The sequence below is a fragment of the Triticum urartu genome, chromosome 5A, assembly GCF_056163025.1.
Source record: "Triticum urartu cultivar PI428250 chromosome 5A, HENAU_Tu73, whole genome shotgun sequence".
Taxonomy (NCBI): domain Eukaryota; kingdom Viridiplantae; phylum Streptophyta; class Magnoliopsida; order Poales; family Poaceae; genus Triticum; species Triticum urartu.
In genome coordinates, this window is record NC_141877.1 from 36,810,805 (window position 1) to 36,882,893 (window position 72,089).

General features: G+C 43.0%; 1 protein-coding gene, 1 long non-coding RNA gene and 2 pseudogenes across 4 annotated transcripts; 3 read left to right on the forward strand and 1 right to left on the reverse strand.

Annotated features, from left to right (window-relative positions):
- Positions 1–25,243: 25,243 nt before the first annotated feature.
- LOC125555517 (uncharacterized) lies at positions 25,244–26,502 on the forward strand. Its single transcript, XR_007304743.2, has 5 exons — positions 25,244–25,492; positions 25,584–25,678; positions 25,774–25,918; positions 26,005–26,324; positions 26,415–26,502. It is a non-coding gene; the product is annotated as an uncharacterized LOC125555517 (long non-coding RNA).
- A 796-nt stretch (positions 26,503–27,298) lies between these two features.
- On the forward strand, positions 27,299–30,988 carry LOC125555516 (uncharacterized). 3 transcript variants are annotated; one of them, XR_015603196.1, is made up of 7 exons: positions 27,299–27,795; positions 27,894–27,985; positions 28,979–29,305; positions 29,432–29,495; positions 29,840–29,899; positions 30,148–30,276; positions 30,611–30,988. XR_015603196.1 is itself a non-coding variant. In XM_087522549.1 (3 exons), exons 1-3 carry the CDS (start codon positions 27,449–27,451, stop codon positions 29,110–29,112), a joined length of 573 nt encoding a protein of 190 aa, XP_087378675.1. In that variant the 5' UTR covers positions 27,299–27,448; the 3' UTR covers positions 29,113–29,496. The 3 variants fall into 3 exon arrangements, 1 of the variants encoding a protein (XP_087378675.1); XR_015603197.1 differs by lacking the exons at positions 29,840–29,899; positions 30,148–30,276; positions 30,611–30,988 and having other exon boundaries at positions 29,432–29,496; XM_087522549.1 differs by lacking the exons at positions 29,840–29,899; positions 30,148–30,276; positions 30,611–30,988 and having other exon boundaries at positions 28,979–29,496.
- Positions 30,989–47,113: 16,125 nt separating this feature from the next.
- Positions 47,114–48,605, forward strand: LOC147967790 (protein FAR1-RELATED SEQUENCE 5-like; annotated as a pseudogene).
- A 1,312-nt stretch (positions 48,606–49,917) lies between these two features.
- LOC147967791 (uncharacterized) lies at positions 49,918–63,205 on the reverse strand (annotated as a pseudogene).
- Between the last annotated feature and the right edge of the window lie 8,884 nt (positions 63,206–72,089).

Genomic DNA, 72,089 nt, shown 5'->3' on the forward strand with positions numbered 1-72,089 from the left:
AGAAGGCGAGGGCGGGATCGGCGAGGGTGGTGGCGGCGCTCGGCGGACGAGGATGAGAGGGTGGTGGCGGCGATCTGGATCGGGGAGACGGCGGCCGCGCGAGGAGGCGCGGATCCATCTCGACGACGGCACAGATCCGGAAGGCCTGATGTGGTCGTGGCGGGGGACATGAGCCACTTGAGGGCGGGGAGGCGTGGGGACTCGGGCTCCTCGCCGTCGACGGCCATGGTGGGGGCGGGGGCGGCTAGGGTTTGGCGAGCGGGTGCATGTGTGGGAGAGAAGGGATTGGAACGGTGGGGAGTGGGTGGCATCGGGGCTGCGTGGGTGAGATGGTGAGAGGGCTACGTGGGTGAGAGGGTGAGGGGATGAGGGCCGTCGTTGAATCCGGTAGCATCCGACTCCGCGTGATATCCCTATGGACCAATCAGAACGCAATAACAATTTGATGACCTTATGACCATCTAAATTGGTCGTAATCGATTAAAGATAAATTTGTCCACAAAAAATTCATTTTCCATTTTTCAGTGCTCAAAATGAGTTTTTTTCCTAAAAGACCTACCAAATATTTGTTCAAATGATATCATACTTTGCACAAGTTTACATCTTGGATTAGTAAACAATATTGACAAAGTGATTTTTTATTTGCTTTGCACGAAAAATCAATTTTCCATTTTTCGAGTGCCCAAAATAAGTTTTTTTGTGAACGACCTACCATATATTTGTTGCAAAATTGGATCAAATCAATTTTCTAAAATACTAGGACATATTTAATGCACAATTGACCAAATTATTGGGTGTCAAAAGTTTTGATACACCTGTGGTGAAAAAGATAAATTACCGTCAATTTAGTAGTAAACATGTCAAATTTAAACTACAACTGCCTCATAGTTTGCTCTTTATTTTTTTCCAAAAATCATTTCTAGGTACATAAGTATCTATTTAATCAGAGAAACATCAAAAGTTTTCCAAAATTCAACCACTAGCTAGGAACGGTCATGCCCGCCATCTTGACAGGATTTTGAAACGGGCATGAAAATTTAAAAAAAATCAAAAAATTGGAAAACCTTCGCATTGTATCATTATATGTGACCAAGTTACCAGGGAAAATAATAAACTTGTAATACGGATATTCTTTAGAAAAGTGTTCCTAGAAATGAGCTATCATGTGTGAAGATTCATGGCTTTTAAGCCAAATGATCAATCTTATGGCCACATTCATGACGTAGTTTGTTCAAATGATCTAATATTATGCACAAGGGTGCATCTTGGATTGGCAAACAATGTTTCCTAAGGAAGTTTTTGTTTTCTTTGCACAAAAATTTCATTTTCCATTTTTCGAGTGCCCAAAATGAGGTTTGTTGTGAAGGATCTACCATATATTTGTTGCAAAATTGTATCAAATCAATTTTACAAAATACTAGACATATTTAATGTACAATTAACCAAATGGTTGGGTTTCAAAAGCTTTGATCCACCTGTCGTGAAAAAGACAAATTACCGTCGATTGAACTTCAGCTGCCTCATAGTTTGAACTGCAGCTGCCTCATAGTTTGCTCTTGATTTTTTTTCCAAAAATTATTTCTTGGTACATCAGTATCTATTAAATCAGAGAAACACCAAAAAAAATTCTAGGATTCAACCGCTAGCTAGGAACGGCCATGCCCGCCGTTTTGACCGCATTTTGAAACAGGCATAGAAAATAAAAAAATCAAATAATTGGAAAACCTTCACATTGTGTCATTATATGTGACCAAGTTATGAAGAAAAATAATAAACTTGTAATATGGATTTTTAAAAAAAACTATTCTCAGAAATGAGCTATCAAGTGTGAAGATTCAAGGCTTCCAAGCCAAATGATCAATCTTGCGGCCACCTTCATGGAATAGTTTGTTAAAATGGTCTCATATTGTGCAAAAGGGTGCATTGGAATGACAAACAATGTTGCGTAAGGAAGTTTTCATTTTTTTGGATGAAAAAATCATTTTTCATTTTCCGAGTGCCTAAAATGTGTTTTTTTGTGAAGGACCTACCATATATTTGTTGAAAAATTGGACTCCATTAATTTTCTAAAATAATAGGCCATATTTAATGTACAATTGACCGAATGGTTGGGTTTCAAAAGTTTTCATCCACCTCTCATGAAAAAGACAGATTTCTGCCGATTCAGTAGGAAGTGGGTCAAGTTTGAACTGCAGCTGCCTCATAGTTTGCTCATGATTTTTTTCAAAAATCATTTCTAGGTACATAAGTATCTATTAAATCAGAGAAACACCAAAAAAATTCTAGGATTCAACCTCTAGCTAGGAACAGCCATGCCCGCCGTTTTGACCGCATTTTGAAACGGGCATAGAAAATTCAAAAAATCAAATAATTGGAAAACCTTCGCATTGTTTCATTATATGTGACCAAGTTATGAGGAAAAATAATAAACTTGTAATACAGCAATTTGTTTAAAAAATGTTCTCAGAAATGAGATATCAAGTGTGAAGATTCATGGCTTTCAAGCCAAATGATCAATCATATGGCCACATCCATGGCATAATTTGTTAAAATGATCTCATATTGTGAAAAAGGTTGCATTTTGGAATAACAAACAATGTTGCTTAAGGAAGTTTTCATTTTCTTTGCACGAAAAAGTAATTTTCCATTTTTGATTGCCCAAAATGAGTTTTTTTGTGAAGGACTACCAAATATTTGTTACAAAATAGGACCAAATCAATTTTTCTAAAATAATAGTCCATATTTAATGTACAATTGACCAAGTGGTTTGGTTTCAAAAGCTTTTTATCCACCTGTCGTGAAAAAGACAAATTTTCGTCGATTCAGTAGGAAGCAGGTCAAATTTGAACTACACCTGCCTCATAGTTTGTTCTTTATTTTTTCCAAAAATCATTTGTAGGTACATAAGTATCTATTTAATCAGAGAAACACCAACAAAATTTTAGGATTCAATCGCTAGCTAGGAACGGCCATGCCCGCCGGTTTAACCGCATTTTGAACGGGCGTAGAAAATTCAAAAAAATCAAATAATTGGAAAACCTTCGCGTTGTGTCATTATATGTGACCAAGTTATGAGGAAAAATACTAAACTTGTAATGCGGCAATTTATTTAAAAAAGTGTTCTCAGAAATGAGCTATCAAGTGTGAAGATTCATGGCTTTCAAACCAAATGATCAATCTTATGGCCACATTCATGGCATAGTTTGTTAAAATTATCTCATATTGTGCAAAATGGTGCATTTTGGAAAGACAAACAATGTTGCTTAATGACGTTTTCACTTTCTTTGCATGAAAAAAGTAATTTTCCATTTTTCGAGTGCCCAAAATGAGTTTCCTAAAGTTAACATGATTGTTTTTGTTTGAAATTTGTGTTATTATTTTTATTAGACTAACTACATTATTTTTTAATTAGTGAACATTTTTAATTTATTTTTAGACTATGTAGATATTTCTTAAATTATTATATTAAGTCTAAAAATTAAGTAATTAGTTTGATTAAGTAATAAATATTATTCTGATAATATTTGTTATTTTTACATGATTTTAGGAATTACCTAAGTATTTTTTGTTTTCTATAATCTTATTTTTATTTTATTAGTTAAACTGGAAAGTGACTGGGCCGATTTACTTAAGTTGCTGGGCCGGCGTGGCCCGTTTGGCCCACTGGCTCACTAGCTGGAGAGACAACTCCCAGTCGCGGCCACTCTCTCTCTCTCTCTCTCGCCCGCTCTCTCTCTCGATCCCCTTCCGTCGTGACGGCGCCGGCGTCGATTTTGATGTGCTCCGGCGGCTTCCGTCATCGCGTTGGCTATCCATCTGCTCCCCTCGCTCTGCCCTACCCTTCTGTCCGACTGGTTCCTTCGATTACTTCCTCTACTCGTGGATCCCATGGGGGTTTTGTGTGTAGGGTTTCGGTGGTGGCTTCGCCGGCGTGCTCCAGCACTCCTGCTCGGTTTCCTTCGCCGTGTGTGGCATTACTGTCATGCAGGGTTCCCCTGGGATGGCGCTCCAATGTGGTCATGCCCCCTGGAAGGTTCCATGTGCCCGTGGTGCTCATGGCGCATGGTGAGGCGGCGTGGTGGTGGTGCTCCTCGGTGAGCTCATCTCCATCTCCTCTATCTTTCTGTTTTAGTGATGGCGGCCATGGTTAGTGCCCTGGTTAGGTTATACACCTCCTGGATTTGCTAAATTAGCCAGGGTTGTCTCTCTCACATGTTTAGCTCTAGTGTTGGCTCTGTTATGCATATACTTGAAGATTTCTTCAAGTGGTAAATGTTGTTGTTGTTGTTATAATCTAGTTCATGTTTGGTTGCTATCATGTGAGCTCCTGTCATGCTCTGGTTTACATATAGATGCTCTATTTCTATAGCTATGTTCCTGGGTTTGCTAAATTGATCAGTGGTAGTGTTGATCTCTGATTGCTTCCTGTGGGACTCTTTTATTCATGTAACTGAAGAATTCTCTAGTTAGAAAGCTTCCTAGTCACTGCACTACTTGATAGGTGGGAACCCAATGAACGAGTTCATGCCCGAGGGCCGAGGGTGGCCCGATCTTCATGTCGTAGGATCAAATCGGAAGGGATAACTGTTGGGAAACGTAGCATGCAATTTCAAAAAAATTCGTACGATCACACAAGATTTACCTCGGAGATGCATAGCAACGAGAGGGGAAGAGTGTGTCCACGTACCCTCGTAGACCGAAAGCGGAAGCTATAGTTTAACGCGGTTGATATAGTCGAACATCTTCTCGATTCAACCGATCAAGTACCGAACGTACAGCACCTCCGAGTTTTGCACACGTTCAGCTCGATGACGTCCCTCGAACTCTTGATCTAGCAAAGTGTCGAAGGAGAGTTTCATCAGCATGACGGCGTGGTGACGGTGATGGTGAAGTGATCCGCTCAGGGCTTCGCCTAAGCACTACGACAATATGAACGGAAGAGTAAATAGTGGAGGGGGGCACTGCACACGGCTAATAACAATTGATCTATCTTAGAGGTGCCCCCCCCCGCCCCCGTATATAAAAGAGGGATAGGGGAGGAGGCCGGCCTAGGGCGCGCCAAGTGGGAGGAGTCCCACTTGGACCCCTAGTCCAATTCGCCCCCCTTCCTTTTAACGAAAAGGGAAAGGGGGAAGCAGAGGGAGGAGGAAAAGGAAAGGGGGCGCGCCCCCTCCCCTAGTCCAATTCGGACTCCTTCCCTGGGGGAGGGGGTGCCACCCCTTGTGGGCTGCCTTGCCTCCTGACGGTGTCCTGGACTACGGGGTACTCACCATGTCATCCCCTGATCAGGTGGATCGGGCCGAAGACCCCCATCAAGAGGGCCGGAACCTGGGTAAAATCACGTGTCCATGTTACCATCGCTCCAAGACGCCTAGCTTAGGACCTCTACTATGAGATATGCCGGATATAGAACCGACATTGGTGCTTTCATTCAGAGCCTACTGGCAGTCGCCATGGTGCGATAGGAATTCAGATCGTCTCCGGCGCGATCTACACATCGGAGCCGAGCTTTATGGTCGATGTCGACATCTTTGTTGCCGGCTCGACTGGTCACCTCGTCTGGACCGAGGACCATGCTCCACGTCAGATCATCAAGATCATACGGGTACTTTCATCATCATCGGCTCAAATCTCAACCGAGACCATGGAAAATTCGTCCATGGAGCCTGGGGCTCATCGTCAACATTGCCCTCGTGCGATCGCATAGTTTTTCTGTACAACAGACTTGTTTTTTCTGCCACTGTCTCCTCAGGAGTCGATTTGACGAACCCTTTGGTGGAATTGTGCAGAATTGAGTATACAACAACCCTGTAAAATCTCGTCGCCTTTCGATGGAGGAATCTCCGGCGATGCATGATATACCGGAGGCGTGTCGAGTCTAGACAGGAATCTGGACGAGTTTAGGGCGTGGTCTCCATAACCTAGCTCGGAGGTTATTTGGAAGATCCAACCGTTCATATTCTGCAGAATTTCCATGTCTACCACCTCTTAAAATTTCAGTTTGATCCGGCTGTTCAAACTCCGGGAACCTTCCTATTAGTGCATCACTTTTCGGATATGTTTTCTGCACGAATACGAATCCGACCTGAGTTCATCTTTCTTCATGAACGGGATATTGGACAACCTTTTTGGAAGAATCTCTTTCTATGGTTTTGTGTTTTGTTCCCGAACAAATGCTCACAAATTTTGCTCCTTTTCAGAGGTAATCTTCACCATCGTGCCGGTGTCAAACCAGCCCTTACTCCACGTCTGCCGACCTGCGCTAGACAGATCGTCGCTTCATCGACCCGAGCCTAACCTTATCAGATCATCAGCTCGGCAAGCCGAACAAGAGCTCGGCATCGCAAAGGCTAAATCATCACCAACACCATCACCCCACGGATTGCACGGGTCAGGCACGCCGACATCGCTGCTCGGTCACTTCATCAATCCGGCATTGACCGCGACACAAGTTATGACCAGCGTCGGCATGGCCGAGCCGTAACTTCTTCAAACTGATGTCTGCCACGCTGAACCGCTTCAACACCTCGGCTGGCGCGGCGGCTGCAATATCACCTTACCGACCCGCTCCATCACCTCGGCTGGACCGGGAGCTTCGCTATCTCTTCATAAATCTACTCCAGAAACTTCGGTGTCACCAGCCGACCAGCTTCGTCACGTTAGCCGGACCAGGGGCTTCGCTTCGCCGCGTCCCGGCCAAGCACACGCACACAACATCAGGCTAGCGATGGCACTAGTACTATTACTAGATGCAAATCCATGAATGCCCGCGTGTGTCTTTTTGAATTGCTACGACAAATAAACCAGGTGTTATTATTCCTACTAATTTTTTGCTTGCATAGGCTCATTTTTCCCGAGGAATATTACTCTGGTTTGTTCCATCCTCTGTACACATAGGACTATCAAATGCTAGCCGCATTAAAAATGGCTCGGTCATTTTCCCGTCCGCAATTCGGTGAACGCCACATCGGGAACTAGGACCATCCTGTGAATTCACGCTTTTTCACGTCGATGCCCCGCATCGACATTGGCTTCGACGCAAGGCCACATATCTTTAAAAAAAATTGTGTAAATTAATTATACGAGGATTTTTTATATATTTATATTATTATTTTTTGGACTGCACTATTTTACATGTGTAGGTAATCGACTTCGACTGCTTCACGCGGTCACTTCGGCAAGCCGACGATGTCGTCCTAATCGGCATAAATCGGCTCACGTGATCACCTTGTTGGTCGAATTGTCACACCGACATGTTCGGTTGCCTCGAGGATCACAGCATCGCTTGGAGAACTCTACCTCATCGAGTGTTCGGCACACGAGCCATATTTCTTCTATTACTCGCTTTGCATAAAATATTAATTATGCAACAAATTTTTATATTATTATTATTACTATTATCTTCGGCTTGCACTATTTTTTGTGCACATGTAAATGATCTGGGTTGGACAGCGCTGTCACCTCGGCGTACCGACGTACCACGTCACCTCGGCTGGACCGGGGCTTCGTCATCACTTCATTAACCCACACCGGGGACTTCGACGTCATACTGTCTGCCTGCTCCGTAGCCTCAGTCGGACTGGGGGTTCTACCTCGCCACATTAGCCGTGCTATGTCGCTACTTCGGAGTGCCGACTGTTGGGGAACGTAGCAGAAATTCAAAATTTTCCTACGTGTCACCAAGATCTATCTATGGAGAAACCAGCAACGAGGGGAAGGAGAGTGCATCTACATACCCTTGTAGATCGCTATGCGGAAGCGTTCAAGAGAACGGGGTTGAAGGAGTCGTACTCGTCGTGATCCAAATCACCGGAGATCCTAGTGCCGAACGGACGGCACCTCCGCGTTCAACACACGTACAGCCCGGTGACGTCTCCTACGCCTTGATCCAGCAAGGGGAGAAGGAGAGGTTGGGGAAGACTCCATCCAGCAGCAGCACGACGGCGTGGTGGTGGTGGAGGAGCGTGGCAATCCTACAGGGCTTCGCCAAGCACCACGGGAGAAGAGGAGGACTTGGGAGAGGGGAAGGGCTGCGCCAAGACTTGGGTGCGGCTGCCCTCCCACCCCCCACATATATATAGGGGCAAGGGAGAGGGGGGTCGGCCCCCTCAGATCCAATCTGAGGAGGGGGCGGCGGCCAAGGGGGGTTGCCTTGCCCCCCAAGGCAAGCCCCCCCCCCCTTTAGGGTTCCCCCAAACCCTAGGCGCATGGGCCCTAAGGGGGGAGGCGCCCAGCCCACTAAGGGTCTGGTCCCTCTCCACATACAGCCCATAGGGCCCTCTGGGGCAGGTGGACCCTCCCGGTGGACCCCCGGAACCCCTCCGGTGGTCCCGGTACAATACCGGTAACCCCCGAATTATTCTGGTGACCGTATGATGACTTCCCATATATAAATCTTTACCTCCGGACCATTCCGGAACTCCTCGTGACGTCCGGGATCTCATCCGGGACTCCGAACAATATTCGGTAACCACGTATATCTATTCCCTATAACCCTAGCGTCATCGAACCTTAAGTGTGTAGACCCTACGGGTTCGGGAAACATGCAGACATGACCGAGATAACTCTCTAGTCAATAACCAACAGCGGGATCTGGATACCCATGTTGGCTCCCACATGCTCCACGGTGATCTCATCGGATGAACCACGATGTCATGGACTTAATCAATCTCGTATACAATTCCCTTTGTCTAGCGGTACGATACTTGCCCGAGATTCGATCGTCGGTATCCTGATACCTTGTTCAATCTCGTTACTGGCAAGTCTCTTTTACTCGTTCCATAACACATCATCCCGTGATCAACTCCTTGATCACATTGTGCACATTATGATGATGTCCTACCGAGTGGGCCCAGAGATACCTCTCCGTCACACGGAGTGACAAATCCCAGTCTCGATTCGTGCCAACCCAACAGACACTTTCGGAGATACCTGTAGTGTACCTTTATAGCCACCCAGTTACGTTGTGACGTTTGGCACACCCAAAGCACTCCTACGGTATCCGGGAGTTGCACAATCTCATGGTCTAAGGAAATGATACTTGACATTAGAAAAGCTTTAGCATACGAACTACACGATCTTTGTGCTAGGCTTAGGATTGGGTCTTGTCCATCACATCATTCTCCCAATGATGTGATCCCATTATCAACGACATCCAATGTCCATGGTCAGGAAACCGTAACCATCTATTGATCAACGAGCTAGTCAACTAGAGGCTTACTAGGGACATGGTGTTGTCTATGTATCCACACATGTATCTGAGTTTCCTATCAATACAATTCTAGCATGGATAATAAACGATTATCATGAACAAGGAAATATAATAATAATCAATTTATTATTGCCTCTAGGGCATATTTCCAACACCGACCTCTTCACTCCGCCACCTTAGGACTGGCTTGGGGGCTGGGACCTCGACTTGTTACAAGCTTGGACCACGTCATCAACACCTAGCACATTAACCAGCTAAGTTGCTTTCATGCTCAAACTTTTTAATTGTTAAATTTTTGTCCAGTTCAACCAAGCATTGTATGTGTGTTAAACAAAAAAAGCTGGTTGTTAAAAACTTAGTTTGTTAAAACATTATTTGTTAAAAACACTTCTTTTGCCCAAGTCAACTAGGGGCTCTTAAATTTATATGGGCCATTTTATAATAGAAGTTTTCTTCTTAGTCATTGCAAAGTCTTTTTCTATCACTCCTTTTTCAACGTGAGTGTGTGGTCAATAGCTGGGGAGCCTAGTTTCTCTCTCAAAGACGCTCGAGTTTAGTTTGCTAAACTGGCCTAATGAGAAGTACTCTGCCTTCGGGATAGGAGGTTGCAGCCGTAGGCTGACCCGCTTGAAGTCTTGAGATCGGATGTGTTATATTAATGCACGACAGAAGCACAAACCAATTTTAAGACCAATGTTCGGATTGGCACCAAAAACTTGATTTAGTTCGGACATAAAGTTTTTACTGAAATTTTTTGGCTTTCCAAGCGTATGGCACTTTTAACATATTTGTGTATTTCCGGCATAAGTCTCGCAGTGCAACGCCAGACACCTTTAAAGATTCGGCAAAAACACTCTCGGATATTGCTATATATGCATCGGTTTCGAATTGTGTCTTCTGTCAATAGTTGGGTTGCCCGGCTCCTGTGCTTGCCTCCTATGTTTCGCTTTGTTCGGCTAGGTGTGCAAAGGGAGAACCACTGCGATTATGCTTCCAGCTCGAATTGTTAAGCACCTTAGTGGAGAAAGCCGAAAACTGACTGTCACAATGGGCATAAACTGGTCAGCGATCCGATGACGGTGTCAAACTATAGATTGATGCCGATTACCCTGTGTTAAATGATGGGCCTTTCATAACATTGGCCGAAGTGTTAATGGCTAGACTTCGGTCGGTGCCGAACACTAACCGGGGGCTCGTAGCTAGCTTCCACAGTTTAAAGCTCCTATGATTAAGTGAAAGTTATAAAGCCCGCATATCTGATTGCCGTGTTTCCGCTAACACAACCGCCTCCGGGCACTGAGACGTCGGCTAAGGGTTGTCTTGTTACTGTGGAAACACCCTATGTAGTATCTACAAAGGGGTAGAAGCCGACGATGGGCCACTTTCAACTGATAAACAGTCGCAACTGAGTCAAAATAAAAACATCATCAGTGTTTGTATTCAATATACGAGGGTTGCCTTCCATAATCATCGCTATAAAGCCATAAATATGCATCAATTTGACTTAATATTTTGGCCAAGCTAGGTTTCCTGGCTCCTATGCTTACCCCTACGTTCCCGATTGTTCAGCTAGGCGGTAAAGGGAGCACCTCTGTGATTGTTACTATCGGGTCATCCGAGTTAGTACCTCGGACTGGGTGAAGCCAAAAGCTAGCGATCTTAAAGGATATAATTGGTCAGCAACGACGGAAGTGAAAATTTAGGTTCGCTAGAGACCACATAGTTCGGGAACTTTCCCCAAAATAAATCCTCAATATTTTTCTCCCGCGTTGATTGGAGGTGAGGTTTCATGATCATGGTCAGCATGACAACCCAAAGAAAGGAACTGATAGCGGGACTATTTTCTTTGGAAGATGTTTCTTACAAAAATAATAATATAACATTCTCTCTGCGTACCTTTGTTTATAAAACCGTATGGTCGGATTGCCTTTTTTGTCGTAAATCTTTGCCCTCATAAAGACTTTATGAAGTGGGACAAACACTCCCCGGCTACTGGCCAAGGAGGTTGAAGTCGATGGTCGGTCAACAACGTTTTGTACAGTGCGGATCTGAGCATTAATGATGTAGAGTACTTGTATACATAGAATCATTACACATAATTTGTGATTTTACTCCGGATATCGATCCATAATTTGGCCACCCGTGCCCGCATTAAGGCTCGGGGGCTACTGGGCTTCGGGCTTATCATTTACAAATATTAAAGAGGCACATCGATCCCCTGATCTTGTGTTGCCACCCGACCAGTGTCTCGGGGGCTACTGCATGGCCTATTCAATAAAGAAAATTCAAAGTGCTCAGTGTTCGGCTTGACCGAACTATGGGCAAACGCATCTTCGGATAACCATAGGAACTATCTAGGACCTATCCGGCGTCAAGCTAATATATTACGGCGACTTCTTGAGACCCTTTCTCAAGGGCCCGTCCGCCAATCACTATCTCCTCTATTGTGCATCTCGGATTATCGGTTGACACACACACACCTTGAGGGCTATTGGCTATATATATTGTCAGTAAATAAATTGCATCAATCAGAAATAAAATCCGCAAACAATCAGCCCAAGCCCGAGGTGGTTCATCACCTCGGATACAGTCCGGCGTTGGAGCTTGGATGCAGTCCTGTATTGGAGCTCGGCTGCAAAAAGACACCTGAATGCAGTTCGTTGTTGGAACTTGGATAGAGTCTGGCATTGGAGCTTGGACGTGAGAGGACACCGCCACACGGGAAACATTCAAACCCGAGGTGTGGCGTAAAAATAACAAGGTGTTGATAAAGGCCGAAAACTTAAAGGGGCTCCTCGGATACCCGACGTGTAAACTCTTCAGGTTCACTTCGGCGATCCTCAAGATCGAAGATGAGAATATTTGTTGAACCAGTTTTCAAGACCGACGACCGAACATGAATAACAGTTTGAAAGAATCGAGGAGCGTCCCCAACTTGAAGACGGGTCAGGGGGCTACTGACGGTGTCCAGGACTAGGGGGTACTCACCACGTCGTCCCCCGATCAGGTGGATCGGGCCAAAGACCCCCATGGCGGTTCACTCATGGGCCACTTCGGGCAGCCCATGCCGCATACAAGTTGGTTTCTACAAGACTTGGCGCACAAGACAAGGACTCCTATAAGCCCTAGGCCTACGGTGCATATATAAACCGGGGCCAGGCTAGTCAATAGACAATCTTATATTCATTAGATCAATCTCGTGGTATATACATGTACTTTGTACTACACCCCATATGAATACAATCAAAAGCAGGACGTAGGGTTTTACCTCCATCAAGAGGGCCCAAACCAGGGTAAAATCCTGTGTCCATGTTACCATCGCTCCAAGACGCCTAGCCTAGGACCCCTACTACGAGATATGTCGGATATAGAACCGACACCTCCCTCCTATGGCCCATATCTTCCCCCCCCCCCCGGTGGGGGGGTGGTAACCGCCCTGGTACTCTGATACGTACCCGATACATTCCTAAACACTTCCGATGTCCGAATACTATCATACAATATATCAATCTTTACCTCTCGACCATTTCGAGACTCCTCTTCATGTCCGTGATCTCATTCGGGACTCTGAAAAATCTTCGGTCACCAAAACACATAACTCATATAGTACAAAATCATCATCGAACGTACCCTATATATGGGCTCGAGAACTATGTAGACATGACTGAGACACCTCTCCGGTCAATAACCAACAGCAGAGCCTGGATGCTCATATTGGTTCCCACATATCCTACGAAGATATTTATCGGTTGTACCGTAATGACAACATACATTATTCCCTTTGTCATCGGTATGTTACTTGCCCGAGATTCGCTCGTCGGTATCTTCATACCTAGTTCAATCTCATTACGGGCAAGTCTCTTTACTCGTTCCGTAATGCATCTTCCCGTAACTAAATCATTAGTCACATTGCTTGCAAGGCTTATTATTATGTGCATTACCGAGAGGGCCCAGAGATACCTCTTTGATACCCGGAGTGACAAATCCTAATCTCGATCTATGCCAACCCAACAAACACCTTCGGAGATACCTGTAGAGCATCTTTATAATCACACAGTTACGTTGTGACATTTGATAGCAGACAATGTATTCCTTCGGTATTTGGGAGTTGCATGATCTCATAGTCAAAGGAATATTTGTAAGTCATGAAGAAAGCAATAGCAATAAAACTTAACGATCATTATGCTAAGCGAACAGATGGGTCCTATCCATCACATCATTCTCCTAATGATGTGATCTCGTTCATCAAATGACAACACATGTCTATGGTTAGGAAACTTAACCATCTTTGATTAACGAGCTAGTCTAGTAGAGGCTTACTAGGGACATTGTGTTTTGTCTATGTATCCACACATGTATCAAGTTTTCGGTTAATACAATTCTAGCATGAATAATAGAAATTTATCATGATATAAGGAAATATAAATAACAACTTTATTATTGCCTCTAGGGCATATTTCCTTCAGTCTCCCACTTGCACTGGAGTCAATAATCTAGTTCACATCGCCATGTGATTAACACCAATAGTTCACATCTTTATGTGATTAACACCCATAGTTCACATCGCCATGTGACCAACACCCAAAGGGTTTACTAGAGTCAATAATCTAGTTCACATCGCTATGTGATTAACACCCAAAGAGTACTAAGGTGTGATCATATTTTGCTTGTGAGAGTAGTTTAGTCAACGGGTCTGCCACATTCAAATCAGTATGTATCTTGCAAATTTCTATGTCTACAATGCTCTGCATGGAGCTACTCTAGCTAATTGCTTTCATATGTACCCAGATTGAGACTCAGAATCATCTCGATCGGTGTAAAAGCTTGCATCGACGTAACTCTTTATGACGAACTCTTTATCACCTCCATAACCGAGAAATATTTCCTTAGTCCTCTAAGGATAATTTTGACCGCTGTACAGTGATCTACTCTTGGATCACTGTTGTACCCCCTTGCCAAACTCATGGCAAAGTACACAATAGGTCGTATAGAACCTATGGCTGAGGCATAGGGAATGACTTTCATTCTCTCTCCATCTTCTACCGTGGTCGGGCATTGAGTCTTACTCAACTTCACACCTTGTAATACAGGCAAGAACCCTTTCTTTGACTGATCCATTTTGAACTTCTTCAAAACTTTATCAAGGTATGTGCTTTGTGAAAGTCCAATTAAGCATCTTAATCTATCTCTATATATCTTGATGCCTAATATATAAGCAGCTACACTGAGGTCTTTAAAAAAACTCCTTTCAAACACTCATTTATGCTTTCTAGAAAATTCTACATCATTTTTGATCAACAATATGTCATTCACATATACTTATCAGAAAAGGATGTAGTGCTCCCACTCACTTTCTTGTAAATATAGGCTTCACCACAAGTCTATATAAAACTATATGCTTTGGTCAATTCATCAAAGCGTATATTCCAACTCCGAGATACTTGCGCCAGTCCATAGATGGATCGCTGGAGCTTGCACATTTTGTTAGCGCCTTTAGGATTGACAAAACCTTCTGGTTGCATCATATACAAGTCTTATCTAATAAATCCATTAAGGAATGCAGTTTTGATATCCATTTGCCAGATTTCATAAAATGCGGCAATTGCTCACATGATTCGGACAGACTTCAACATCAATACAAGTGAGAAAATCTCATCGTAGTCAACACCTTGAACTTGTCGAAAACCTTTTGCGACAATTCAAGCTTTGAAGACAGTAACACTACCATTAGCGTCTGCCTTCCTCTTGAAGATCCATTTATTCTCAATGGCTTGCCGATCATCGGGCAAGTCCACCAAAGTCCACACTTTGTTCTTATATATGGATCCTATCTCAAATTTCATGGCATCAAGCCATTTATCGGAATCTGGCCTCATCATCGCTTCCTCATAGTTCGTAGTTTCGTCATGGTCTAGTAACATGACTTCCAGGACAGGATTACCGTACCACTCTGGTGCGGAACGTGCTCTGGTTGACCTACGAGATTCAGTAGTAACTTGATCTGAAGTTTCATGATCATCATCATTAGCTTCCTCTCTAGTTGGTGTAGGCATCACGGGAACGGATTTTACTGATGTGCTACTTTCCCATTCGATAGAAGGTACAATTACCTCATCAAGTTCTACTTTTCTCCCACTCACTTCTTTCGACAGAAACTCCTTCTCTAGAAAGGTTACATTCTCGGCAACAAAGGTCTTGCCTTCGGATCTGTGGTATAAGGTGTACCTAATTGTTTCCTTAGGGTATCCCATGAAGATGCACCTCTCCAATTTGGGTTCGAGCTTATCAGGATGAAGCTTTTTCTCATAAGCATCGCAACCCCAAACTTTAAGAAATGACAGATTAGGTTTCTTGCCAAACCACCGTTCATACGGTGTCGTCTCAGTGGATTTAGATGGTGCCCTTAACGTGAATGCAGCTGTCTCTAATGCATAACCCCAAAATGATAGTGGTAAATCGTTAAGAGACATCATACATCGCACCATATCTAATAAAGTAGTTACGATGTTCGGACACATCATTACGCTGTGTTGTTCCAAGTGGCGTGAGTTGTGAAACTATTCCATATTGTTTTAAATGTAGGCCAAACTCGTAACTCAAATATTCGCCTCCGCAATCAGATCGTAGAAACTTTATTTTCTTGTTACAATGATCTCCACTTCACTCTGAAATTCTTTGAACTTTTCAAATGTTTCAGACTTGTGTTTCCTCAAGTAGATATACCTATATCTCCTCAAATCATCTCTGAAGGTCAGAAAATAACGATACCCGCCACGAGCTTCAACACTCATCGGACCGCATACATCGGTATGTATTATTTCCAATAAGTCATTAGCTCGCTCGATTGTTCCAGAGAACTGAGTTTTAGTCATCTTGCCTATGAGGCATGGTTCGCAAGTATCAAATGATTCATAATCAAGTGATTCCAAAAGTCCATCTGCATGGAGTTTCTTCATGTGTTGTACACGACCTAAACGGCAGTGCCACAAATATGTTGCACTATCATTATCAACTTTGCATCTTTTGGCATCAATATTATGAACATGTGTATCACTACAATCGAGATTCAATAAACCATTTTTATTGAGTGTATGACCATAGAAGGTTTTATTCATGTAAACAGAACAACAATTATTCCTTGAATTAAATGAATAATCGTATTGCAACAAACATGATCCAATCATATTCATGCTCAACGCAAACACTAAATAACATTTATTTTAGGTTCAACACTAATCTCGAAGGTAAAGGGAGTGTGCGATGATGATCTTATCAGTCTTGGAATCACTTTCAACACACATCGTCACCTCGCCCTCAACTAGTCTCTGTTCATTTTGTAACTCCTGTTTAGAATTACTAATCTTAGCAACTGAACCGGTATCAAATACCCAAGGGCTACTATGAACACTAGTAAATTACACATCAATAACATGTATATCATATATACCTTTGTTCACTTTGCCATCCTTCTTATCTGCCAAGTATTTGGGGCAATTCCACTTCCAGTGACCATTTTCTTTGCAGTAGAAACACTCAGTTTCAATCTTGGGTCTAGCTTTGGACTACTTCATGGGAGTGGCAACTTGCTTGCCATTCTTCTTGAAGTTCCCTTTCTTTCCCTTGCCTTTTTACTTGAAACTAGTGGTCTTGTAAACCATCAACACTTGATGTTTTTTCTTGATTTCTACCTTCGCCAATTCCAGCATCGCGAAGAGCTTGGGAATCTTTTTTAATCATCCCTTGCATATTATAGTTCATCATGAAGTTCTAGTAACTTGGTGATAGTGACTAGAGAACTTTGTCAATCACTATCTTATCTAGAAGATTAACTCCCACTTTATTCAAGCGATTGTAGTACCCAGACATTCTGAGCACATGCTCACTAGCTCAGCTATTCTCCTCCATCATGTAGGCAAAGTACTTGTCAGAGGTCTCATACCTCTTAAGACGGGCATGAGTCTGAAATATCATTTTTCAGCTTTTGGAACATCTCATATGCTCCATGGCGTTAAAACCATTTTTGAAGTACCGGTTCTAAGCCGTAAAGCATGGTTCACTAAATATCAAGTAGTCGTCATACCGAGCTTGTCAAACATCCATAACGTCTGCATCTGCTCCTGCAATAGGTCTGTCACTTAGCGGTGCATCAAGGACATAATTCTTCTGTGCAGCAATGATGATAATCCTCATATCATGGACCCAGTCCGCATCATTGATACTATTATCTTTTAACTTATTTTTCTCTAGGAACATATCAAAAATAAAATAGGAGAGCTATACGCGAGCTATTGATCTACAAGATAGATATGCAAATACTATTAGGACTAAGTTTATAATAAATTAAGTTCAATTAATCATATTACTTAAGAACTCTCACTTAGATAGACATCCCTTGAGTCATCTAAATGATCACGTGATCTGTATCGACGAAACCATGTCCGGTCATCACGTGAGATGGAGTAGTTTTTAATGGTGAACATCTCTATGTTGATCATATCTACTATATGATTCACGTTCGACCTTTCGGTCTTCAGTGTTTCGAGGCCATGTATGTACATGCTAGGCTCGTCAAGTTTAACCCGAGTATTCCGCATGTGCAAAACTGTCTTGAACCCGTTGTATGCGAACATAGAGCTTATCACACCCGATCATCACGTGGTGTCTCGGCACGACGAACTGTCGCAATGGTGCATACTCAAGAAGAACACTTATACCTTGAAATTTTTAGTGAGGGATTATCTTATAATGCTACCGCCGTACTAAGAAAAATAAGATGCATAGAAGTTAAACATCACATGCAATCAAAATATTTACACGAAGTTAACGCGACATGTTTTTCAACAATTTTTATCCTGAGGTGAAAAGTTACCGTAGTATTTGTACATGAGTTATCAGGTCTCATGTGCTTATATAACCATGCTATTTACACAAAAGTTACCGGATACATATTTGAACAACTTTTATCTTGGGGTGAAAAGTTATCGTGGTGTCTGTATGTGATGTATCAGCTTCGATGGGACTATTTGGTTGCTGCCCTGAGAGAAATTTGCCTGGCCAGAGGCTAGCCGGACAATTGCAGCACCTTGTTTGGTTGGTGCCTGAGCAATAATTGAACCTGCCTGACCTGAGCTACTCCGGCAGGTAATTAGCCGGTGCCAGGCCATCAAAATTGGAGGCCTGACTCAGGCAGAACCAGTGAATGCGTGCATGCATGTACTTTAAGTTGTTTGATATCATTTTAATATTACTCAGGCACAGGGAAGGCTTCAGGGAATAAACCAAATAGCATCTGTTCAGGCTGCCCTCGCAGGCAAAGTCGTGAGAACGTCATGTGCCTGTCAGGCGCTCATTTTTTTCAGGCAGGTTTCTCATGCCTCCAACCAAACAGCCCCGATGTGCGTATATTACAATACTATTGACATAGAAATTACTGGACATATTTTTCAATAACTTTTTCCCTGGTCAAAAAGTTACCACGGTATTTGTATGTTTTTTTTTGAGAAAGCGGTATTTGTACGTGAGTTAGCATATTTAGCCCGACCAATTTTCACGGGCCGGCCCATGAGCATGCGTGCTCACATGTAATAGGCCCGACACGACACATGACCAAATGGGTTATGCCTGGCCCGTTGCACGCCGTGCGTAGTGCTCGTCCGCCGAGGTGAGGCCCACAAGCTAGCAGGGCATGTCATACAAATTACACACAAGTTATCAAGGGTATGTTTTCAACAATAATTTATGCTAGGCGGTTGAGAAGGAGAAATGACAAAGAACATGACACGCATATAAGGTTTGTAGGGTGAGTCTGTACACTAAGTTATATCCTATGGATTCTTCACCATCTCCTGCACCCTAAAGGATGAGAGACAAAAGTGAAAAAAACAAGAAGACAAGGACACGAGAAAAAATTGTCAAAAGGAAAAGGGATAAAAAAGGGAGTGCTCAAATAACAGAATTTCCTCTTGATTGCACAACCAGCAGCCTCGGTTAGCTGGTTAATGGCCCATGCTAGTTTCCTGGCTTATGTCTAAGGTCGTGGGTACTCCGGATTTCTCGGGCGGGCGGTTCGTAGAGAATGAAGTTTCCTTTTTCTTTGTGCTCCACTGCAATCGTGAGATGCCGATCCGATGGATTCCAGGTCGTTCGGATCTGATGACATAATCAGAATGTTTGGAGATTACAAACTTCGTTTAATGATCTATCTTAATTTTTTTTACAGAGGAAGTACTTAATTGACGGGCGTGAACTTTTGCCTAACGCTAACCGGTTTCTTAACAGATAAAACTCTTAACAGTAAGCACTTCACATGAACTCTGGTGCAGAATTGATACATGACCTCTGGCCTTTGATTTTTTTTGTAAGCATACACTGTTAGCGAAATGCATAACTGATTAGTTTTGTAGACAGATGGGTCATGAGACAGGCAAGCATATCAGTAAAGAAGATTCTGGAAAGTTCCACAATGCCATAGCATCAACATATATGCATGTCAACAAAGCAAATAGGCCAAGCGAACATGTTTTCAAATTCATGAACATGTTTTGAATCATAAAGATTTTTTAAATATACAAACATTTTTTGCAAATTTGTGAGAATTTTCTGAATATGTGAACCATTTTTTGGATTCGTTAACAATTTTTGAACTCATGAATATTTGTTACATATCCATGAAAATCTTAAACCATGAACATTTTTTGACTTCCCGAACATTTCGTTGAAGTCATGAACATTTTTTTTAATTCATGATTTTTTCAATATTCAAAACTTTTTTGAAATTTTGAATTTTTTTTATATCCCATATTATTGAAAAATGAAAAAAAAACAAGGCAAAAACCAGGCGGCGTCCCTGACTGCAAATGGCCCGCTCCGAAAAATAAATTAAAAAGGAAAAAGGAAAAGGGAAAAAATGAAAATAGGGGAAAGTAGAACGGGCCACACGGTTTGGGCTATGTCCGGACGGGGCAGCACAGGCACAGGTCACTAACCAGCGAATCGGGCGCCAAATTAGATCCCCGAGGATGAGAACAGGAGGGGGTGTAGAGACCTCCTATTGGCGCAAAAAACAATTCTCAAATCCGTGAACAATTTTTCAATCCATTAACTTGTTTTAAAAATTTGCGTAATTTACAAATTCGTGAACATATTTTTTTTGAACATTGTTCCAGAATCGGTGAACATTTTTCAAATTTGGGGAAAATTTTAATAATTCACGATCATTTTTAATTTTGAATCATGAACATTTTTTGTTCTCAATAAAATTCAAATAATGATCACTTCCTAAACACGTGAAAATTTTATGTGTTCACTAGCATTATTTTATGAAATTGTGTACATTTTTAATACAAGAGCATTTATTTTACAAATTCATGAACATTTTTTTCAGAACTCATGAACAAACAAACCCGGCGGCTGTTCAGCGCATTAAAGGCTATTTCGTACAGAGCTTACACCAGGTTTATAGCAGGCCGGCCCAATTTCTAAAATCTTTTCTTTTTCAAATGCCTGAACTTTTATCAAATTGCATAAATGTTTTCTCAAAATTAATAGAAAATTATTTTTCTGACTTATTTTTTAAAAATTGATGATATTTTTTTAAAAAAATCTATGAAAATTTTCAATTTGGTGAGTTTTTTCAATATTGAATAACCAATTTTAAAAATCTTGATTTTCTTATAAAATCCTAACATTTTTCTAATTCGAGAATTTTTTTAAAAATCGTTGGACTTTTTAAAAATCCTTGATTCTTTTTGAAAAAACTGTGAACTTTTTACTCGAAGTCGTGAACTTTTACTCATTGATAAGTGTTCTAGAATTTAAGATTTCTGTGAATTTTTTGTTTTTTTAAATAGCTTCTTTTTCAAAAGTCAATGGTTGACCAGACAACTAGTCAACCGTGGATGGAGACGAACCAGGTTCGCCCTGGGAGAGCAACCGGTCTTACGCCTGATAGGTTGGCGTATTTTCTTTGGACGTGGGCGCCAGTTCCCCTATGTCTTGCAAGATGGAGGGTGCGCTCGCCTGTAGATTCTCATAGATGGGACCGACCCAACAACACGAGGATCCTTCACACACAGTTCTTTCGTTTTCAGTGTTTCATCTTTTTCTTCTTTTGCTTTTTATTTTTTCCTTTGTGTTATATTTCAAAATATTATGCGTGTGTGTGTTTATTCCAAAATCAATATTTTACTTCTATTACTAAAAGCTTTATTGCGCATTTAGAAAATATTCCTGAAGTGTAAAAATATGTTTGTGCCATTTTCAAACTTGTTCATACCATTCAAATAAAATTGTGACGTTGTAAAATGTTCAATCATTTCAAAAATAAGTTCAAGAGTTTCTTGAAAAAGTGTGTAAAATTTTAAAAATTACGGCAGTTTTATAAATGTATTGGAGCATTTATTGACTCTAGAAATGTTCATGTGTTTCAAAATATATATTCATGTAATTTTGAAATATGTTTATACAATGTAAAAAATGTGTGTATGTTTGTCAGAAAAGATTTATAACATTCAAAAAGATGTTCACCTTTTAAAAACAGTTCTAAAACTTAACATATGTTTTGCATCTTTAAAAATAATGCTCAATGTGTGTTAAGAAAATCATCATGTACTCCCTCCGTCCGGAAATATACTTGTCATCAAAATGGATAAAAGGGGATGTATCTGGACGTATTTTAGTTCTAGATACATCTCTTTTTATCCATTTTGATGACAAGTATTTTCGGACGAAGGGAGTAGTTCACAAAATGTTGAATGTGCATTTGGAAAAGGGTTTAGGGTTAGTGTAATTCGAAAGAATGTTAAAAAAGAACTTCAAAAACCTAAAGAACAAACAAAACCCGATAAAAACATACAAATAAAGAGAAGAAGATAAAACAGCATGGAAGCTTCTGAAACCAGTCTGAGCCGGTCTATAAAAGCTTCCCAAAGCCACTCCAGCCTCCAGGAAACTGTAATATTGGGCCGACCCGTTAGCAGAGCGCCAGAGGCGAGACGTGGGTACGTTTCGCATTGAGCGAGACATAGCCCTCGTGTTGTAACGAGAGTGCATTATGGGTCTCACATAGCATACTCCTGTCCTGCCAAGTTTTGCCTAGCCTATTCTGCCCATTAAACGTGGGGCAACTATTAAATGGGTGCCCCCACTTGCCGTGCGAGTGGAAGCTTTGCAGCAAGGCATGTGGATAGTGCGACTATGACATGCTGAGCGCGTAGCGTGCCTGAGTAACATGGGAACAAGATGTTTCCTCCTTCTTTTTTGTTCTCACACGTGGGCACAAGTGAGCTTCACCCTGTGGGAGCATGATTTTCTTAACCCATGTTAGTTCACTTGTGAGCATAGATTAGTACAGTTCGGGAGTGCATTTTGGTTTACTTGAGGAGCACAATTTTTGTCCAAAAAAAGTTCATCAAAACTTATCAATATTGGGTCTAGTTTTGATGATCTCAATGCAAGAATGCAATGGTGAAAATGATTTTATTTTGGAGGCATGATGCACGAGATATTTCATTTAGAAAAAAGGATATAAGAAAAAAAATCAAAAATCATCCTCACATCCCTCATGTGCGGGTGAGAAAACACCCAAAACTATCTGGTGGCGACAAGTGTTGTAGCATGCCACTTGTCACCACTAGAGAAGTTTGGGTAACATTTGCAAAGGGTATCCCTTAATAGTGATGTTGATTAAACGCTACTTAAACATGAATTTGTGCAAATGCTATATGTCACCTATTGCAAGGTGGATATAGCTCTCATCGCTGGCTATCTGAAGTAAAGGACTAGTGCAGTGGCGGGGCTACACACACATCACTGGGCGGGTCAAAAAAGGGCTAGATCAAGATATACGCCTGAAATTTGCACCAAGGGCCCAAAATTAGCACCACACTACACTGAACTCATGTTTGATTGGGCGGGCCATGGCCTGGTTTGGCCCTGCCGTCGTAGCTCCGCCACTGGACTAGTGGATGTAGAGTGTTGTCTAGAAATGCCCATGGTTTTGGAACTGCCGCCTAGTTTTGAAAAATGTTTCGGCCGGCTTTTTTTATCAACTTTTTCGACATAATTTTTCTATGTTTTCTTTATTTCCTACTATTTTTCAGTTTTATTTTATTTTTATTTAAAATACATATTGACATTTTTTCAACTACACATTGAATGTTTTTTTAATATACATTAACATTTCACATATACATTTAACATTTTCTGAATACAAGTCCCAATACATGTTTGAACATAAGCCCAGTGCATGTTGAACATGTTTTTAGTATATGGGGAACATTTGTTAAATATATGGTGAACATTATTTGTATGTCAAGAATATATTTTTATAAAATTTCGTGAACAAAATTAGACATTTCAGGGACATTTTTTATAATTGTCATGAGTAATTTTTTTAAAGTGTGAAAAAATGTCATGACATATTTTTGAATGATACTTTTAAAGGTCATGAGAAACTATTGAAACAATATACACGATAAATATTTGTTCAGTACATCATGGACATTTTTAATACATGATGAATGTTTTTAATACAAGATAAATTTTACGAATACACCTTGAAACAATTTCTAATTACACGTTGAACATTTTTTTACACACAACAAACATTTTTAATACGCGATTTACATTTATTGACTATGATGAAAATTTTGAAATATACAATGAACAATTTTTAAAAGATTGAGTGCATTTTTAATACATAATGAATATTTATAACACATGATAAACTTTAAAAAAATACAAAATGTATATTTTAATACATGATAAACTTTTGAGACACACAATGCCTAGTTTTAATACAAGGTGAACTTTCTAAAATACTCAATAAACTATTTCAGTGCACAATAAACATTTTGTAAATTATTCAGTAAACTGTTTTCTAAATATACACCTTTTGAAATATATCATATATAAGGAAGAAACATAAGGAAAATCGTCCATAGCGTATACCAACCAGCTAAGACGGTGTAACAGGATGGCCCACTCATGCGATCGTGGGCGAGTGCCCCTTCTCACTCTCAGGAGGGGCAGTACAGTCACGTCCATGAATTTCCAAATGTTAACCTAAATACCTCTAGTGGTTACATGTGATAACAAGAATATCATCGAAATAAAATAAAATGAGATGAAAGTTTGGAGCCTTCGTCGAGAAGAAAATGATAGATATAGATTGCTAGTCAAATCAATAGTTTGGAAGATAAATTATTTTGTTTTCTATACTTAGCAATTAATGTTACTAATGATGTTAACATGAGGTAGAAGATTGTTGCAATCATGAATCTCCTCTCTCTGTATGGAGGAGGAACCCCCGATAGAATCTGTCGGATGGGTGGACATAAGTGGGCGCATGTGTAATTTGTATTTTCCAAACAACACAATTGTTTGTGTCATTTTAAGCATTTTTTGCGGGAATAAAGCTTGTATTACTCAATCAAAGTGTCATTACAATCATCTCTAAGAATCTCAAGGACCTCATGCGGCCCTGACCCCAGCCAGGTCATAGTTCTACCGCTAGTTCTGGCAAAGGATGTCGGCTTATTACTAGCTTTATTACAAGAGTGAGGAACGTGAGTAATACAAGCATTACCACTACTAAGTGACTGTTTAATATCTTGCACCAGGTGAGCATACATGGATCGATCAAACACCTTGCTTGGAACCATGTTTACTACATTGATGGAATCCATCTCAATGATAATAGGTAAATCACACCTCTGCAAAGAAACTGAGAGACCCTCCTTACATGCACACTGTTCCGCTTCTAAAGCATCTCGACATGAATATAGTCTCCTGCAGGCTGAGTAGATAATAGCCCCAGTCTCACTTCCGAGAATTATGCCTGCACCAGCCTCGCTCAAAGAGACATAAGAACCATCCAAAACAATAAGGTGTGCATCAAGAGTGCTTCCTCGTGAGATCCACGTCCCTATTTTTTTTACTGTGACGGAGAAAAAAACGAATGGAAGCAGAAAATGCGTCCCGGGATAACCCCCTCCATCAGTTAAAAGTCCTTCCCTGCCTTCTCCACGAAGGCATCCCTGCCTCCTTCCTCTCGTTCTCCTCCTCGCCGCCGCCGCCGCCACCACCACCTCTCCTTTCTATTCTTCTGCCGCCACCACCCCATCTTTCTTCCTCGCCTCTTTCCACACCCCTCATCTGCCATTCATTCTCTGCATCCGGGTCTCCTCGTGTAATGTCATGGCATAAATCGCAGAGACATTCCTCTGTTCTTCCTGCCCTTCGAGCCTGCACCAGAAGCAGGGGTCCTCATCGATCGATCTTGTAAGCATCTGCCTTGCAGAATCAGAATCTTGTTACATATATATTCATGTTCTTTCCTGAAAATTTCGTGGTGACTGGATAATATATGCAGTGAGAATGAAATTAGTCCCGGTTCTGTCGGCGTTAGCCGTGGTGTTGTTGGGGTTCGTCGTCAGCTTCTCTTTCCCGGCATCGATGACGCCCAATGTATGATAAGAAACATCAAAAGGTTTTCATATTGGTATATTTTCTTCAAATTAACTTGGCATCATGATTATTAGATTGGTCATGTATGTATGCAGCTTCAGTGTGGCGTACAGCCTTGGAGTAGCAGCGGACAGCGGGGCTGCAAACTCCAGCTCCAATGGCATTGACAGCAGCTTCCTGGGCAGTCTGTGGGCACCGTTATTCAGGAACAGCAGTAGCACCTTAAATGCCACTTCAGGGGTACATTACATGCATACATGTAGTTCTGAACTTTCTGAAATGATGCAGTTTGAACTTTCTGAAGAAATTACACTACATGTTTGCAGATGCCTTAGCTTCTCCTCACCATCAGCGACCACCCCTCCTCCTCGCACCAGATTGAGCAGCAGGCTGGGCAGAGCAGAGCGGAGCGAACGGGCCATGCCAGAACCAGCATAACACGGTAGCGGGCGGAGAGGGCGAGGCTGAGTCGCTGGACTACGACCTGGTGGAGGAGGAAATCCAGGGCTCGGGTTTCATCTACATGGTCGACTGCTCGGGTGTTGTGCCGCGGGTCAGTGCTTGGTTGCTCTTCAACGCCTTCATCTTTATTGTCTCCTACACCTTTGGCTACATGCTTGGCCAACATGACGGCCCATGCAGCAAGGTAACTACTACCATTCGTGCTTGCACTTATATTAGTTCTGAATTTCATTCGTGCTTGTGCTTGTATTAATTCTGAATTATTTTAGTCCAGTTTGAGGCCGACCGCAACCACGACATTGACGGCATCCATAACAATCATGTATCCTTCGACATCTGATTCGACCACTGCTCCCTCGTCGACTACGACGACGGGCTCATCGACATCACAGTCTCCAGGTTGTTCCCTTTTCTGTTGTTTGTCCCCGTTACTAAATCACTCACATGCTTGCTTTCTCTAAACAAATTTCACTAATTATATTGGATCATTGTGCTGTGCCAATGAAAATAATTTTGTGTATGTGTATGTGATTGCATTTTTTGTTTGATTGATATTATTATGGTTACTCACAATGTACACTGGGCAATCAAACTAATATCCATATATCTTGCAACAATATTGTAGTTATTGATCACAAAACTTGTGAGGAAAAACCATGGTAAATGAAGAGACAACATTACACTGAATTTTATCTTTGTGAGGTCTGTAGCAATATGGTCATTGATGCAACAAACAAGGGGAACAAGTACAGGTTCATCAATCATAGTTGTGAACCAAACACATAGATGCAGAAATGGCTAGTTCTATTGTACTACTTCTTATTTTATATCCATGCTGAGGACCATGATATTTGCTACTGGTCTCATGTTATTTCGGAACTGTAGATGGAGAGACCAGAGTTGGAATGCTTGCTATTCTTGACATGCAGAGAGGGGAGAAGCTGACATATGACTATAAGTATGTTCTAATCTCTGTTTCCTGGTTACTTTATAAGTCTTTATTTTGATTATAAACAAACTTGTTTCGGCTAACTTGCTTTATTGCATTGTGCACACAAAACGGTTGCTGCTTCTAATCTCTGTCCTTGTCTACAGATATTTCCAGTTTGGAACAGATCACAATTGTCATTGGGGATCTTTAAACTGCAGAAAAGTGGTTGGCATGTCTAGGTCGGTCAACTCACTTGTTCTCCGCAATGGCAACTCAGCAAGCTGGCAAGATTAGCACAGACATGAAGAAAAGAAAGACATCCTCAGATAATTGTATTGCGAGGATCATCCATTTATGGTATTGACGGCACAACATGTATGCCTTCACAGCTTCAAATCTGGTTTAACCTGTCAAGCGTGGGTCCAACCATGGTGTTGCAAGCTCGGCAGCGACCCCTAGGTGAACTGCAGCGACGTCACGAATTCAGACCGCAAGGCGGCCCACGCGTCGCGTGCCGCCGCCTCGCTCTCTCCGGCGCCACCGACGCGCCCCATCACGCCTCCCCTCCCACCCACACGGCCGCGGGAGAGGGGCCCTCCTGCTCCCCGACCGCCGATGACCCCGTCCTCCTCAGCGTCAACGACAACCGCGTGCCCCTCGAGGGTGTCATCCAGGTCGAGAGGCTCAGCCAGGCCGACGCCCAGTCCAAGCTCGTCTCCTACGCGTAATCCCCTCAACCCCCGATGTGTCATTCCTCATTTGTATATATGTTTGTTTTTGATTCACACATTCGGTTCGTCCGTCGATCCCTTGCGTTCACAGGAAGACAGGGCTTCTGGCAGGAGGGGATCTGCTTTTCCTCCTGATCTTCTTCGTAATTGGGAGGTTGAGCCATGGCCTACCCGTGCTTCTAAGTAAGAAAATAAGGATGCACTGATTCTCTATAAGCTTGTCAAACATTCTCTATAAGCTTGTCAAACGACTTGTGGAAGACGATGCAAATGGATGAAAATAGTAACTCGGAAAGTTGAGCCAAATAATTTAAACCAGTGAGGTATTATGTTCATGTATTTTCAATGGAATCCTTTAAAAGATATTATTACCAGTATGTGGACTTGCATTTGTTTTTAACTGTCCAGCTCCTAACCATTGTTGCTTTGTAGTGGCCGTTGATGAGAACAACTTTTAGTCAGATTTCCTATCGCACACTGAATTAGTACAATGTATGCGTTTACACCTCATCTCAACTATGTGATACCGCAAAAGTTGAGCGTTGTGATAATTCACCATTCAGATACTTCACTGGAGAAATGTATAGACAATTCACTTAGGAGTGTACAATTGCAGTAGTAATGACAAGAAGCGACAGTGGGTCTACAACACTATGTTTCATGTGATGTGAATGGGTATATATCTTACTTGCAAATATGCTCCCTTCTTTGTACCCTATACATTAGATATTTTGTTTTTTGAATTTTTGGGCCATGCTAATTATTTGAGTAATTAGGGTCATCCTGATTATTTCCAATTTTAGGTCATTCTAAATTATTTGGAATAGTTTGCCAGCATTGCTGGAGATAAATCCAATAGAAAAAAGTGTATATAGCCCCCACAAGCAATATTTCTGGAACCATGTTATTACCACATATTTTAACAAAAATGAACATGATTGATTCAAATCCTTATTAAGATACGGATAGATACAAATGGTATGATTTCGTAGTACTTAATGAATTAATAAAAATAATGTTTTAGACAATTCCTTTGAACTTTTCTTCAAAAGGATGAATTTGATTACCATATTCAGAAGATAGCTAAATGATTCAGTTAGTAACTCTAGATGTAGCATGTTTTGTAATAACGGGGAGATGTTTGTTTGTGATCAATGCTGCGGCTAATTGTTGCAGGATTCTTTGTCTTCTTGGAGCGTCCCGATGCAGGCTTAGTCCACGTGAGGAGCTCGCTCGCTGTGGATCTTACCCTGGTGCCAATGCCATGGACAAGGTGCCCTCTCCACCTCTTCTCTGTGTGTTCAATTTGAAGCTGGTGCTCTGTTTGTAAAGCTCAGGGCGGGGGCAGGAGGTCATGGTGAACCCAACGCCCATAGGCGGAGGCAACAGGAGTTGGTGGAGTGGCGGATGCGGCCGGTGTCGGCAGTTGAGGGAGGCTCGCCGGCCGGAGTGACATGAGTAGTCCGATAATCGGGTCGCAAGAGGCTGCTCTCCTTTGCTGAGGTTGATCTGCCTCTTTCCATCGTTTCCTTTTGTGTCATTATATTGTTGCTTGTCACCTGTGTGTTTCTTTGTAGTCCATATCATGTGATTCACAGTCTGCTCTAAAATTTTGTTTGTGTTGGACAGGTCGGCTACTAATTCCAATTTGTGCGCGGTTGCGTGTGTAAAGTGGCTGCCTTGTGCAGTTGAGGTGCGCATCGATTTCTTTTTCATCAAGCTTTACTAGCTTCAGTTTAGTTTCATTTTCGCATTACTTCTTTTCTGTATGGGTTGGAGTGGGAGCTATGATATTATCTTTTGAGTTATGACTATCTGCTGGGCGTTGTCGTCGCCGGCTGCGGCCGCCTTTTCTTTTATGTGTTTTGAGCTTGTTGAGCTGTGCCCTCAGCAGAACCTTTGTACTATTGTTGCGTTTCTTGTGTGTGTGCGTTGAACTAGTCCGTGTATGTGTGCTCTTGACGGTTTGCTTTATTTATAAAACGGGGCGAAAGCCTTTTTTGATAATGGGTACTAAGCAAACAATTATATTTTTAGGAACAAAACAGAAAAAGGAAAGGAGTCAATAAAGACCTGACCAACAGGAAAGCACATGTGGTGAGATGCACTGATTCCTTTTCTTTCTGAAGTACTTGTTGAACAATTTACACTTATACATCTCGGTGTAAGAATGTGCATGTACGTGTTATTCACTTATTTGGTTTATGTCAAGCTATGTGTCAGCCTTCTCCTTACTTCCGCTTCTTCCAGAAGCATAATTTTTGCTTGCATATTGTATAATTACCAAATGCATAATTTTTGCTTGCACATTGTATAATTACCAAATGCATAATTTTTGCTTGCAGGCTAAATTCTGTTATATGGTATGTGATATTCAAAATCAAGACACTGTATATTAAAGAGGTTTCAAAGGAAATAGAGTGAATTGGCCAACTTTTTCTATACATACGCTGATAGCCATCCAGCATGATTGAGTAAGTTTTTTGATAGTTTTCTCAAACACTTGTTTGCAATTATTTTTGATGTATACTCATGGTAGCCGTCCTTCCATTTAGAATTTCTACATATACTCTCCAATTAGGGATATGAATCGTTCGATACTTATGGTAAAAACAAGAGTTGTTTTATATGAATCACTGTAAATAGTAATTTAGTAGTTTTCAATGCTTATGTAATCTCATTCATGAAAATGTCGATTGTAATCGATACATACCATTTCGATGCAGCTGAATGTTAGCTTCAAATAACTCCATCATGCGAGCAGGTTTATCCCTGGTCTAAATACATCATTTCGTTTACTGATTTTAGGTCTGCTATGGGTGTTGGAGGAAATAGACTTTGGTCCATCAGAGTCTACTTGGAAGCTGACAATACATGCTATGCCTCTTTGATAATAAAGCAGGAATCATGGTGGTCGGATACAATGCAATACTTTGATGGCTGGCCGAATCCATCCATCCCATGAGTGCAAAGTATACTTCTATAATTTCCTACAACATACTCCCTCCGTTCTTAAATATAAGTCTGTAACACCCACGATGCGGCTATATCTCTCATGTGTCGGAGTACGACTTAGATGCATAACCGCATTGTAGGCATGTCGCAAGAGGGGTAATCTTTACACATCCCGTGTACTGAATATGAAAGGGATAAAGAGTTGGCTTATAATCGCCCCTTCACACAATACATAAATATAGCATTACATCATCCAGAATACAAACAAGGTCTGACTACGGAACCAAATAAAGGAAGACAACACCTAATGCAATAGATCCCTGATCGCCCCGACTGGGCTCCACTACTGATCGACTGGAAACGAAACAACACAACGGACACGATCTTCATCGAGCTCCTCCTTGAGCTCGGTTGCGTCACCTGCACGGTATCGTCGGCACCTGCAACTGGTTTTGAAAGTAATCTGTGAGTCACGGGGACTCAGCAATCTCACACCCTCACGATCAAGACTACTTAAGCTTATGGGTAGGAGAAAGGTAGTGAGGTGGAGCTGCAGCAAGCACTAACATATATGGTGGCTAACTTATGCAAAAGAGACCGAGAAGAGAAGCAAAGCACGGTCGTGAACTAGAAGTGATCAAGAAGTGATCCTGAAACTACTTACGTTCAAGCATAACTCCAACACCGTGTTCACTTCCCGGACCCCGCCGAGAAGAGACCATCACGGCTACACACGCGGTTGATGCATTTTAATTAAGTTAAGTGCCAAATTTTCTACAACCGGACATTAACAAATTCCCATCTACCCATAACACTACTAGGAAAAGGGCTATAGATGGAATTGACACTAGTGGCGCACCAGACATGTGGTGCGCCATTACTATATACTAATGGCGCACCATCTGTTGGTGTGCCATTAGTGTGGAAGACACTAATGGCACACCAGGCACACGGTGCGCCACTAGTAACAAAATGTTTTTTTTTCATTTTTTCAAACTACTAATGGCGCACCAGCCATAGAGTACGCCACTACTGTATTTTTTTTACTTTTTTGCAAAACTACTAATGGCGCACCGTTGCATAGTGCGTCATTACTAGTTTAAACTAGTAATGGGCACTTTTTTTTATTTTTTGATATCATGAATATTTTTAAATTTCATGGGCAATTTTTGAATTCATGAATATTTTTTCAAATTTGATGATATTTTTTCATATTCCATATGAAAAAATATTGAATATTCATGAGGACACTCGATCTCGATCCCCCTCCCTCTCGATAGCTATCCCCCTCGCCAGATCCCCCTCGCCGCCGAGCACCCCCCCCCCCCCCCGCACCCTCCCCCCGCTCCACCGCCGCCGACAACCCCCCGCACCCTCCCCCGCTCCACCACCGCCGACGACCCACCGCACCCTCCCCCGCTCCACCGCCGCTGATGACCCCCCGCACCCTCCCCCGCTCCACCGCCGCCGCCGACCCCCGCACCCTCCCCCGCTCCACCTCACAAATGAATGCAACTAAAAATCCAAAAAAACAAATTTGTTTATATTTTCAAATAAAAAATTTGATGATATTTTCAAATAATAAATTTGATGATATTTTTTCGATTCATAAATATTTTCAAATAACAAATTTGATGATATTTTTAAAAAATTATTACTGTTTTTATAAAAATTTATTACTGTTTCATATTCATATTAATTTTCATATTCATATTCATATTAATTTTCTATTAAATTATTAGATGCAACAAAATAATAATAAAAAAATCTTACTTATGGTGCACGGCTGGCTGGTGCGCCATTGCTATCTAAAAAAAGAATACTAATGGCGCACCGTCTCGGGGGTGCGCCATTGCTATAAAAAAACATACTAATGGCGCACCGCCAGGGGGTGCGCCATTAGTAATCTCCCCCCCTAGTCGCCCGATCCCTTCATCCCTCCCGCTCGCCAGATTCACTCCCCCCTCGCCAGATTCATTCCCCCCTAGTCGCCCGATGACCCCCGCGCCCCGCCTCGCCGTCTCGGTCCTCGCCGCCGACGGCTTGCCCGCTCCTTCCCTCCACCCCGAGCGCCGCCGCCGCGCGTCACCGCGGCCACCGACCGCCCCGTCCTCCGTCATCGTGCCTAGGAGCTGCACCAGGAGCAACACCATCATCACCTTCATCGCCTACGTCCACGGATTGGAGCCGGGTCATCAAGGATCGAGCGCATCGACCTCTTCTTCCTCATCACCGACCACTGCTTCTCGGCGTCGATCCGCGCTGCCCCGACCACCCTCGGCCTCGCCATCTCCTTCCCCAGCTCCGCGGTGAGCGTCTCCATCGATTCCCCTGTTTTTCTCCTTGTTTAGTCACCGTTTGTGCATGCGGGCTCGTGCTCACCGCGCCGGCCGCCCCTCGCTGTAGATTATTTGATGTCCTTACCTGAAACTGAATATAAAGTCAGTTTAAAAGTCAGTCTCCTGATCTGAATATAAACTTTATCTGAAACTGAAATTGAAACAGATGCAGTCGTAAAAATTCAGTTAAAAATTCAATTTTAGAGCTTGGCTCCTGATGTAAATATAAAGTGTACGGCAAGCTTATATTGCAAGAAAGTTTAAAATTCAATCTAAAACTCAATGTAAAATTCAGTTAAAGTGATCTGAATATAAAAACTCTTGGAGTAAAAATTCAGTCTAAAAGTCAGTTAAAGTTTCAGTTTTAGAGTAATTTTCAGTTTGTAAAACTGAGAAGTGTATCTTTTTATTTTGAAACTTAGTGTAACTATTTTCAATTTTGATGGAAAATCAGTCTAAAAGTCAGGAGGGGGATCTCTGTAGATTGCATATACAGATTTCTTGAACAGTGCTATTAATTACAAATAGAGCAATGTTGAAAATGAAACAAAAGGAATTGGAAAACCAGAAAGATAGGCATTCTGTTGTAAGTAAGCTAAGATAAAAAAGTGTTTACTTTAAGTAATTATTTACAGCAAGCATTGTGTAGGAAAATGTCATGCAAGCTGTAACTTGAACTTGAAGAACTCCTTAGATAGTTTTTTAGTCTCCTTATACAAAGCAAGCTGAAGTTTGAAACCTATTTCTCCTAAGCAGACACTGAAAAATTGCAGATAAGTAGACACTAAAAATTGCAGCCATGTCAAAGTGTCATTTCATTTGGGAGCGTAACGAAAACTGTATGTGCTGTCATAGGTGTTGTGCTGTCAAAAACTGTATGTGCAATCTCCAGAACAATTATGCTTATGTGAAAACTGTATGTGCAATCTCCAAATGTATCATCATAATGTAGGTGCTGTGTTGTGTGATTCTTCATGCTGAGAACTTCAGCTTTTTCAACTTGCTGGACTATATGTTCATTGGTACTACTTGTGATGCTGCCGCTGTACTACTTGGGAATTTTGTCAACTTGTGATGCTGCTGCTGTACCCCGAGAGGCCCTTGAGTTTGCCGGAATGTCAATTAACTTCCGTTCCGGCAAATTTGGGTACTCCATATGTCCTATTTTCAGCAAAGGTCATGCTGAAATTTTCCGTGAATTTTAGCATGACTTTGCTAAAAATAGGACATATGGGGTACTTGCGACTAATGCATGGGCCGGGGTATCTTAGTACTTAGTTAAGTAGGATCAACTGCCCCACCATTCTTGCTGCATTAAACCATAGGTGGCAATAGAGCCAAGTGATTAGGCCCAACTTAGAATTCTCGTTAGCATCGATAAACCCTAGATGATAAACCCAACATAGGTGGCAATAGAGCCAAGTGATTAGTGCCAAGTGATTAGGCCCAACCTAGGGTGCCTTGGCATCGATAAACCCTAAATGATGAAAACTTAACTTGGCTTCTATAGGGTGCCTCGGTGTCGATGAGAACCTAAATGATGTACGCTTAGGCTTTTAGGGTGCCTCGGCGTCGACAAAACCTAAATGATGAAAGCTTAGGCTTTTAGGGTGCCTCGACGTCGACAAACCCTAAATGATAAAACCTTGGCTTTTAGGGTGCCTTGGTGTCGATAAGAACCTAAATGATGAAAGCTTAGGCTTTTAGGATGCCTCAGCGTCGACAAACCCTAAATGATAAAAGATTAGCTTTTAGGATGCCTCGGTGTCGACAAACCCTAAATGATGTAGTTTTGAATTATGAACGTAGGATATGTCGTCATCATCATCGGACGACGAAAGTCTCCCGAGGGAGTGCGACTGGTGCCACGACGATCGAGGTCTGTGCGACATGTCTCACCTGGACGATGATCGGCGCTTCAGCATTAAGCTCGAGGAGACCTTCGAAGTTGAAACGGTACACAACGACGACAAGTGTTATTTTCATAATTAAGCATGACTTCAACTATTTCAACGTGTAATTTTCATCTTTTACAATTCGAGTATAGCTTATCCCATGCCGTGCAAGACGCTATGTCTTGGAGAGGATGGATTTTGAAGACCATGAAATTTCTGAAACAAAGAAAATTCACCTAAGGACTCATCACGATGTGGACTTTGAAGTAAATCTATATAATTCTGAGAGCGTAACCCATTTTGGTTGCAAAAATTGGGAAGCATTTTGCAAGATGTATGGTTTTGATGAGGGTATGCTTATCACCATGGATCTTGGTAATCCTGACATCAACCAAGACAATATGGACATTTGGGTCCTTGTTGATACGCCTCCTGTTCTACCGCTATGTGAGTTTCACAAACATAGTTATTAGCTAATTTATATTGTTTATTTCAAAATAGTTGACAGCTTATTTTCATTGACAGCTTATTTTTATTGTTCAAAGAATGTGCGGGAGATGGTAGACAAAACCCACTACACCGATGGCTCTGAATTAACAACTTACAAGGAGAAAAATCATCTGGTCGGATTTTGTACTGACATTGAGAATTACAATATCCACAATCAAACTCCTCAACATTATGGTAAATACGTGCCACTAGTGCATGTGTTCAACTACGGTAACTACCATGAAGATACCCTGGTAAGATTTTTACTATTACAACATCCGTGCATCTTTTGCATACTTCTAAAACTAGTACATCATTGCTAACTATGAAGTTATTACTATGTTTTTCAACAGATAATCCCAGAGAATTGTGTGCCTCATATGATGTATCAGAAAGGTAGTCTTAATGTTTTGAACATACAGCCAGGTCATCCTACGAATCTCAACTGTCCATACGAGATTTCTAAAAGAAGTGGAGACATGAAAAATCAAAGGATGGAAAAAAATGTATGGACAGTCGTAAGGAGCTTCTTGGAAGCAAAAGGAAGCGAAGCGCAAGAATTGGAGACAGGATGTTCTCCATTCTCCATAATGGAGAGTCAGGGTCTATATTGTTTTATGCTATTTTAGCTTAAATAGGGTATTTAGGTCCTGCCTAATACTGATGATCATGTGCTAAGAACAATTAAGTAGGGTTGGTTCGATGACTATCAAGATGATGATCGTATGACTTGTTATGAATAACGAGTAGAAGTTGTATGATGATGATTAGTAGGACTTGTTAGGATTAGTATTACTTCCGACAAACTCGATACTCGCGGTCTCAAGACTTGTAATGTTTTATCTTTGTTCGGTCTTTTGAATTCGGAGACTAATATGATGAATTGTATTCGGAGACTAATCTTCTATTGTATTCGATGAATCTGCTGTTGTTGTGTGCTACTGTCTATATTCTGTCAAATAATATATTTTGTAACCTGTGCAAAAATCATAAAAGTAAAAAAACCTAATATTCATACTAATGGCGCATCACTACAGAGTGCGCCATTAGTATGCCAAGTATACTAATGGCGCATCCATCCACAGTGCGCCATTAGTGTGCCAAAGCACATGGTTAAATATGGCCCTGGGAGGCATACTAATGGCGCATGGTGTTATATACTAATGGCGCACTAGGTGGTGCGCCATTAGTATACCAGATACTAATGGCGCACCAGTGGTGCGCCATTAGTAATAAATACTAGTGGTGTGATACTAATGGCGCACCAGTGATGCGCCATTAGTAGACAAAACTGGTGCGCCATTAGTAGGCCTTTTCCTACTAGTAACCGCGGGCACGGCTTTCGAAAGTTCAAAACCCTGCAGTGGTGTCCCAACTTAGCCCATCACAAGCTCTCACGGTCAACGAAGGATATTCCTTCTCCCAGGAAGACCCGATTAGACTCGGAATCCCGGTTACAAGACATTTCGACAATGGTAAAACAAGACCAGCAAAACCGCCCGATGCGCCGACATCCTGATAGGAGCTGCACATATCTCGTTCTCAGGGCAACACTGGATAAGCTAAGCGTACAGGAGCCAACGTAACCCAAGTTGCCAAGGGACGGCCCTGCACAGTGCTCTAGTTCAGACCAACACTTAGACAAGCACTGGTCCGGGGGGGGGGGGGGGGTTAAAATAAAGATGACCCTTGAGTCTGCAGAACCCAAGGGAAGGTGATAGGTTGTTAGTGCAAATGGTAAAACCAAAGTTGGGCCTTGCTGGAGGAGTTTTATTCAAAGCGAAATCAAGGAACATAAGGAACGCAAAATCAAGGAACATAACACCTGTATGACGGAAACTAGGGCGACAAGAGTGGAACAAAACACCAGGCATAAGGCCGAGTCTTCCACCCTTTACCAAGTATATAGATGCATTAATTAAATAAGAGATATTGTGATATCCCAACATATTCATGTTCCAATAAGGAACAAACTCCAATCTTTACCTGCAACTAACAACGCTATAAGAGGGGCTGAGCAAAGCGGTAACATGGCCAAACAACGGTTTGCTAGGAAAGGTGGGTTAGAGGCTTGGCATGAAAATATGGGAGACATGATATAGCAAGTGGTAGGTATCGCGGCATAGGCATAGCAAAAGAACGAGCAACTAGCAAGCAAAGATAGAAGTGATTTCGAGGGTATGGTCATCTTGCCTGCAAAGTTCTCCGAGTTGACGAAAGCTTGAACCTCGTAAACATACTCAACGGTTCCTCGAGCACAAACTCGTCTCCCGGCTCTACCCAAAGCAAGAACACAAGCAAAGGGAACAACCATCAACCACGGTGCAATGCGCAAGCAACATGATGCAAAACATGGCATGATATGCGGGATGTGATATGCAATGCATATGCGAGCTTCGGAAGGAAAATATTGAATTAGGCCTCAACTTAGCAAACCAAGTGCGCCGCTGGAAAGATGAGTTGATTTCGGTCGAAATCGATATAAAGATCACCGGAATCGGATGCACGGTTTGCAAATGGCAAGCAAAACAATAATGGCACAAAGCTGCGATCAACAGCACGAAGCCATCTAGAATGCAACAAGAAATTAAGCTACTGCACTCTAACATAACAACAAAGCACATGGCAGTGATCCACTCAAGATGCTTGACAAAAAAATAAACACTGAGCTACGGCTCAATCACACAAGAGCGGGTTCAAACAAGCATGGCAAAAGGGCAAAAGATAACAGCATCACAGACTTAGTGAAAATAACAACATGACAGGATTTAACATCAGGAAGCAATGTTTAGAGCAAGATAACAACATGCTACAGGAACATATCATGGCAAAGCAAGGCATGTCATGAAACTACTCAAAGCATATAACAAAAGTCCCTTACTGACCCTAAGCCAAAAGGGATCAGAAGATACAATGGCAACCATGTAAACATAGCAAGTTTCGTTAACAGATTCAGACTTAGCAGAAAACTGGACATGGCAAAACAGAGTTATGAAGGCATGTTTGTGAGCTCGATGCACTCACCACAAGGCATTGCATGACAAACTAAGCATACGCCCAGCAAGAAGACATGATCAAGAAGCTAACCAAAGCAAGAACAATCTCATAGCAAGCATGGATCAACTACAACAACCTTGGCAAAATTGAATAACATGTAAACAATCTTCCAGAAACATTTTATAGCAAAAGTAGAGCAAGATTGAGTAATGCTAGGGTACCCCATAATTGCAAACAAAGACGTGGATGGATAGAGCATAACAATATCTCAAAATCATCCTTACTGAACATGCTCAAAAGAGGCATGGATCACTCTGTAGCAACATGAATACATGGCATAAAAATAACATCAGGGAAAAGACTTGGAAGGATTCTAAGTCCCTGAAATCAGCAACATCACGAGAACTACTTTGTCTGCATGTGCTAGTCACCATATTGATCACAAAAATACATGACATACACCCCTGTAAAGATGGCATGGCATATAACAAAACACATGTAGAGCTCACACTCATATGCAGCACACATTAATCATGTCAAAAATGACAAATGTCCATATTCTGTTAAGAAACAGACACTAACATTACATAGCACTTTTGCAATAGCATTTAGGGCATCAAGATGTACTCAAACAAGCATGGTGCAATGGAATGAAATGAGGAGGACATCCAGACGAACAATTCGATATCTCATGCACGCAAAACAGAGCATCACAAAGAAAGTTATGGCATGATGAACATGGGCACATGAATCTGGAAACTTCGGGGACTTAGTGAAAATCTCACCCCGGAAAAAGTGGATCTCGCGGATCGGGACGGAGCGGTGCGATGTGGCCGAGACCGTTTGGATCGGGGGCTAAGGAGATCTGGGACGGAGGCGTCCCGGCGTCGAGGCCGAGGTCGACCCGGCGGCCTGGGGTCGCCGGCGCATCGGCGGGAGGCGGAGGAGGTCTGGCGGGGTCGCCGGATCTGGGCTGCGCCGGCCCAGATCGGGGAGGAGGACGGCGGGCGGCGGCGTGAGCGAGGCGGCGCGGGGATCCGGGAGCCGGCAAGGTGCGGGCATCAGGCGGCGAAGGGGCGGGCTCGCCGGAGCGCTGCAGCGGCGATGGGCGAAGGCGGCGGCGGGCGGCCGGCGATGGAGGCGACGCGGTGAGGGAGACGCGGGAGCCTCGGGCGCGCGGCGGCGGGGAACGGGCCCCGCGGGCCTGACGCGGGCCGCGGCGGGCCGGAGCGGCGGCGGAAGGACGGCGGGACAGGTGGCGCGCCGTGAGTGGAGGAGGGAGGCGGCGCACCGACGTGGCGGCCCCAGGTTGGCCGGAGTGAGGTGGCCGGGTGGACATGTCCGGCGAGGGTGGACGTGTCCGGCGGCGCGGTGGAGAAGGGTTAGGGTTTGTACTGCGTGAAATTTCGGAGGGAGACACATATTTATAGGTAGAGAGAGCTAGGAGAGTCCAAATGAGGTGCGGTTTTCGGCCACGCGATCGTGATCGAACGACCGAGAGGATGGAGGGGGTTTGGATGGGTTTTGCGCCACTTTGGAGGGGTGTTGGGCTGCAACACATACGAGGCCTTTACAGTTCCTCGGTTAACCGTTGGAGTATCAAACGAACTCCAAATGGCACGAAACTTGACAGGTGGTCTATCGGTGGTAAACCAAGGCGCTTGGAAAATCTTGGAGGACATAGGAGCGCTCGATTGCAAAACGGACAACGGGGAAAATGCTCGGATGCATGAGACGCACATGTATGCAAATGCGATGCATATGATGGCATGATATGAAATGCATGACATGCAAACAAATGACAAGGCAACAACAACGAATAACTGAAAGACACCTGACGCAACGGTCTTGGGGCGTTACAAAGTCTTTGTAGAGATTTCACTATGGACAACATACGGATGTATCTAGATGCATTTTAGAGTATAGATTCACTCATTTTGCTCCGTATGTGGTCCATAGTGGAATCTCTCCAAAGACTTATATTTAGAAACAGAGGGAGTATATGGGTAGGCATTCTCACTTAACTAGCTTGTTTATTAAGAGAAACGAGTGGGTGGCCAGCTGCATACACTAGATGGCAATGTCAAGACCTATCTTATTCAGATTTATGTTGGTTTCTTGATTTCATTTATTTTTTATGGATGGATATTAAGAATTTTTTATATCATCATTTTGTGGCTGGATGCACAAGGAGCTGGAAAAAGTATTTGCAAAAATAGTGGTTGCTTATTACATGGTAAACCCAATAATTTGTATGTTGCATTTAGATGACCTTATCTTTGTTTCTGGATTGATTAGTTAAGCCACTAACATATCCTTATGTTATATATCTTTATTTTTATCTTTATCTTCTAATCTCTCCCTACTAATAAAGCACTGAGTGCTTCTGGTCGTCCGTCGTCGCGGCTGTTTTGCAAAAAAGTCCTTCTACTTTTTAGTAATGCAACCCGCAATCCCTTTATAAGTGGTTCTGAGAAAACGCTTCATTTTTACAAAAAAGGCCCTGTTGTTTAGTATATTCAACCCGTAGTCCATACGTCAGGTTCAGGATCGGGTCAACGCGCGGCGGCACGAGCGGCTGGCGGCGGCTCGATGCAGAAGGCGGCGGCGGATGGAGCTTGAAGGGGACGGATCCATGCACAGAAGGCGCTTGGGAGGCGGATCCAGAGGCCGGCAGCGAGGCGGGGGTCACCGGTGACGATGAGCAAGGCCGGCGGCGAGGCTTCCCGGGCGCACCCATGGCATCAGCAGGTCCTGGGGAGAAAGAAGACATGGAGGTGAGGCCGTGAGGAAGAGAAGAAGGGAGAAAGGAGGGGTGGTGTGGCGACCTAGGTAGGAGCTCGCCGGAGCTAGGTGACGGAGGACGGGCGCGGGAGACGGAGGATGGGCGTGGGAGACAGAGGGATCCAGCGCTGCGTCTCGAAGTTCTTGCAGGTGGAGGCGGGCCTCAAGGCTGGCACTCCCGTGCCGCCTTGGCCTCGGCCTGCTCTTCGCCCACCCCGCTCGCCCTGCTTGCCGCCTCCGACTCTTTCCACACCTCCATCGCCATTGACGTCGCCGCGCGGGAGTACACCCATTCCTGGCTAAAGTAGCTCCAAGAGGATGACAACAATGGCGGGGCAGTACAGTTGGAATCGCCGGAGAAAAGGCAATGTCATGGGAGCCAGCGGTGGTGAAGCTTTTGCTGCTTTGATGTTGCGTTCTTCAGAGAACACGGCAGTTTGTGGCGGCAACCATGGTGTGAGCCGCGACTCGTGACCAGGTCCAGGACGACGGCAGCACGAGGGCTTCGGCGAGCAGTAGCATGCAGCGCCGACGAGCAAGAGCAGTAGCAGCGGCAGCCCGTAGCAGTGGTGGGCGTCGGGGAGAAGCAGCTACTGCCCAAGTGGAAGCGGGTGCACCTGCCAGAGAATGCATCAGCGGCGCCTGGTGATGGACATGGTCTGCATCCCCATATCTCTGAACCCCTTGGCGTTCATCGGGGTAGCCAGGCATGCCTTTGATTGCTGCTTTCGACAAATCAACAACTTCGTGCCATGGTTTGATACAGGTAATCAAGTGGATGGCCGGTTTTGGGTTCAGGAGTAGCCGCAAGATTGCTATGTATTGTGAAACAAGTGTTAAGGTAATTCCAATAATAATTAGGCGTAGACATTCTGTTGATGTGATTTCAATCATAATTGCACAACCATGTTTATATTAACCAAAGAGATTAAAGAGTACCACAAAGTGATAAAACAGATCACATATATTCAAGAGAAACTTACTCCAAGATTAGACAATAGGAAAACAGGATCATCACAAATTAATTATTCTGCTAAGCATATCGAGAGGGGAAGAACATATACCTCATATGTTTATTTGAAGAGATTCCTAAGACCGTTGAATAGCAACAGAGCTTTAAGCTCACTGCCGGACCTCATGTCCCTCAACCTCCTACGCAATATCTGCAAGAAATCAACGGAACGATGTGAGACGCCAAGCATGACGTACAGAGAATTGTAGGCGAGGCCATACTGCACATCCGCAAATGCGCACTGGTCATTTTGAAACCAACGCCAGAATGGAGACTAAACAAATCATACCAGGAGATACTAGACATAATAGCTAGCTAGCTTCATGAACTCAGAAACCAACGCCAACATTGAGACTCACATACGAGCGGAATGAAGCCTGTTCCTACAGTTGCATATTGCTCCAGAACTCAATCCAATTACTCACTACAGCAAGACACACACTGGCTGAATGTTGGCAACCACAATCACCACCACATGGTGCCAACCAAGTGCAAACAAGTGCTCTAAACCTCAAAATGTAGAGTGTTATTCACATACTAGCTCTGGAAATTGACAAGTCTATCTCAAACAACAGACGAATATACAGCACACCATTGAGCTCTTTTGGATTCATTGAGGCCTAGCACCACGTCCCATTTGGTTTCCTCGTCACCTGAACAGCCTTCTCTTTTTTTCCTTATCCCCGGTGCACATCACGCAGCAGCACCTACATGAGGAAACCGCACTAGGGAAACGGGAAGAAAAGTAAATCGAACCAAACCGAACAAGGGGCAGCGGCACAAAGAGGAGAAGAGGGGCGATACAGGGAAATTTCAAGGCATTAATACACAAGACTATATGCGTCATTGGTTATAAGTACACAATTTTGGGCAAATTCCAGCAACAACATACTTGACTAAAGGAAACCACATAGTTTTGCAAGCAGATATTAACTTTGTTGCAGGTTATTGTAGCCCTATGCTTTTAAAAAAAATGACAGGATCTGCTTGTTTGTTTTTAACTGAATGTTTAAGACAGTGGTCATACAAAGTTATCCTACAGCAACAACATGACCAAAGGAACCTACATGTCTTTAAAAATCTGAACAATCACATGACTCAACTCCAAGCACAACAGGAATCTTCCTCTGTTCTTTAGAACTCTGCAACATACAAATCCATGTGAAACTAATTAGATGCGAAGGAAGAAAAACCAGTCAGATTTCAGAAGACATAGAACTAATTAGATGAATACCTTGGTGGATGCAGTACTAGATGGATGCAGACTGCGTCGACGCCGAGGAGGCCAGACTGCTAGAGCACTGCGTCTGCTTGGCGTTGAGGACGTGCTCGTTCATCCAGGTCCGGTCGGCGGCGGACGGCATCAAGGGGGGAGGCAGGAGGAGAGAAGCGGAAGCAACTTGAGCGACAGCTACGGGCTGTTGAGGAACCGCTAGGTGAGGCGCTCGGAGGTGGAGGGGGAGGGGCGAGAAGGTGAGCGCCTGCCATGGTTGGAGAATGGGGATTAGAAGCTGAGTAGGGAGAGGTAAGAGACGATGGTGTTTTTTCCTCTGATTGTTGGATAAATGCACAGGTGTCTGAAGCGGCGACTAACATCCAGGTGTAGGAGGGGGAGGGGCGAGAAGGTGAGCTCCCCCATGGAGAATAGCGACCACTCTGAAGTAGGAGTAGCTTTTTTTATTGTAGCAAACGACACTGAGCTAGCTGCTACTCCCTCCGTCCGGAAAATTTCTTCTAGAAATTTTATCCATTTTTAGGACAATTATTTCCGGACAGAGGGAGTACCAAAATAACACATCCACTCTCGATGGACCAAACACAAAAAATAGTGCAAAATAAATAAGACATGAAATATAATATTAAAATAATGCCCGTCGCCATAAAAATAATTCCATTTTAAAAAATATTCTCGAAAATATAAAACAACTACTCAAAGTAAAAATAATAATTGTGTTTTACTGGACAATAAAAAATATATAATTGATACTTTTTAATAGGATGAAATGAAAATGAGGATCTGAAATAGGTCATGACAAACATTGTTAGGGTACGTCCAAATTACAAAGTCCAAAAAGAAATACTCGGTGTAACCTTATTTCTAATGTATCCAACACATAAAAATAGTTTGAAAATATTTGAACAAAATATGTTCATACTTTTAAAAACACTTAAAAATTCCCCCCAAAAAAACTACTAACTACAAAAACCATTTCAAAATGTACAACAGAAATAATTAATTTACATAAAAATATTTTATAGAGAAATGTTCCGATTTACATAATTTTTTAGACTACTCTTCAAAAGGTTTTGCATTTTAAATAGGAAAATTATTTTTTAATAAAAATAAGGAAATTTTCATGTTCAAAATTTATTTAAATTAGATATAGAAAATGGCAAAAAAATACCCATGAAGCAAGTTCTGCCACATTTATCGCCCGGTGCAACGCACGGGCATTTGTACTAGTCTAATAATAAAGAGAATTGGGTTTCTGTCCGTACGTCATAAAAATACCCTCAAAGTTGGCAAAAATTACCCACCAATGCCACCCGTAAGTGGCAAAAACGGTTCACACATCGCACTGTTGGTTCTGATTTATATACGCCGAGATCCCCTACTATAGCACAAAGATATGCTGAGCGAAGTGGCCAGTGCCGCACGTCTCCACTACAAAGACAAGGGTTCGATCCCCAACATGCCCACTTTTTATCTCGGGCAGCGATCTGCGTCGTCGCACTGGCCCAACTGTTGGGCCGGTCGAGCCCGAGCCGTCCGATGTGGTTAGCGTGAACCGTTAGATCTGCGCGCGAGTGTGTACCGAGCCAATCGTTGCAGCAAAAAAACACGTTTTGTTGCAACCGTTGTACAAAACAGCCACAACGAGAAAAATAGGGGAGCTGGATCCCCCGCGTCTGCCCGTCCCCGATCCGCGGCGGCGGCGGCCGGATCCGCCTGTTTTAAGTTCCCCACGGCCGAATCACGTCGAGGAGGGGCTTCCCCATCTATCAAGCGGCCTTGGAATTGCTTCAATCATGTCTTACATCCGTAATGACCTCCTTGCCTCCATGGATTTGGGCTCGAGCTCCGCTGTCATTCATGGCCGAAGTCCCCTGAGGCGGCAAGGCCCTGGTGGTAGTGGACCGGTGCTGCAATGGTACTACAACCCTGGTGTGGTCTTCCAAGATGCAGCACGGCATGGTCGGGATGAAATTGATCTGGTATGATTTCCAATTGCAACCCTAGATCCTTTTGTTCACAAAAAATGTTGCAACCTTTGGTTTCAATTGATGAGCATGAGATTAAAAAGAGATGTTCTCAACATACTTGTGTTTGATTTTTGTGTAATGTTTCTGATATGTTGTCAATTAATGCTAGCATCTTCCTGCTGTCTGCTAGTAAAATGTTGCAAGTATGTGTTGCACTTGCTACGTGCTACTTGCTGGATGTTACATGCTACATCCTAAAATGCTGCATGTAGGAGTTGTTTTGGAATTGTGATTGACATGCTGCATCCACTTTTTTTGTTCGCGTTTTTTGCATGTTTTTTCATGCAGCAAAAAAGAACTGACTTGGGTGCTGATTTTGTTGCAGAATGTTGCTCTGGAGCCATCAATTTTCCTTGATGATGATATCCAAAATGTTGCGCACGAAGAAGAAGATGATGGCATTGATCTGAATGATACTTCGGGACATGATAGTGACGATTCCTTGCGGCTGAACACGGATGGTGCAGCTCCAAACCATTGCAATGCCCGTGTGACCGGTGACAATGCCAATGGAAATGCTGCAACACTTGTTGATGAACCAGACGAAGATATATCATCACAGACAGTTGTCCCTTTTGTTGGAATGATTTTTGACAATGTTTAAGAAGCTCAGCGTGTTTACAATGAATATGCTTCGAAGATGGGCTTTGGAACTCGCATTGTGACGTCAAAGCATAGTAGGAAAAATAGCTTGGAACAGAAGCGCATCCTAATCTATAGAGTTTTTGAGTGCATACACTCACGGAAAGATCCTTCGAAGAATGTTGGTGGAAGCATTTCTGACGGGGCTGCAACAAATCAAAGTGATGATGTTGATATGAGCTATGGTAGTAATAAAAAATCTCCAAGCAAAAAAGCTGGCATCTATATGGATGTGAGCGACAAGAGGCGAAGAAACCGGTTGGAGCGATATGATTGCAAGGCTCGTATGGGTGTTAGCCTCAAAGACGATAGCTGGGTTGTGACAGTTTTTGAGGCCGATCACACACACCAGCTGATGTTGCAAAGGGGGCATCGGAGATTTTGCCGCTCTCACAGAAAGATCCCCGATGCAGACATGCAATACATCACTTCGCTGCACTATCGCAACATATCAACGGCTAATATGATGGGCTTGCTTGGAGATGCACGGTGTTGCGATCCTAGGAGTTTGCCGTATGTGAAGACTGATGTGACAAATGCAAGAGCAAAGCTGCGAAGGGGCCTGTCAGAGCGTGATTTGGAGCTGACAATCGAGTACTTTGAGAGAAGACAAGTGGACAATCCCAACTTCTTTTTCTCGAAGCTAGAAGAAGATTGAGCTGTTAGGGCACTTTTCTGGGTTGATGGGAGAACAAGGGCCTTGTATCCAAAGTACAAAGATTGTGTGTTTTTCGACACCACATTCTGCACCAATCGCTACAACTTGCCCTTTGCTCCGATTGTTGGCATTAACAACCACACACATACTGTTTGCTTGGGGTGCGCTTTGTTGCCTGATGAGACCATCGAAACTTTCAAGTGGGTCTTCCAGCAATGGATGTTGGCAATGAATAATGAGTATCCGTTGAACATTATGACTGATCAAGACCAGGCAATGGCTAAAGCCATCTCAATGGTATTTCCACATTCAACACACAGATGTTGCAAGTGGCACGTCTTCCAGGTTGCAAGGACGAAACTAGGGAAGATGTTGGGCAAGGATGAGCCTTTTGCTGAAGCATTCTATGGTTGCATCAATGATTCCGATACCGTTGAGGAGTTTGAAGAACCGTGGAAGCAGATGGTCGAGTCATTTGGTGTGGCTGATAAGAAACACCTCAAGAACATGTGGGACAGGAGGGAGATGTGGGCTCCTGTGTACTTTAGGAATAAGTTCTTCCCATTCATAGGAACAACCGGGCGGTCCGAGGGCCTGAATTCCTACTTCAAGACTTTAAATCATCATGGAGACTCGGTTTGGACATTTGTCCAGCAGTTTGAGCTTTGCCAGGAGCTAATGCTTGATCGTGAAGACAATGCTGGCTTCATCAATGAAGCGACGAGGCCTCCGCTCTGGGGCAAGTAAGTCCAAAGTCATGTAGCATTTTTTTAGTTTTCCAGCACAGTGTGGTTGCAGCATTTCTTTGAAACATATGTAGCAATTCTTATTGATGTTGGAAGCTTTTTTTGTTTGCAGCTACAACATTGAAAAGCAAGCTGCAGATTTCTATACCAGAGAGGTATTTTCCAAGTTTCAGAAACTATTGGCTAAATCAACAGGCTATGGTCTGCAATATCAGCTGCAAGGGGATGTCATCTAGTTTCGCCTTGTTGAAAATTATGGCGTCAACCCAAAAGTGTACACGGTGCGTGTTGCTCCTAAAGATCAGGCATACATGTGCACTTGCAACATGTTTGAGATGTGTGGGCTGATCTGCCCACATATCATCCGTGTCATGGTGCACCTGAATGTGCAAACGATACCTGTGACTTACATGCTTCCAAGATGGTCTAAGAGAGCAACCGACCTTGCGCCTGAACCGAGCGATGGGCATAGATCTATGCATTTCGGCGTCCCCACGACAAACACCCTAAAGTTTAACTCTCTATGCCGGAAGTTTGGGAAACTCGCTTCTGATGCTTGCTTCAATGATGAAGCTTATAATTTTGTCTCTGGACTAATTGATCAGGGCAGTGTTGGGGTTGCTGCAATAAAAGCTAGAGCAACTGATGGGTTTCCAGGAGACGAAGAAGGCCAAGGTCATGCAGGAAATGAACAAGTCTCAGGGGGTCCAAGTACAGGTCAGCGGGATCCACCCCTTGTAGGACTACGGAACCCACCAAAGTCAGCAAAGAAGGGGAGGCCAAAGGAGAAAGAGAAGCGTAGGAAACCACTAATTGAGATTCGAGAAGATGAAATGAAGAAGAAAGCAAAGAAGGACGCGGCGAAAACGAAGAAAGCTCCAAAGCCAAGGGAAAAGAAGACTCCATGCAAATATTGTGAAGATGAAGATCACAACGTGAAGGATTGTCAACTCCTTGCAGCTTTTCTTGCTACGAGTGCGAGCGCGAAAGCTCCGGGTGTCGAAACAATCCTTACACTTTAGGATATTTTCGTGAGGGAAAAAATGATGAATTGCCTTGTAACACCCCATGACTTATGATAATAAGTTGTGTTGACTAGCTGTGAATGTTTGTTTTGTGGGATTGCAACATATTACTACATGCGTGGTTTGAAAAAAGCAGAATGTTGCTTTTTACAAGAGTTGTTTTAAAAAAAATTCTTATTGTTATATGTTTGTGAGAGCTTACTTTTTGTAGTATGATGGTGCCAAAATTTGTAGAATTTTTTTAAAAAAGCAGAATGTGGGTTTTTCTTATTTTTTTAAAATAGTACTCAATGGTTGTTGTAACCACAGCTTGATCCATGCTTAAAAACATGTTTTAAGCTTTTGAAAAGCATGGTTGAAGCTTTTAAAAAACATGGTTGAATCTTTTTGAAAATATGGTTGAAGCTTTTAGGAAACATGTTTGAAGCTTTAAGAAAACATGTTTAGAAGATTTCTGAAAAGCATGGTTGCAGCTTTTTAAAAACATGGTTGAAGCTTCTGTAAACAAGGTTGCAACTTTTAGGAAACATGGTTGAAGCTTTTGAAAACTTGGTTGTAACTTTTTCAAAGTATGGTTGAAACTTTTTCAAAATATGGTTGCAGCTTTTAGGAAACATGGTTGAAGCTTTTTGCAAACATGGTTGAAGCTTTTTAAAACATGGTTGAAGCAAAATAACAAGTTTGAAAAGGAAAAAGCCTTGAATGATTTAAAGTGTTGATTTAGTTGTACAGCAAAAGTTGGGAAAGGAAGCATATTTACATTATGCTTCCAGCAAAAATATTGTAGGGATGTAGCTAATTTGCAGGTAAAAAGTATATTTTGGCTCTGCAACAAATCTAACAGAAGGTTGTAGCTATTTCCTGTGAGCTTCCAGCAATTTAAGTGTGTGACAAAAAATAGCATTCACATATTATTTTTCAGAAAATATGTTTTGAGGGGGAAAATGCACAGAGATTCCCTTGAAACTTCAATGGATGAAGTTTGAAATATTTTCATATTTCAGAACCAGTGAAACAAAAAACAATTGTCAACGCATGATCATGTTGGCAAACAGAAGAACGCATCCATTAAAAACATAAGTGCATCATCCAAATATCAAGTTATCATCGGTTTACATACCAAAAGGACACATGTTTACTGGAGGTATCAACAGTTTACATACGAACGCGCACTACTCTAATCCTATCAGAACGCTACCACCTCGGACATGATCTAGAACTAACGAAGAAACAAGCTTGTTCGTCTTGAACCTTCCAGAAAATCAAGCCGCCAACTCATCGTTGAACACCCGCTCCTTTGGGGCGTTGTTCATTGGGTGGCTGAAAAGGTTGTATGCCACATCGATGCGGTATCGCGCCATGTCTTCCTGTAAAAAATGAATGCAAAAAGTAAGCAAGTATGATACTAGTTATTCTTGAGTTGCATGAGTGATGAATGCAAAAAGTTCACATCCATCCACCACAAAAAATTGATATGGATGTAGCAAAATTATGATATGGATGAAGCAAAAGCAGAATGTAGTTGTAGCACACTAGACATATGGATGTAGCTAAAAAAGCCTAGTAGGTACAAACTTGAACCACATATGAAGCAACAACAAAACATGGTATTCTTCTGTTGCATGAGTATTGAAAACAAAGAAAGTAGATTGTAACAAAATGACAAGGCAAAAAATTAAAAATGTGTACCTGCTTGAACTCTCTCATTGACTTCCCATCATAGTTCTCCACATACTTGAGCCCAAAAAAACCACAATCACATCTATGAGATAAAAAAAGTTCTCCATCATACTTCCCATGCGTAGTTGAAAAAACAAAATGTTGAAATGGAACACATGATTGAAGCAAAATTCAAAAAGAAAACTCACAGGGTATCTTGCTTTGGGTAATCCTCTAGGTCAACACGGGCAAAGGATCCAACATTGACATTGAATTCGCTGCACTCTTGTGCGAGGGTTGCAAAGTTTGTGATCTAGCACTGAAAACACACACAAAAGTTTCAAAAATAAAATGAGGTGTGTAAAGATGACAACAGGGCATTTATGTAGATGAATCTGAAGGCTAAACATAAAAAATTAGAGAGCATGAGCATACCAGGTTATTGGCTTGCTTCTTCAAAGGAGATTGTTTTCCTTTTGAATGGATTGAGTCAAATACAATCCACTGCTTGTGAAGCAAGTTTGCGCAAACAACTATCCAATGGCGATCATGAACAATTGTGAAAAACAGCTGCAAAAAACAAAAGAAAGGCGAAAAGGTGCTCAGAACATGTAAAAAATGTTACAGCCGCGTCACATCATTGGATCATATTTGGAAGTTATTTGTGGTGTGGAACAAAAGAAAGCTTCGTGAAACTTACGAGGTTAAACTTTTGAACCTTGAACACTTTCATAGCCCTTTCAAGCTCAGCCATGAGTTTTGCTGGTTGGAAAGTTGATGGGTCTTGTTTTAGTAGGATCTACTTGAAAGATACAACAAAATGGTTAGTGTGTGTTGCAACGAAAATGTGAAAAGAAAGAAAAGAATGAAGCATTGCTTGTTTTTACAAAAACTTACCCCCGCGTGGACTGAGAAAATGTATTTCTTCAGCTCTGGTTCTTTTGCTGCACGGGATGCAATGTTGTTCATCTCGATACATAGTGACATGACCTCATCATTCATATCCCCAAGAGGCTTGAAGCATACAAGGAATTTCTTGTATCCAATGTAAAAACCACCTAGCTTGATGAAAGGTGTCCTGTTACCATAGATGCAACCAAAATGAATCATTTGTTTCGAGCAGAAAAAATAAAAAAATAGAAAGCAAAAACAGATAAGGCTTAGGTAGCTCACACTTGTTCATTGGGTTGTGATTTTCTCAATGGTTTCCCATGTTTTACAAACCTCTCATACATTTCTGCAGCCTTGTCGACCTTTTGCTTCTTTGCCTTGGTATTTTTTATGGCTGGAACTTTGGCCATCCTCTTCTTCCTAGTGTTCTTGTCATGTGTGCTAGGGCCACTGCTTGCATCAGCAAAATGCTCTTCTGTAGCGACCATCTTAAGAGTTGTAGCAAAAAAATACAAATGGATGAGTTTGCAAGAGATTGTACAAAAAGAATTTGCTGGAATCACACAAATGTGAAAAAATGATATGGAGAAAAACAAAAAGAAATGATGCAAGATGAAGGAAGCATACTTGGGCTGTCATCATCGTCTGAAACAGGAAACACGGGGATGTTTGCATAGATGGGGCTGACTGTGCTCTTCTTAATTATAGGCTCATCCGTGGAATGCATCATCTCATAGTCTTCGGAGCCCTTTGGGAACAACTCACAGGATGGCTCGTCGTCCCAAATGCCGGCTGTCGCACTCCTGGGTGCATCATAGAAGAGTGGGGGGCTGTGAGGTGAGGCGTTGCCTTCCATCTCGAAACTCACTCTTTGTTGCTCACAAGTTTCCGCAGCCTCTGTTGCAACTTCTAGGTTCAATCCGGTGACTTCATCCTTGTTGATGCTAGGTGTTGTACCTTGAGCTTGAGCTTGAGCACCAATGTCGGCATTTGCAGCTTTAGCATCATTCTCTTTTCCGCGCCATTCGTCCATGATAGGTGCTTCAAAGGAAAAGTTGGGTTCATCGGTAGCTGTGATGGCGTCTCCAACATCACGAAGGAGAGCAGCCATCCGGTTGCACTGCAATTCCTTTAAACACTGTCCAAACTTGCCTACTACACCATCCACCTCTGCTGCAAAAATACCCTTGTGCTTGTCGTAGAGCATTTGAAACTGAGTTGGTACCTACAAGAAGGCAAGTGGCCAACATTTTTAGTGACAAGTATATCCAGATTTTGAGAAGTATGGATGTAAAAAAACACAAATGTGGGTGTAGCACATTAGAGGTATGGATGAAGCGAGAAACAAGTAGGTGTGCTGCTGTGTCACTATGTATCAAATAAACAGTGTGATTGTAGCAATTTACTGTCATGGATGAAGCATAAAAAACAAATGGTCTATACCTCTAGGTAACAAATTATTGATATGGATGTAGCAAAATTATGATATGTTTGAAGCAAAAACAGAATGTAGTTGTAGCACACTAGACATATGGATGCAGAAAAAAAGCCTAGTAGGTATGAACTTAAACCACATATGAAGCAAAAACAGAACATGGTTGTAGCACATCAGAATGAGGGATGCAACAAACAAAATATACACTTGCAACTGGGTATAGTAAATAATGCAAAGCCAAAGGCAAACAGGAAATGAATACAAAGAAAAAGATAGTGTAGATGGGGGAAAAGTACCCTTAGATCTTGCATGCTAGGGAATGATTGCTGCAGCCAATCGTTGAGCGAGGATGATAGGTGTGGTTCAGCTTCAACATTTTGTTAAGCCTCGTTTGATTGAGAGTCCTTTGCTTGAATTTCAGCACCTTGAATTTGGCTTCCTTGGCCACTAGTTCCTTGGCCACTGATACGTCTCCAACGTATCTATAATTTTTGATTGCTCCATGCTACTTTATCTACTATTTTGGACTATATTGGGCTTTATTTTCCACTTTTATATTATTTTTGGGACTAACCTATTAACCGGAGGCCCAGCCCAGAATTACTGTTTTTGCCTATTTCAGTATTTTGAGGAAACAGAATATCAAACGGAGTCCAAACGGAATGAAACCTTCGGGAACGTGATCGTCTCACCGAACGTGATCCAGGAGACTTGGACCCTACTCCAAGAAGTTTCCGGGGAGGTCACGAGGGTGGAGGGCGCGCCCCCCTGCCTCGTGGGCCCCTTGGAGCTCCACCGACGTGCTCCTTCCTCCTATATATACCTACATACCCCCATTAGACCAGAGAGGGAGCCAAAAAACCTAATTCCACCGCCGCAACTTCCTGTATCCACGAGATCCCATCTTGGGGCCTGTTCCGGAGCTCCGCTGGAGAGGGCATCCATCACGGAGGGCTTCTACATCAACACCATAGCCCTTCCGATGAAGTGTGAGTAGTTTACTTCAGACCTTCGGGTCCATAGCTAGTAGCTAGATGGCTTCTTCTCTCTTTTTGGATCTCAATACAATGTTCTCCCCCTCTCCCGTGGAGATCTATTCGATGTAATCTTCTTTTTGCGGTGTGTTTGTTGAGACCGATGAATTGTGGGTTTATGATCCAACTTTTCTATGAATAATATTTAAATCTTCTCTGAATTCTTTTATGTATGATTGTTTATCTTTGCAAGTCTCTTCGAATTATCCGTTTGGTTTGGCCAACTAGATTGGTAGTTCTTGCAATGGGAGAAGTGCTTAGCTTTGGGTTCAATCTTGCGGTGTCCTTACTCAGTGACAGAAAGAGTTGCAAGGCACGTATTGTATTGTTGCCATCGAGGATAACAAGATGGGGTATTTATCATATTGCATGAATTTATTCCTCTACATCATGTCATCTTGCTTAAGGCGTTACTCTGTTTTTAACTTAATACTCTAGATGCATGCTGGATAGTGGTCGATGAGTGGAGTAATAGTAGTAGATGCAGGCAGGAGTCGGTCTACTTGTCACGGACGTGATGCCTATATACATGATCATACCTAGATAACCTCATAACTATGCTCAATTCTATCAATTGCTCAACAGTAATTTGTTCACCCACCGTAGAATATCTATGCTCTTGAGAGAAGCCACTAGTGAAACCTATGGCCCCCGGGTCTATTCTCATCATATCAATCTCCATTACTTTATTTTACTTGTTTTGCTTTTACTTTTCACTTTGCATCTTTATACCAAAAATACCAAAAATATTATCTCTATCAGATCTCACTCTCGTAAGTGACCGTGAAGTGATTGACAACCCCTAAGCGTTGGTTGCGAGTTGCTACCGTTTTGTGCAGGTACGAGGGACTTGCGCGTGACCTCCTACTGGATTGATACCTTGGTTCTCAAAAACTGAGGGAAATACTTACGCTACTGTGCTGCATCACCCCCTCCTCTTCGGGGAAAACCAACGCTAGCTCGAGACGTAGCAAGAAGGATTTCTGGCGCCGTTTCCGGGGAGGCCTACGCCAAGTCAAGTCAAGATTTACTCTCCCGTCAACGAGCCATTTCTAGCGCCGTTGCCGGGGAGGCCTACGCCAAGTCAAGTCAAGATTTACTCTCCCGTCAACGAGCCATTTCTGGCGCCGTTGCCGGGGAAGCCTACGCAAAAGTCAACATACCAAGTACCCATCACAATCTCTATCTCTCGCATTACATTATTTGCCATTTGCCTCTCGTTTTCCTCTCCCCCACTTCACCCTTGCCGTTTTATTCGCCCTCCTCTTTTTCCCTTTGCCTTTTGTTTGCTCGTGTGTTAGTTTGCTTACCTGTCGCTATGTCGAATTCCTTATCTTCTCCATTATCTCCCGAGAATGAAGTGCTAAATTTTAAACAAAGGGAGGGAGAAAATCTAAAAGATGCTTGGTATAGAATTTGCAATGCTCAAAATAGATCTACCAGAAAGCAATCTACTTCAGTCCTTCTTCGCAATTTTTATGTAGGTGCTAATGCTTGGTATAGATATATCCTTGATACCATTACCAGAGGGAATTTTTTGGGTAGCCATACTTTTGATTCCTATAATGTTTTAATAGATTTATTTGGCTCACCTCCCCTTTTGGTTAATGGAACTGTGTTAACCTTGGAGCATGTTATGCAAAGGCTTGAAATTATTGAAAACAAAGTTGCTACCATTGAATCCATTGAAAATCTAGATAAAAAGATTCATAATCAAATTACTCAATATGGATCTAAGGTAGGAATGACTTTGAAAAATATTAAGGAGAAGGAACCCATGGTTAATGAAAAATAAATCTAGACTCTACTCGAATCGATAAACTTGAGGGTATCATTACCAACTTGGGAACTGTTTTTTCTTCCGTAAAAAGTACTCCTAGTCCTCCCACTAAAATTTCCAAGTTTATGTATGTTCCTAAAAATAAGGGTGAATCATCTAGTAAGGAAAATGCGGATCTTAAATCTATAAGTATTCACCCCGATCTTTTTACAATCATTAAGGAACCATTTGCCACGAATGAATTTTTCGATCTTATGCCTAAAAGTTTGATAAGCACTAGAAAGAAAGAAAATTCTAAAGGAGGTGGATGCCTCATTGAAGAATTGCCTACCAAAGATGGCAATAACTAGATCTATCCTTACTTTTATGCCTAGCTAGGGGCGTTAAACGATAACGCTTGTTGGGAGGCAACCCAATTTTATTTTGTGTTTTTTGTTTTTGGTTCTGTTTAGGAATAAATAATCCATCTAGATTCTGTTTAGATGTGGTTTTATCTTTTAATTAGTGTTTGTGCCAAGTTAAACCTATTAGATCTTCTTGGAAGATAGTTATTTGATCTTGCTGTAATTTCCAGAATCTTTGCGCTCAGTGCCCGAATTGTCAAAAATCACCAGAACGTGATAAAATAGTGATTCCAATTGCTGATGATCAATAAACAAATTTCCCAGGTCTTCTAATTTTGGTAGAATTATTTGGGTTCCAGAAGTTTGCGTTAGTAACAGATTACTACAGACTGTTCTGTTTTTGACAGATTCTGTTTTGCGTGTGTTGTTTGCTTATTTTGATGAATCTATGGCCAGTAAAGTATTTTATAAATCATAGAGAAGTTGGAATACAGTAGGTTTAACACCAATACAAATAAATAACAAGTTCACTACAGTACCTTAAAGTAGTCTTTTGTTTTCTTTCTCTAACGGAGCTCACGAGATTTCTATTGAGTTTTGTGTTGTGAAGTTTTCAAGTTTTGTGTGAATTCTTTTGATGGATTATGGAACAAGGAGTGGCAAGAGCCTAAGCTTGGGGATGCCCATGGCACCCCCAAGATAATCCAAGGACACCAAAAAGTCAAAGCTTGGGGATGCCCCGGAAGGCATCCCCTCTTTCGTCCACTTCCATCGGTAATTTACTTGGAGCTATATTTTTATTCACCACATGATATGTGTTTTGCTTGGAGCGTATTGTATTATTTGTGTATTTGCTTGTTAGTCTACCACAATCATCCTTGCTGTACACACCTTTTGAGAGAGCCATGTATGAATTGAAATTTGTTAGAATACTCTATGTGCTTCACTTATATCTTTTGAGCTTGATAGTTTACTCTATGTGCTTCACTTATATCTTTTTGAGCGTGATAATTTTTGCTCTAGTGCTTCACTTAGATCTTTTAGAGCACGGTGGTGGGTTGTTTTAAAGAAACTTGATCTCTCATGCTTCACTTAGATTATTTTGAGAGTCATTAATAGCATGGTAATTTGCTTAATGTTAATATACTTGGTATTCAAGATATGTGAAAATTTCTTTTTAGTGGGTTGAATACTAAGATAAGTTTGATGCTTGATAATTGTTTTGAGATATGGAGGTGATAATATCATAGTCGTGCTAGTTGAGTAGTTGTGAATTTGAGAAATACTTGTGTTGAAGTTAGCAAGTCCCGTAGCATGCACGTATGGTTAAAGTTGTGTAACAAATTTGAAACATGAAGTGTACCTGGCTTGTGCATCCTTATGAGTGGCGGTCGGGGACGAGCGATGGTCTTTTCCTACCAATCTATCCCCCTAGGAGCATGCGGGTAGTACTTGATTTTTGATGACTTCTAAATTTTTGCAATAAGTATATGAGTTCTTTTGACTAATGTTGAGTCCATGGATTATACGCACTTTTACCTTTCCGCCATTTGCTAGCCTCTTCGGTACCGTGCATTGCCCTTTCTCACATTGAGAGTTGGTGCAAACTTCGCCGCTGCATCCAAACCCCGTGATATGATACGCTCTTTCACACATAAATCTCCCTATATCTTCCTCAAAACAGCCACCATACCTACCTATCATGGCATTTCCATAGCCATTCCGAGATATATTGCCATGCAACTTCCACCATCATCATCATCATCATCATCATGACATGCTTTACTTTTGTCATATTGCCATTGCATGATCTTGTAGTTGACATCGTATTTGTGGCAAAGCCACCATGCATTATTTTTCATACATGTCACTCTTGATTCATTGCACCATCCCGGTACACCGCCGGAGGCATTCATATAGAGTCATATCTTGTTCTAGTATCGAGTTGTAATCATTATGTTGTAATCAATAGAAGTGTGATGATCATCATTATTAGAGCATTGCCCAATCAAAAAAAAGAGAGAGAGAAAGGCCAAAAAGAAAAAAAGAAAGGCCCAAAAAAAGAGAAAAAAAGGGTAATGCTACTATCTCTTTTTCCACACTTGTGCTTCAAAGTAGCACCTTGTTCTTCATGTAGTGAGTCTCATATATTGTGCTTCAAAGTAGCACCATGATTTTCATATAGTGAGTCTCATAAGTTGTCTTGTTCATACTAGTGGGAATTTTTCATTATAGAACTTGGCTTGTATATTCCAACGATGGGCTTCCTCAAAATGCCCTAGGTCTTCATGAGCAAGCAAGTTGGATGCACACCCACTAGTTTTCTTTTGTTGAGCATTCTTAGCTCTAGTGCATCCGTTGCATGGCAATCCCTACTCCTTGCATTAACATCAATTGATGGGCATCTCCATAGCTCATTGATTAGCCTCGTTGATGTGAGACTTTCTCCTTTTTTGTCTTCTCCACACAATCCCCATCATCATATTCTATACCACCCATAGTGCTATGTCCATGGCTCGCGCTCATGTATTGCGTGAAAGTTGAAAAAGTTTGAGATTATTTGAGTATGAAACAATTGCTTGGCTTGTCATCGGGGGTATAGAAGTTGGGAACATCTTTGTGTGACGAAAATGAAGCATAGCCTAACTATATGATTTTGTAGGGATGAACTTCCTTTGGCCATGTTATTTTGAGATGACATAATTGTTTAATTAGTATGCTTGAAGTATTATCATTTTTTATGTCAATATGAACTTTTGTCTTGAACCTTTCGGATCTGAATATTCATACCATGATTAAGAAGATTTACATTGAAATTATGCCAAAGTATCACTCCGCATCAAAAATTCTCTTTTTATCATTTACCTACTCGAGGACGAGCAGGAATTAATCTTGGGGATGCCTGATACGTCTCCAACGTATCTATAATTTTTGATTGCTCCATGCTACTTTATCTACTGTTTTGGACTATATTGGGCTTTGTTTTCCACTTTTATATTATTTTTGGGACTAACCTATTAACCGGAGGCCCAGCCCAGAATTGCTGTTTTTTGCCTATTTCAGTATTTCGAGGAAACAGAATATCAAACGGAGTCCAAACGGAATGAAACCTTCGGGAACGTGATCGTCTCACCGAACGTGATCCAGGAGACTTGGACCCTACTCCAAGAAGTTTCCGGGGAGGTCACGAGGGTGGAGGGCGCGCCCCCCTGCCTCGTGGGCCCCTCGGAGCTCCACCGACATGCTCCTTCCTCCTATATATACCTACATAACCCCATTAGACCAGAGAGGGAGCCAAAAAACCTAATTCCACCGCCGCAACTTCCTGTATCCACAAGATCCCATCTTGGGGCCTGTTCCGGAGCTCCGCTGGAGAGGGCATCCATCACGGAGGGCTTCTACATCAACACCATAGCCCTTCCGATGAAGTGTGAGTAGTTTACTTCAGACCTTCGGGTCCATAGCTAGTAGCTAGATGGCTTCTTCTCTCTTTTTGGATCTCAATACAATGTTCTCCCCCTCTCCCGTGGAGATCTATTCGATGTAATCTTCTTTTTGCGGTGTGTTTGTTGAGACCGATGAATTGTGGGTTTATGATCCAACTTTTCTATGAATAATATTTGAATCTTCTCTGAATTCTTTTATGTATGATTGTTTATCTTTGCAAGTCTCTTCGAATTATCCGTTTGGTTTGGCCAACTAGATTGGTAGTTCTTGCAATGGGAGAAGTGCTTAGCTTTGGGTTCAATCTTGCGGTGTCCTTACTCAGTGACAGAAAGAGTTGCAAGGCACGTATTGTATTGTTGCCATCGAGGATAACAAGATGGGGTATTTATCATATTGCATGAATTTATTCCTCTACATCATGTCATCTTGCTTAAGGCGTTACTCTGTTTTTAACTTAATACTCTAGATGCATGCTGGATAGTGGTCGATGAGTGGAGTAATAGTAGTAGATGCAGGCAGGAGTCGGTCTACTTGTCACGGACGTGATGCCTATATACATGATCATACCTAGATAACCTCATAACTATGCTCAATTCTATCAATTGCTCAACAGTAATTTGTTCACCCACCGTAGAATATCTATGCTCTTGAGAGAAGCCACTAGTGAAATCTATGGCCCCCGGGTCTATTCTCATCATATCAATCTCCATTACTTTATTTTACTTGTTTTGCTTTTACTTTTCACTTTGCATCTTTATACCAAAAATACCAAAAATATTATCTCTATCAGATCTCACTCTCGTAAGTGACCGTGAAGTGATTGACAACCCCTAAGCGTTGGTTGCGAGTTGCTACCGTTTTGTGCAGGTACGAGGGACTTGCGCGTGACCTCCTACTGGATTGATACCTTGGTTCTCAAAAACTGAGGGAAATACTTACGCTACTGTGCTGCATCACCCCCTCCTCTTCGGGGAAAACCAACGCTAGCTCGAGACGTAGCAGCCACTAGGTGCTACAGCACCAACTCCCTGCCCACTGGCTGCTTCAGCACCAACTTCCTGTCCCGCGAGTTGTGCTGCATAGGGGGTGTTGCACAAACTCCGTATCTAGGAAAACAAAACATGAGTGGCGGAAATAAGAAGGCTGCCATAACCTAAATGTAAAAGCAAAGATTGCTACATGCAAATTCAGTGAGCAAAAAACAGGGGGGGTCTTAATACTCCATTGGCAAAGGAAAATACATAGGCGGGATGTAGCAAAATTACTTGGGTTTGTTTCCCGTAGAAAGGTTGGACAAGAGTGAGCTTGTTCTTGTCAACTTTATCCAACCAATCAAAATTCTTTTGAAAAACAAAACGTATCCTCGGCACGGAATAATCAATGGCATGCTCATTTGGGAGGCCAGCCGGAATATCAATATGATCCATGTATATGATCTGCATAGAATGGAAAAGGACATTAGCCAACAAAAACATAAATGCGAGCTATAGAAATGTATATAAGGTTTCATGCAGCAAAGAAAAAAATGCATGTATTTCATAATGTTGCGTTGCATACCGCTAACATGGGAAGGCATGAAGCGATCTGAAACTCAGCTGCTTTTTCTGTATTTGCTTGCATCCTCTTCTTCTCTTGAAAGACTCCAACCTCCTCCATCACTCGTGCCAACAAGTGCTCATCCCAAGCGAATTCATGCACCTAAGACATATCTTCCAAGGAAGCTAGATACTCAAGATTCACCATATTGCCAGTGCCTGGGCACAAAACTGTTGCCAACGCAAGGAGTGTCCAATTCCTATTTATCATAACCACGTCCTCATCGCTGCAACTAGTGAGCAACTTGACAACATGGGTGATTGGAGCCCTATTCCCCTCCTTGTAGATGCTGCGAAGATCATGTTCATCACTCTTCTTAAGAAGCTTCACGGGTCTATCACCGGATGGCACGTTGAAAATCCTTTTCACCATGAGCTTGCTGAAGGTGATGGACTTGTTCTTGTGTTTGAACTCAGAGAGTATGTGATTCGTGTTCATCACAACAAACTCAATGAGCTCATGGGGCACCTTGAAAGACCAGATGTCCAACAAGTCTCCCAACGGTCCCTCCCTTATGATTCTCTGTTTTTCTGGTGTTACTTGCTTCCCAATCTCAGCCAGCCTTTTTGAGTTAAACCTTGACTTAAAGCCACATAGATTGCCTTTCTTCTTGATCTTCTTCTTAACCTTCTTACTCCCTTCATTCTCACCAGCGGTGCCTGCGACATCTACAAAAAGGAAAAAAAAACAAGTCAATAAAACCCTAAAACTGCATCATCAGTAGCTAGGAAAAAACATACAAGAACACCTAAAAATCTGTAAAACCTATGAAACATACAAGCACACATAAAAATGTACAGAATAAAACATTGCACTCTAAAATTAGCATTTATACAAGTACGTCTGCTATAGAATAAAACCTAGGAGATTTTGCAGCACCAAGAAACCTATTTACAAATTTACATGGCAAACAAGGATGCCTCTATGCGGTGTGTGATTCCTTCAGGATCTCAAACAAGTTAATTTCCAGCGTCATTCTATTCAGCGCTGGAGCTTGAGATACATAAGTAAGAGTTCACATGTTTCGTGTAACTCTGCTGCTGCGAACACGCGTTCGGCGCAAGGCCGGTCATAACTCCGTCACTCCGTGTAAGCTACTGGTAAATCCGCCGCATAAGATTCATGTTCAGAGATGAATTCATTTCTGTTCGTTCTAGTTTCAGCAATCAAATCTGAAATGATCCTCGATTCAGAAGCAGGGGTATTGGGCTGCGGAGTTCAAACTTGGTTCATCATACGCAAAAAAAAGGTTCGGAATACATATTGATCTAGTACATTTGCTAGTAAACTCTAGTACTCCTACATGCTTGCAGATGATGATCTTAGACAAAGTGCACGTACATTTGCAAAAGTACAAAGTTGGTTTCGGTCGTATATACAACACAAAAACACAAACACAGCAGTGTGCATGCATCTTCACATGGTGATCTGAAGTTTACTCTATTCTACTGTATCATCTAAAACAAAATGTTCCTCACAAATTCCCCTCGGAAGTGTCCAGTGACCATTTAAACATAGCAATACCATTTCCCTGTATCCAATAGTTCGTGGATGAACAAAATCCCAAATCCTCCCAAATCCTAATCCCAATCCCATCCCAAATCCCTAGTGAACACAAGATTCAAATCCACCACCCCGGCCCCTCCATCTGCCCGCGGGAACACCACCCGCCCCCTCCCTCTGCCCACGGGAACACCATGTTGGAAATATGCCCTAGAGGCAATAATAAAATGGTTATTATTATATTTCTTTGTTCATGATAATTGTCTATTGTTCATGCTATAATTGTGTTATCCGGAAATCGTAATACATGTGTGAATACATAGACCACAACACGTCCCTAGTGAGCCTCTAGTTGACTAGCTCGTTGATCAAAAGATAGTCATGGTTTCCTGACTATGGACATTGGATGTCATTGATAACGGGATCACATCATTAGGAGAATATGTGATGGACAAGACCCAATCCTAAGCTTAGCTCAAAGATCGTGTAGTTCGTTTGCTGTAGCTTTTCTGAATGTCAAGTATCATTTCCTTAGACCATGAGATTGTGCAACTCCCGGATACCGTAGGAATGCCTTGGGTGTGCCAAACGTCACAACGTAACTGGGTGGCTATAAAGGTACATTACAGGTATCTCCGAAAGTGTCTGTTGGGTTGGCACAAATCGAGACTGGGATTTGTCACTCCGTATGACGGAGAGGTATCTCTGGGCCACTCGGTAATGCATCATCATAATGAGCTCAATGTGATCAAGTGGTTGATCACGGGATCATGCATTACGGTACGAGTAAAGTGACTTGCCGGTAACGAGACTGAACAAGGTATTGGGATACCGACGATCGAGTCTCGGGCAAGTAACGTACCGATTGACAGAGGGAATTGTATACGGTTTGATTTAATCCTTGACATCGTGGTTCATCCGATGAGATCATCGTGGAGCATGTGGGAGCCAACATGGGTATCCAGATCCCGCTGTTGGTTATTGACCGGAGAGGCTTCTCGGTCATGTCTGCATGTCTCCCGAACCCGTAGGGTCTACACACTTAAGGTTCGGTGACGCTATGGTTGTAGAGATATTAGCACACGGTAACCAGAAAGTTGTTCGGAGTCCCGGATGAGATCCCGGACATCACGAGGAGTTCCGGAATGGTCCGGAGGTAAAGATTCATATATAGGAAGTCCAGTTTCGGCCATCGGGAAGGTTTCGGGGGTCACCGGTATTGTACCGGGACCACCGGAAGGGTCCCGGGAGTCCACCGGGTGGGGCCACCTATCCCGGAGGGCCCCATGGGCTGAAGTGGGAGGGGAACCAGCCCCTAGTGGGCTGGTGCGCCCCCCCTTGGGCCTCCCCCTGCGCCTAGGGTTAGAAACCCTAGGGGTGGGGGCGCCACCCTTGCCTTGGGGGGTAAGGCACCCCTTGGCCGCCGCCCCCCCTAGGAGATTGGATCTCCTAGGGCCGGCGCCCCCCCTAGGCACCCTATATATAGTGGGGGGAAGGGAGGGCTGCGCACCCAAGCCCCTGACCTCTCCCTCTCCCTCCCGTGACACTCCTCCGTCTCCCAGCGCTTGGCGAAGCCCTGCCGAGATCACCGTTGCTTCCACCACCACGCCGTCGTGCTGCTGGATCTTCATCAACCTCTCCTTCCCCCTTGCTGGATCAAGAAGGAGGAGACGTCTCCCAACCGTATGTGTGTTGAACGCGGAGGTGCCGTCCGTTCGGCACTAGGTCATCGGTGATTTGAATCACGTCGAGTACGACTCCATCAACCCTGTTCTCTTGAACGCTTCCGCTCGTGATCTACAAGGGTATGTAGATGCACTACTCTCTCCCTCGTTGCTAGATGACTCCATAGATTGATCTTGGTGATGCGTAGAAAATTTTAAAATTCTGCTACGTTCCCCAACAGTGGCATCATGAGCTAGGTCTATGCGTAGTTACTATGCATGAGTAGAACACAAAGTAGTTGTGGGCGTCGATATTGTCAATTATCTTGCCGTTACTAGTCTTATCTTGATTCGGCGGCATCGTGGGATGAAGCGGCCCGGACCAACCTTACACGTACGCTTACGTGAGACCGGTTCCACCGACTGACGTGCACTAGTTGCATAAGGTGGCTGGCGGGTGTCTGTCTCTCCCACTTTAGTGGGATCGGATTTGATGAACAGGGTCCTTATGAAGGGTAAATAGAAATTGGCAATTCACATTGTGGTTTTGGCGTAGGTAAGAAACGTTCTTGCTAGAAACCTATAGCAGCCACGTAAAAACTTGCAACAACAATTAGAGGACGTCTAACTTGTTTTTGCAGCAAGTGTTTTGTGATGTGATATGGCCAAAGGATGTGATGAATGATATATGTGATGTATGAGATGATCATGTTCTTGTAATAGGAATCACGACTTGCATGTCGATGAGTATGACAACCGGCAGGAGCCATAGGAGTTGTCTTTATTTATTTATGACCTGCGTGTCAACATAAACGTCATGTAATTACTTTACTTTATTGCTAAAGCGTTAGCCATAGTAGTAGAAGTAATAGTTGACGTGACAACTTCAAGAAGACACGATGATGGAGATCATGATGATGGAGATTATGGTGTCATGCCGGTGACAACGATGATCATGGAGCCCCGAAGATGGAGATCAAAGGAGCAAATGATATTGGCCATATCATGTCACTATTTGATTGCATGTGATGTTTATCATGTTTTACATCTTATTTGCTTAGAACGACGGTAGCTTAAATAAGATGATCCCTCGTAAAATTTCAAGAAAGTGTTCCCCCTAACTGTGCACCATTGCGAAGGTTCGTTGTTTCGAAGCACCACGTGATGATCGGGTGTGATAGATTCTAGCGTTCGAATACAACGGGTGTAAGACAGATTTACACACGCAATACACTCAGGTTGACTTGACGAGCCTAGCATGTATAGACATGGCCTCGGAACACAGAAGACCGAAAGGTCGAGCATGAGTCGTATAGAAGATACGATCAACATGAAGATGTTCACCGATGTTGACTAGTCCGTCTCACGTGATGATCGGACACGGCCTAGTTAACTCGGATCATGTTATACTTAGATGACTGGAGGGATGTCTATCTGAGTGGGAGTTCATTGAATAATTTGATTAGATGAACTTAATTATCATGAACTTAGTCTAAAATCTTTACAATATGTCTTGTAGATCAAATGGCCAACGTTGTCCTCAACTTCAACGCGTTCCTAGAGAAAACCAAGCTGAAAGACGATGGCAGCAACTATACGGACTGGGTCCGGAACCTGAGGATCATCCTCATAGCTGCCAAGAAAGATTATGTCCTAGAAGCACCGCTAGGTGACGCACCCGTCCCACAGAACCAAGACGTTATGAACGCTTGGCAGACACGTGCTGATGATTACTCCCTCGTTCAGTGCGGCATGCTTTACAGCTTAGAACCGGGGCTCCAAAAGCGTTTTGAGAGACACGGAGCATATGAGATGTTCGAAGAGATGAAAATGGTTTTTCAAGCTCATGCCCGAGTCGAGAGATATGAAGTCTCCGACAAGTTCTTCAGCTGTAAGATAGAGGAAAATAGTTTTGTCAGTGAGCACATACTCAAAATGTCTGGGTTGCATAACCGCTTGACTCAGCTGGGAGTTAATCTCCCGGATGACGCGGTCATTGACAGAATCCTTCAGTCGCTTCCACCGAGCTACACGAGCTTTGTGATGAACTTCAATATGCAGGGGATGGAAAAGACCATTCCTGAAGTATTTGCAATGCTGAAATCAGCAGAGGTAGAAGTCAAAAAGGAACATCAAGTGTTGATGGTGAATAAAACCACTAAGTTCAAGAAAGGCAAGGGTAAGAAGAACTTCAAGAAGGACGGCAAGGGAGTTGCCGCGCCCGGTAAGCAAGCTGCCGGGAAGAAGCCAAAGAATGGACCCAAGCCTGAGACTGAGTGTTTTTATTGCAAGGGAAGTGGTCACTGGAAGTGGAACTGCCCCAAATACTTAGCAGATAAGAAGGCCGGTAACACTAAAGGTATATGTGATATACATGTAATTGATGTGTACCTTACCAGTACTCGTAGTAGCTCCTGGGTATTTGATACCGGTGCGGTTTCTCACATTTGTAACTCAAAGCAGGAGCTACGGAATAAGCGGAGACTGGCGAAGGACGAGGTGACGATGCGCGTCGGGAATGGTTCCAAGGTCGATGTGATCGCCGTCGGCACGCTACCTCTACATTTACCTACGGGATTAGTTTTAAACCTCAATAATTGTTATTTAGTGCCAGCTTTGAGCATGAACATTGTATCAGGATCTCGTTTAATACGAGATGGCTACTCATTTAAATCTGAGAATAATGGTTGTTCTATTTATATGAGAGATATGTTTTATGGTCATGCTCCGATGGTGAATGGTTCATTCTTAATGAATCTCGAGCGTAATGCTACACATGTTCATAGTGTGAATACCAAAAGATGTAAGGTTGATAATGATAGTCCCACATACTTGTGGCACTGCCGCCTTGGTCACATAGGTGTCAAACGCATGAAGAAGCTCCATGCAGATGGACTTTTAGAGTCTCTTGATTATGAATCATTTGACACGTGCGAACCATGCCTCATGGGTAAAATGACCAAGACTCCGTTCTCAGGAACAATGGAGCGAGCAACCAACTTATTGGAAATCATACATACTGATGTGTGTGGTCCAATGAGCGTTGAGGCTCACGGTGGCTATCGTTATGTTCTCACCCTCACTGATGACTTGAGTAGATATGGGTATGTCTACTTAATGAAACACAAGTCTGAGACCTTTGAAAAGTTCAAGGAATTTCAGAGTGAGGTTGAGAATCAACGTCACAGGAAAATCAAGTTCTTGCGATCAGATCGTGGGGGAGAATACTTGAGTCACGAATTTGGCACACACTTAAGAAAATGTGGAATAGTTTCACAACTAACGCCGCCTGGAACACGTCAGCGTAATGGTGTGTTCGAATGTCGTAATCGCACTCTATTAGATATGGTGCGATCTATGATGTCTCTTATCGATTTACCGCTATCATTTTGGGGCTATGCTTTAGAGACTGCCGCATTCACTTTAAATAGGGCTCCGTCGAAATCCGTTGAGATGACACCGTATGAATTATGGTTTGGGAAGAAACCTAAGTTGTCGTTTCTAAAAGTTTGGGGATGCGATACTTATGTCAAGAAACTTCAACCTGAAAAGCTCGAACCCAAGTCGGAAAAATGCGTCTTCATAGGATACCCTAAAGAAATTGTTGGGTATACCTTCTACCTCAGATCCGAAGGCAAGATCTTTGTTGCCAAGAATGGGTCCTTTCTAGAGAAATAGTTTCTCTCGAAAGAAATAAGTGGGAGGAAGGTAGAACTTGATGAAGTATTACCTCTTGAACCGGTAAGTGGCGCAGCTCAAGAAAATGTTCCTGAGGTGCCTGCACCGACTAGAGAGGAAGTTGTTGATGATGATCATGAAACTTCAGATCAAGTTGCTACTGAACTTCGTAGGTCCACAAGGACACGTTCCGCACCAGAGTGGTACGGCAACCCTGTCTTGGAAATCATGTTGTTAGACAACGGTGAACCTTCGAACTATGAAGAAGCGATGGCGGGCCCGGATTTCGACAAATGGCTGGAAGCCATGAAATCCGAGATAGGATCCATGTATGAAAACGAAGTATGGACTTTGACTGACTTGCCCGTTGATCGGCGAGCCATAGAAAATAAATGGATCTTTAAGAAGAAGACAGACGCGGATGGTAATGTGACCATCTATAAAGCTCGGCTTGTCGCTAAGGGTTATCGACAAGTTCAAGGGGTTGACTACGATGAGACTTTCTCACCCGTAGCGAAGCTGAAGTCCGTCTGAATCATGTTAGCAATTGCCGCATTCTATGATTATGAGATATGGCAAATGAACGTCAAAACGGCATTCCTTAATGGTTTCCTTAAGGAAGAATTGTATATGATGCAGCCGGAAGGTTTTGTCGATCCTAAGCATGCTGACAAGGTGTGCAAGCTCCAACGCTCGATTTATGGGCTGGTGCAAGTATCTCGGAGTTGGAACATTCGCTTTGATGAGATGATTAAAGCGTTTGGGTTTATGCAGACTTATGGAGAAGCATGCATTTACAAGAAAGTGAGTGGGAGCTCTGTAGCATTTCTCATATTGTATGTGGATGACATACTGTTGATGGGAAATGATATAGAATTCTTGGAAAGCATAAAGGCCTACTTGAACAAGTGTTTTTAAATGAAGGACCTTGGAGAAGCTGCTTATATATTAGGCATCAAGATCTATAGAGATAGATCGAGACGCCTTATTGGTCTTTCACAGAGTACGTACCTTGACAAGATATTGAAGAAGTTCAAAATGGATCAGTCAAAGAAGGGGTTCTTGCCTGTATTGCAAGGTATGAGATTGAGCATGGTTCAATGCCCGACCACGGTAGAAGATAGAGAAAATATGAGTGTCGTCCCCTATGCCTCGGCCATAGGGTCTATCATGTATGCTATGCTGTGTACCAGACCTGATGTAAACCTTGCCGTAAGTTTGGTAGGAAGGTACCAAAGTAATCCCGGCATGGAACACTGGACAGTGGTCAAGAATATCCTGAAGTACCTGAAAAGGACTAAGGAAATGTTTCTCGTTTATGGAGGTGACGAAGAGCTCGTCGTAAAGGGTTACGTCGATGCTAGCTTCGACACAGATCTGGATGACTCTAAGTCACAAACCGGATACGTGTATATTTTGAATGGTGGGGCAGTAAGCTGGTGCAGTTGCAAGCAAAGCGTTGTGACGGGATCTACATGTGAAGCGGAGTACACGGCAGCCTCGGAGGCAGCACAAGAAGCAGTTTGGGTGAAGGAGTTCATTACCGACCTAGGAGTCATACCCAATGCGTCGGGCCCGATGACTCTCTTATGTGACAACACTGGAGCTATTGCCCTTGCCAAGGAGCCCAGGTTTCACAGGAAGACTAGGCATATCAAGCATCGCTTCAACTCCATTCGTGAAAGTGTTCAAAGTGGAGACATAGAGATCTGTAAAGTACATACGGACCTGAATGTAGCAGATCCATTGACTAAACCTCTCCCTAGAGCAAAACATGATCAACACCAGAACTGCATGGGTGTTCGATTCATCACAATGTAACTAGAATATTAACTCTAGTGCAAGTGGGAGACTGTTGGAAATATGCCCTAGAGGCAATAATAAAATGGTTATTATTATATTTCTTTGTTCATGATAATTGTCTATTGTTCATGCTATAATTGTGTTATCCGGAAATCATAATACATGTGTGAATACATAGACCACAACACGTCCCTAGTGAGCCTCTAGTTGACTAGCTCGTTGATCAAAAGATAGTCATGGTTTCCTGACTATGGACATTGGATGTCATTGATAACGGGATCACATCATTAGGAGAATGATGTGATGGACAAGACCCAATCCTAAGCTTAGCTCAAAGATCGTGTAGTTCGTTTGCTGTAGCTTTTCTGAATGTCAAGTATCATTTCCTTAGACCATGAGATTGTGCAACTCCCGGATACCGTAGGAATGCCTTGGGTGTGCCAAACGTCACAACGTAACTGGGTGGCTATAAAGGTACATTACAGGTATCTCCGAAAGTGTCTGTTGGGTTGGCACAAATCGAGACTGGGATTTGTCACTCCGTATGACGGAGAGGTATCTCTTGGTCCACTCGGTAATGCATCATCATAATGAGCTCAATGTGATCAAGTGGTTGATCACGGGATCATGCATTACGGTACGAGTAAAGTGACTTGCCGGTAACGAGACTGAACAAGGTATTGGGATACCGACGATCGAGTCTCGGGTAAGTAACGTACCGATTGACAAAGGGAATTGTATACGGTTTGATTTAATCCTTGACATCGTGGTTCATCCGATGAGATCATCGTGGAGCATGTGGGAGCTAACATGGGTATCCAGATCCCGCTGTTGGTTATTGACCGGAGAGGCTTCTCGGTCATGTCTGCATGTCTCCCGAACCCGTAGGGTCTACACACTTAAGGTTCGGTGACGCTATGGTTGTAGAGATATTAGCACACGGTAACCAAAAAGTTGTTCGGAGTCCCGGATGAGATCCTGGACGTCACGAGGAGTTCCGGAATGGCCCGGAGGTAAAGATTCATATATAGGAAGTCCAGTTTCGGCCATCGGAAAGGTTTCGGGGGTCACCGGTATTGTACCGGGACCACCGGAAGGGTCCCGGGAGTCCACCGGGTGGGGCCACCTATCCCGGAGGGCCCCATGGGCTGAAGTGGGAGGGGAACCAGCCCCTAGTGGGCTGGTGCGCCCCCCCTTGGGCCTCCCCCTGCGCCTAGGGTTAGAAACCCTAGGGGTGGGGGCGCCACCCTTGCCTTGGGGGGTAAGGCACCCCTTGGCCGCCGCCCCCCTAGGAGATTGGATCTCCTAGGGCCGGCGCCCCCCCTAGGCACCCTATATATAGTGGGGGGAAGGGAGGGCTGCGCACCCAAGCCCCTGACCTCTCCCTCTCCTTCCCGTGACACTCCTCCGTCTCCCAGCGCTTGGCGAAGCCCTGCCGAGATCACCGTTGCTTCCACCACCACGCCGTCGTGCTGCTGGATCTTCATCAACCTCTCCTTCCCCCTTGCTGGATCAAGAAGGAGGAGACGTCTCCCAACCGTACGTGTGTTGAACGCGGAGGTGTCGTCCGTTCGGCACTAGGTCATCGGTGATTTGAATCACGTCGAGTACGACTCCATCAACCCCGTTCTCTTGAACGCTTCCGCTCGTGATCTACAAGGGTATGTAGATGCACTCCTCTCTCCCTCATTGCTAGATGACTCCATAGATTGATCTTGGTGATGCGTAGAAAATTTTAAAATTCTGCTACGTTCCCCAACACACCACCCCGCCCCCTCCCTCGACCCGCGGGAACACCACCCCGTCCCCGTCCGCGCCGGCACCGGCGCCGGCCCACGGGAACACAAACGACTCGCCCGCACCATAACCCGCCCTAACCCTAAAGCCAACGGGGGAGGGGGAGACAACAACGAAAGGGAGAGCAGGAGGGGAGAGTTACCATCCGGGGAAGCCATAGATCGCCGGAGAATCGAGATCCGCCCTGGGCCGCCGCTGCCGCTCCTGATCCCAGGCGCCAACAAGCCCGTCGCCCGCAGGTCGCCCTGCCTCGTCGCACCGAAATGACGCCCCCGTGCGGTTGCAGCAAAAAACTGGGGAAGGGATAACCCGTGCGCGTTAAAAAAAATATGGGTCTATGGTGACACGTGGCGCAGACAACGTTCTTGGATCAAAAGAGATCCAACGCACGGAGCGCGACCGGCGCAACGGTTCGGCCGGCGCCCCGGCTACAAACACTTTCCTTTTATCTCTCCTTTTTTTCTCTCGCAAGCGCGCCTACTCCTCCTGCACACGGTAATGGCCGGCCCATTTGCAGGTTGCAACGCCCCTGTTTTCTATTTCATTTTTTGCCTTTCACGTTCTCATTTCTGTTTTAGTTTTTCTTCTTTAAATTTATTTGTGATTTTCAGAAGAACAATATTTAAAAAAGTCTTGGAAAATCATAAAATGATCATGATTTCAAAAAATTGTTCATGTATTATAAAAAAACTATCACGATTTGAAATAAAGTTTAAGGAAATAAAAAATGTTCATGATTTTTAAAAAATATTCAGTATTCAAAACATATTAGATAATTTAAAAAATGTCCATTAAAGTTTGGAATATGTTCACAAAAATTAAAACAGATACATAAATAATGAACATAACG

Excerpts from the sequence above, each read along its gene's own strand:
- LOC125555516 (XM_087522549.1), top strand. The coding sequence starts at position 27,449 with ATGCCTTCACAGCTTCAAATCTGGTTTAACCTGTCAAGCGTGGGTCCA. Across the intron at positions 27,796-27,893 it reads TCCAAGCTCGTCTCCTACGC|GAAGACAGGGCTTCTGGCAG; the intron begins GTAATCCCCTCA and ends TTGCGTTCACAG. Across the intron at positions 27,986-28,978 it reads TGGCCTACCCGTGCTTCTAA|GATTCTTTGTCTTCTTGGAG; the intron begins GTAAGAAAATAA and ends TAATTGTTGCAG.